Here is a 72,089-nt window from a genome sequence, read left to right as displayed (position 1 = left end):
CAGTTGCAGCTTCCCTACTGGGGGGTCTTTCTAGCGTGCGCACTGGCTCTATTCTACACCCTACCTATTGGAATCATCACAGCCACTACTAACCAGGTGAGCTTGATCTTGATTTTGTTTCGTTTCATGATATTGAAGGTGGGCCACATTTTTTTTGACGGCTTGGATCTCATACACGTGCTAACGAACATATGGTTCTCCAAACACTTTATATCTGCAGACCCCAGGATTAAACGTTATAACGGAGTTGGTAATCGGGTACATGTACCCGGGGAAGCCCCTTGCCAACGTGGCTTTTAAGACCTACGGTTATATCAGCATGAATCAGGCAATCCAGTTCCTTGCGGATTTCAAACTGGGCCACTACATGAAGATCCCTCCTAGATCCATGTTCGTTGCTCAGGTACTTATCTTTCACCGTTAAATAAGTAAGGCCCACCAGTTGAAACTTAAAATCCCAGCCACTGTAATTTATGAATGATATCCTTAAGAGAGAGAGAGAGAGAGAGAGAGAGAGAGAGAGAGAGGCCAATCCATTTATCAGGTGGGCCACACAATATGCAACGGCTGAGATAGGGTTACTCAGCGCTGATTGTGAATGGACCCCACTATTCTGAATCCAATCCATTCACTGATACACACTCATGTGGCCATTTTTGTATATCATTAATTTAATACTCTGCCCCATAAATGAGGAAGATCGAAATCTCAGTTGGACCACACCATGGGAAAACAGTAGTGATTGAATGTCTACCATTAAAAACCTCCTATGACCTACTGCAATATTTATTTGACATCCAACCTGTATATTAGGTCATACAAACGTGGATGAAGGTAAAAAACAAATATCAGCTTGATCCAAAACTTTCGTAGCCTCAATAAGTTTTTAATGGTGAGAGTTCAATCAACACTGTGTGGCCCACTTGAGATCTTGATCTACCTCAGTTTTGGGTTCATACCATAAAATTATCTAGAAAAATGGATGGACCAAATGGATGAGACACAACATGTTAGGGCCCAAAGAGCACCAACCACTAGTCATTGGCTAGTGGCAGGGTGAGTAGCCAATCCATTGTGTGGCCTACCTGAGTCTTTTTTTTTTTACTCTTGACTTGAGCTGATACGCACTTATCTTGAGCGAGTCTTGACTCGACTCACCATCTAACACACTCCATTCTCTCGTGTTTGTTCTCAAACTCAGCTGGTCGGAACAGTGGTGGCATCCACGGTCTACTTCGGCACTGCATGGTGGCTACTCACAACCGTTGAAAACATCTGCGATCCATCATCACTCCCCGATGGGAGCCCTTGGACTTGCCCTGGTGATGCTGTGTTCTACAGCGCATCTGTCATCTGGGGTCTGGTGGGCCCACTCCGGATGTTCGGCAGCCTTGGTGTCTATGACAAAGTCAACTGGTTCTTTCTAATCGGAGCGATCTCGCCCATCCCTGTCTATGTATTGGCCCGACTCTTCCCCAACCAACGGTGGATATCCTTGATTAATATGCCTGTGATCTTGGGGGCCACTGGGAGCATGCCACCTGGCAGGGCTGTCAACTACATCACCTACTTTGTAGTGGGCATTTTTTTCAACTTATACGTTTACAGGAAATACAGAGGGTGGTGGGCCAGGCATAACTACATCCTATCCGCTGGTTTGGATGCTGGTGTTGCTTTGATGGGTGTATTGATGTACTATGCTCTTCAGGGATATGATATCTATGGGATGAATTGGTGGGGTTTGGATGCTGATGATCATTGTCCGTTGGCCAGTTGCCCTACAGCTCCAGGCATGGTTGTCGAAGGGTGTCCGGCCTATTGATGGTTGGTGGATGTGTTGAAATGATTTGGTGAAAAGATGGTTGGATTTGAGATTAATCAAGACATGCCCCACTTTGTGTTTCCATCAAATGAGATTGATAGTGGGCTGAGTGCATTTGTCAACCGTACGTACAAGCTGCCACCCAGAAGCACATGAACATACCCCACAAGTTCTAGAATTATGGTGTTTGTGTGATTTCATCTCATTTTCCTTGTAAATAGTCGTGTCATATATACAACTTTTTTCAACTTCTCCTCTTTCTTATAAATGATTATGTTATTCACTACTCTCAATATATATGAATCTCTCTCTATACTCTATAAAAAATAAATAAGGAAATTTAAAATTTTCCTTACCTATTTTCTTTCTCATTAAAATTAATTCGTTTTACAAGGAAACTGGGCCATGGGCGAGGTCGCATTAGTGTTAATGTTGGGACCCATTGTAAGGGTTCCCAACAAAACCATCAGTTCCAGCCAATTTCCACCGTGAGGAGTTTTGTTGGCAGGATTAATTTATTTGGGTGACACTGGGATGAACGTGATGAGGTCGATCACCATCTTCCTCAAAGATAACTACTTCGAATCCACGAAGCTTCTTTGGACTCCTCATAGAGACTTCTCTCTAATTCATGAGGAAAAATCAAGAAAAATATAAATAAATTCTATAAAATTCGTAATTTGATTGATCAATGAAATAAACGAGTTCACAACCCTTTAAATATGGATATTAAGCAATGTGAGAGGTTTCAAAATCAAACTATAACTAAAACTCTTAGAATTTGTAACTTATTATAAATACTAAACTTATTGTTTATAGACGGTCATGATTTCCACTAGTGCACAAGGTTTTCGACCAAAAATAGTGTCTGTCCTATTTGGCTTCACCAAGCACTTTTGACGTTGGGCTTCATAAATTAAGCCCAATGGATGAAGAGTTATAATCAAACTAAAACTTACTATTTATAGTAAAAGTTGAACTAAAAAAGGGAAACAATCGTCGATCTTATGGTATTTTGCAAATCTAGCTTGCGCAACCCGGCATAATGGGTGGCTAAAGTATCTCATTCTACCCCAAAATCATACATTTTACGTCCATTAACTCATTCTGGATTGCGAGATACGCTCGATTTAAGGTCTGACGGTCCGGATCACTTCTATCGTTGACCGGGCCTTTTCTAATCCACCTTAGCCATGAAACTGTACATGACCCCGCTTTACATCATCGGGCTAGGATTGTTTTGTTATACACTTCTTTTTCATCTTCTCCTCTCTTACAAATAATTACATTACCCAAGGCTCTCAATGTGTATAAATCTCTCTCTATGCTCTATAAAAAAATATATTTGAAAATTTTCTCGCCTTTGTTTTAGTGTTCCACCTTGCACCAATTGACATGAGACCGGAAATGAACTTACTGCTATATTTTTCCATTTCTCATTAAAACCAATTGTTATTGCAAGGAAACTAGGCCATGGATGAGGTACCATTAGTGTTAGTAGTGGGACCCCACCCCCCAACAAAACATTGGGGTCCCATCAATTTCCACCAACAGGAGCTTTGTTGACAGGATTAATATATTTATGCTACTATTGTTTTGTTAAAAATCCTGTTTAACCTCCTCCACAACTACATCCGATAATAAGAGGAGACTTTAAGTTTTCAATACAAATTGTAATGTATTCAAAAGGTTGTTGTAATATTCTATAACTATATAAATACAAAAGGATTCCTATTATCTCAATTCATTGCTTAATCTCTACATATTGCGTTTCTACATGGTTTTTATATGGTTACAGATATCAGTACCTTGAAGATGATATGCATGCCTCACCATAAAAAGTTCTCCTTGAAAATCAGGCTGATCAGACTCACCTACCCACACCAGCACGTTGATTCAAATTGTGGGTTGTGCATCGATTATGACGGTGAGGCCCACCTGATGAACAGACTGCCCTGGTTTACTTAATTGCCGGGTCATCTATGTTGTAGATGGTGATGTTTTAATGTTACTGATATCTTAGTCAAGTAGCTTTTTGGTAGGCATTGCGTATGTGATCAGTTCTCTGTAATGGGCTTTGAATTGTGTTTCTTTCACACTTATGGCTACTATCACATATGTGGCCTAGTTGAACTTTGGATCTGCTTCATTTTCGGCTCCCACTAGCGAATATGCAAAAACAGCTGACAAGTCCTAGTGAGTGAAATTTTCTATTATTATCCATCCATGATTAAATCAATGATTTGGATGGGTTGGATTACCCAACAACCATGATATCTATATAGTTTGATAAGTACATATGTATCAACCAATACACTCCACCAAGCATCTAAATCCACTTCCCTCCTTCTTTATTGTGCCTATAGCTAAACCCTAAACCCAGATATGTTTCAATTTTGTGCTCATGCCCTATAATGATGTCGTAAAACAGATGGATTGCATGGATAATTAAACCATGAATGACATCATGGACCCCACCTATTATTAGAGCTGGGCACCGGACCGAGTCGGATTGGATTGGGTCCAACTCGACTCGGTCCGGATTCTACATGGCCCAACCCGAACTCGGACCAACTCGAACCCCTACTGGCCTGAACCAATCTGAGTCCGATTCGGTCAGGAAAACTAAGTCAAATTAGATTCGGCAAGGTTCGGATCGGTCCACATCCCTGTGCAATTAGACCTAATGAACAGTTTAGATTAATTGATTGTATTGTCCACATCCCTTGAGGTGCACTAAAACTTCTTTCATGTTGGGTTAGCCACTGATCTGCAATCATGGCGCCATGATCCAAACCATTTATCCAATATGCCCCACAACAGTGGATAGGCAAAAGTTGAATGGGCGGTACCCATAAAAATCTTCAAGATTGGAAGATCCTATCAATGGCCTGCAAATCAATAGAACTGTCCATATTCAAAGGGAAAGAGTCAAATGATCCAATGGTTGGAAATATTCCAACTTGAGAATTCTTTTCATTTTTTTTGGGCACCCCCAGTTCACAGGCAAGGCCATTGAAACACAGCCCCAAATTCAATAGCTAGCCAGGCAAGGCCATTGAAACATGACCCAGATCCAATGTCTATAGTAGTAACATCATGAGGGAGAGTAGCAAAATTACCCTTCTATCGGCAACTTACCGCCACCACAATGTTTACAAGTCCCATTTTCTTAGCTTCAGAAGCACTATAGAATCGTGAGAGAAAGGGAAGGCTGGAGTATGGGCGTCGGGCGCTGAAGAAGAAGAGGAGACTGAGGAGGAAGAAGATCGGGAAGGGGAGGCTGGAGACTGGAGAGGAAGAAGAAGAAGAATAGGCTCGTTCGTTCGAGTAAGAAAAGAGGGGAGGGGTGTAAACGATTTAGATTTTAGGGTAAAAAATAAAAAAATGGTATTGATACTACCCGCTCCGGGTCGGGTCTAGTCGGTTCAGGCCAAATGCTTTCAATTTGGGTATTCGGATCGGATCGGTCCAAATAGACCTCTATCCGGACCCGACTTGAAAAATGATCGGGTCTTGATTTCCACACTTGATCAGGCCCGATGTAGGCCGTCGAATATATTCGAAACGGGTCTAATTGGGTCGGATCCACCGGATTGGGTCATAAATGCCCACCTCTACCTATCATCATCCGTCCGTAGGCAGTGACGTTCATAGAATGAAACCAAGAGGGCAGTGTCGTCATTTGGCAAAGGTCAAAAAATGAAAAGGATAGGACCTATTTGAAATAGGTATGCAAGTTGTGGAAAGAAGTTTAAAGCGGGAGGTTTTCGGTTCATAGCCAAAAAGGCAAGTGGTTATATGGAAAAATCCCTAAAATATATAATTTGTCAAGAATAATGAAATTCCTAACCTCAAATGAGCCACAAGCGCAGGATTACAACTGAGTAATTAACCAATAGTTTTTAATCATTGATATACCAGACCAATGTTTGGATTGGTTGGATTGTTTTATTAAAGTAATTTAATGTTGTAGCAAATAATCTGATTGTTTTGGGATAGCATCAGTGGGCCACATGTATAATGGATTAGTAACTTAGTAACACCTATGTTTCAAGTACTACCTTTCTACCTTCAAAAAATGACAATTGAGAGAGAGAGAGAGAGAGAGAGAGAAACAAAAGAAAAAAGAATGCGAAACTCACACAACTAAGGGCGTGTTTGGTTCATGGAATTGAATGGTATTGAATTGTATTAGATGGGATTAATATCATTATTGCATAATGATTGCATGTCTGGAAATACCATGGTATTGTAGCCATCCAATTCCTTGTTTGGGATAAAAATTTTACCACCGGAAACACAGGATTAACCAAAATCATGTTTGGTAGACCATGGAATTGTAGTCAATGGCCTAAATTTACAACGGATGTCGACGTTCATTTGTACACATATATAGCAAGGCGTATATGGATGAACAACATGGATAAATGCATGTATCAATGTGAGGCCCACAAGTATAGTGGATTTCAAAATCCATAAAAATCCTGCACGGGACTAAGCACAATTCGATGGGACTAAATGCACTTCCATTCCCCTTAATCCCAACATTTCCCATCCTCTCCAAACACGGGATGGAATTGCACAGGACCAAATGCAATTCTATCCCACCTAATACCATCTAATACCCTGCGTCAAACACCCCGTGAGGATTTGAAATCCACGTGGATTTAGAATCCATTCCAATGCACCTTAATCCATGCTACAAATGACCCCATTAGAGAAAATGTCCCTCCATGTCATTTGTGTACACGTGGTACACCTGAACCGTTCATTCAAAACATCCTTTAGTAAAAACAGTATAATAATAATAAATAAAGTCGTGTAAACGATTCTAACCATTTAATCTATAGCATAAAAATTGACAACTAGACACAAAAGTTAGTAACGGTGAATTTTCCCATTATTAGATGATAAGGATATTCTAATTAAAGGAAATTTGTTATATTGGCCAATCAACGGCTGATACAGAAGTATCACTGGTTCAGATAATCACAAGCGTTACAAATAAATATACGTTACATGATATGGAAACACGAAAATTCGGTGTCTCCGGAAGCAGTAGATTCATTGAATGTAGCCACCTCCCATATTTTGGCAACTAACACTCCTTTATTTGGACCCAATTCAAAACCCGTGAGCATACATTTTTACATTAAAGCCAGTAGATTCATTGAATGTAGCCATGAACGTCTCGTTTTGTGAAGAGGTGAGTCGTTGCACACGTGTTAGGTATGTTGCCCATTGATTAGGTGGGGCAGAAGGTGAACATTCCTGGCCTCATACATCGGGCCCACCCATCATAGGTAGGTCATATCAGTAACATGAAATCTGAACGGCTAAAAAGAAAAATCAGCACAACCCATTTCCAAATGTACACGTGTGGTCCAACTGGTGAGTGGGACAGAAGCCAGAACGGATTTTCGGACGGGAGCAGATTGCCTCTGACCCCGGCCGAAGCTGTGTGGAGCCCATACAGATGTTGGTGATAAATCCACTCCGTCCATCTGTTGTGAAAGACTACAATAGCACAGGATTCTAAAAAACAGCCAGACCCAAAACTAACGTGGGTCACACCACACGAAACATTGGGAATTGAATGCGTAGCAGTGACAGAAGTTCTGCACTAGGATGATATTTTTTCTTACAGTTTATCTATGTAGTAATAATTCTATGAACGGTTTGGATGGCATATAAAAATTATGGTCAGCTCCAGAAAGGTTTCAACGGTGGGCGTTGCTTTTCTGACTTTTTTGTTGGTGTGGCCCACTTAAGATTTTGATATGCCTGCTTGTCATATTCATATCCTATTTTGGTCTTTCAAAACAGATGTACGGAGTGGATTTGTCACGGACATCTCTTTGGACCCCACAAAGCCCCAGGCACAGAGATTTTCCTGTGCCCTGGGTAACAGGCAATCTGCTCCCTTTTCGGACGGATTAGGTTTATGAATGGACGGTCAGGCAGTGCCAGCTGTTCAATTCTAGTGACAAATAACTTAACGGACACTCACTAGCTGTCAATGTGACCTGGAGATTTTGTGGAACTCTAGGATTGTTTGCTTAACTGTGAGTTCTGCACAATATATTAGATTGTGGTGACTCATCCACCGTACAAGATGAACTATATATTTCTCAATCTAAACCGTCTAAATTTTGGGCCTAGTCTTAAATCAGTATCTTTTGTTTCTACAATGAATTTTACGTTGGATCATTTTCTTTTGGACCGTTTATTTGATGTTACCCGAATAGATGTGTATAGTCAAGCAATCAATCTCATTTTGACAGAATGCTCGATGGTAAGTTGATCTGACTATTTGGACGGTCTCGATTAATATTGATATACGAAACATGCATGTGAACGGGACAATCCCATTAACAAGATGTGGCCGACGCATTTTTTGATGCTGACCCAATAAGGCAATGGTCAGTGTCATCGCATTATAACTTCCCTGAAACGGCAACGGTGTGAGTCTTTCCGCAACTAACGTAACACATTTGGCGGGCAAAGACAGCTTTCATGGGAGAATTGTATGGTACGCCCCCGAGTTAGTTAAAGTGGTATGCCTGTTTTTAAATATGACAAGTGGGGTCCACTTTTTGTTAATCCAGACCGTTTCTCTATTGCATACTACTGTAGATGGGTGATGAACGGAGATTTTAGCTGATTCTAGTACACTCCATGAAGTAGGCTTGAAAAACATATTTACTTGAATGTGGACCGTTGTTGAAATCAATTTATGTTTTTGACATCGTCCAAACACAACGGGACTCACTACATCAATGGTCTTGATTACGGGAGAATAGGCCCCACTTCATAGAACTGAGGAAGTCATATATCACCGGATCCTGTGACTTAAAAGTGGGCCAGCCTATCATTTGCCTACCTCATCAGCCTTTAAATCGAATTGTGATTTAATTCAAAATATCGCCAAAGACATAGGTAAACGGATTGGCTACTCCCCTGCCACCAGCCAATGGCTGGTGGTTGGTGCTCGGTGGGCCCCACCATGATGTATGTGTTTCATCCATGCCGTCCATCTATTTTTCCAGATCATTTTATCATATGAGACTAAAAATGAAGTATATCCCAATCTCAAGTGGACCACATTACAGTAAACAATGTTTAATGAACATCGACTATTAAAAACCTTTTGAGGCCATAAAAGTTTTTGATCATGCTGATCTTTATTATTTTCCCTTCATCTGGGACTGTATGACCTAAGGATGTCAATTAAACAGTATAGTAGGCCTTAGGAGGATTTTAATGGTGGATATCCGATCACTATTATTTTCACATGGTGTGGTCCCCCTGAGATTTATATCCCTCTCATTGTTGGGATCGCCCTAAAATGATATGTAAAAATAGATTAACAGAATGGATGAAACACATATACATCATGGTGGGGCCCACGGAGCACCGACCACCAGGCACGGGGCTGGTGGCAAGGGGAGTAGCCAATCCGTTTCTGACATAGGTATAACGATGTGGACCCCACACGTATATTTAATCGGCACACGGATTGTGTCCTACCCCCGCTCGTCTCTAGCTATGAGTGGGCAGTTCTTTGGTGCAGGCCCACCAAGATGTATCTATTTATCTAGGCTATCCATCCCTTTTCTCATATCATTTTAAGATATTAGCATAAAAATAGGCAAATCAAACCCTTAAGTGAACCACACCACATGACTCTTACAATATTTAATACAACTTGCATTTAATGTTTGTGCATTTAATGCAACCCCATCTTATTATTTAGTATGGTCCACTTGGCCATTGGATTTGTCTCATTTTTGTGCACATACCTTGAAATAATGAGAGAAGGGATAGATGACGTGAATAAACAGATATACCACGGTGCGCCTGCCACTGAACTGCCCGTTCGTGGCTAGAGACGGGCAGGGTAAAACGCAATCCACATCTGCACACGACCTAGTTGTTGCTTGTTCTACACAGTCGGTGCATAGTATATATTTTGGGCCACTGTTATGTTTGTGAGAAATCCATCTCGTCTATCCGCTTTGCAAGATTATTTTCGAACATGCGACCGAAATGGTATGGACTTAAAATTGAGTGTGCTACACGAGATAAAAAGCCGTGGAGATTTAGTTACCACCGTAACATCCGTGGGACCATAAAGCTTAGTATTGAGCTAAGGTTTTTGTGATTTCATTTCATTCCGGTGGAAATGACCTTATAAACGGTTTGGATGGCATATAAATATTAAGTTGGATCTCAGGAAACTTTCAATGGTAGAAGCTCTTTCCCTAGTTTTTCTTCTAGTATGGCTCACTTCCTATTATTAGATGATTAGGATATTCTAATTAAAGGAAATTTCTTATATTGGCCAATCAACGGCTGATACAGAAGCATCCCCTGTTCAGATCATCACTCACGTAACAAATGACACAGTGTCTCCAGAAGGAGTGGGCTGGCTCCCATGTTTTTGGCAACTAACACTCCTTTTTTTTGGACCCAATTCAAAACCCGTGAGTACACATTTTTACATTAAAGCCAGTAGATTCATTGTACGTAGCCTTGAACGTTTCCTTCTGTGAAGAGGTGAGTCTCAGCATACGTGTGAGGTATCTTGGCCATTGATTAGGTGGGGCAGAAAGTGAACATTCCTGGCCTCATACATCAGGTCCACCCATCATTAGGTGGGTCATATCAGTAAAATGAAATCTGAACGGCTAAAAGGAAAAATCAGCCACAGCCCATATCCAAATGTGCACGTGTGGTTCAACTGATGAGTGGGACAGACTCCAGAACGGATTTTCGGACGGCAGCAGATTGCCTGTGACTGCCTGGAGCTGCGTGGGGCCAGATGTCCGTGATACATCCATTCCGTCCATCTGATTCGAAAGAGATAGGATCGCGAAGCGTAGAGAACAAGCTATTCACTTCTTTAATCTCCACGCGCGCGAATAGCTTATCATTTTTGTAGATTCTCTGACAGAACGTATGCTCATTTTACATGCAAACAGCCACTGTAGACGTGGCATAAATCCAACTCGATCAAACTGTTCAAACCGTGAGGGCCCATTTTGGATGAGCAAAAGACAAGATTAACGGTGAAAAGATGTAATTGGCTGTCTGATTAGTGATCATCCGACGGACGGTTGAAATGAAAAATAGACATTGGTCCAATTTTCACAAATTATCAGAGGATAGGAAAGTCCAATCAAACTGACTTCTAGGCTATATCCCACCCAAGTGGGGCCCACCATTTGACTATATGAGCTTATGCCAGTCACGCAAACGGACGGTCATTGCAATGCCAGCTGTTCAATTCTCGTGACATATTTGCTTAAGGGACACTCACTAGCTATCAATGTGACCTGGAGAATTTGTGGACGTCCAGTTATAGGAACGTTTGCTTAATTATGAGTTCTGCACAATATAATATAATTGATTGTGGTGACTCATCCACTGTACAAGATGAACTCTATATTTCTCAATCTAGACCGTCTAAATTTTGGGCCTAGTTTTAAATCAGCATATTTTGTTTCTACAATGAATTTTACGTTGGATCATTTTCTTTTGGACCGTTTATTTGATGTTACCCAAATAGATGTGTATAGTCATGCAATCACTCTCGTTTTGATCAAATACTTGATTGAAAGTTGATCTGGCTATTTGGACGGTCTCGATTGATAATTGACATACGAAACATGCATGTGAATTGGACACTCCAATTGACAAGATGTGGCCGACGCACCTTTTCAATGAGGTAAGGGTCAGAGTCCCGCAAAACAGTGACCTTAACGAGACGCGCTTGGCTTTGGAAGCTCGGCACTGCCCACTCTCCCGGGGGACCACGCGGTGAACCACCTCCAGCGCGATGGGCGCCAGGATTAAGGAATTGATTTTTTCTCTAAAAAAAAAATGAAAAAAGGAAAGGGACAGAATCATCGCATTATGGCTTCCCTGAAACGGTAAAGGTGTGAGTCAGGCCCCAACTAACTTAAAAGATTTGGCGGGGGAGAATTATATGATACGCCCCCCGACTTATTTAAAGTGGTATGCATGTTTTTACATATGACAAGTGGGGTCTACTTTTCATTAATCCAGACTGTTTATCCATTGTATCCTACCGTAGATGGGTGATGAACGGAGATTTTAACCGATTCGAATACTCTATAAAGTAGGCTTGAAACACTTTTTTACTTGAATGTGGACCGTCGTTGAAATCAACTTATGTTTTTGAGACCGTCCAACCACAACGGGACTCATGACAACAATGGTCTTGATTACGGGAGAATAGGCCCCACTTCATAGAATTGAGGGCGTCACATATCACCGAATCCTGTGGCTTAAAAGTGGGCCAGCTTATCATTTGCCTACCTTCGTCAGCCTTTAAATTGAATTTCAATTTTCTTTTCTTGTAATTCAAAATATCACCAAAGACCTATTCCATAGGTATAACGATGTGGACCCCAAATGTATATTGAATCGGACGCGATTTGGCTAGTGATGCTGCCACCAGCCAAGTGGCTAGTGGTCAGTGCTATGTGGACCCCGCCATGATGTATGTGTTTTATCCACACTGTCCATCTATTTTAAAAGATAATTTTAGGACTTAATCCCAAAAATGGGGTAGATCTAAATCTCAAGTGGACCACACCATGGGAAAACAATTGTGTTTGAATGTCCACCATTAAAAACCTCCTACTGCCCACTGTAATTGTTATTTGACATCTAACCTGTTGATTAGGTCATACAAACTTGGATGAAGAGAAAAAATATACATATCAGCTTGATCCAAAACTTTTGTGGCTCGGAAAAGTTTTTAATGATGGTGTTCAATCAACACTGTGGAGTTCACTTGAGATTTAGATCAACCTCATTTTTGGGCTCATTCTATAAAATGATACGGAAGAATGAGTGGACAACAAGGATGAAACACATAAATTATAGTGGGCCCATGTGGCACCCTCTGCTGGCCAGTGGTGGGTGTGGCTTATCCGTTTCCTGTTGAATTGGAAGCGGATTGGCTGGTGTACCACACGCCACAGTGTGTTCACGTGACCAAGTTCAGTGGGTCACATCATGAGGTATGAGTTATATTCAAACGTCCCGTCCACTTGAGAGCTCCTCGTGAGGCGCCAGATGGAAAATATGACTACAAAAATCAAGGGACTAGACCGTAAAAGGTTGTGGGATATTAAATGTCTACCATTGGAGCGTTTTTAGGGGTTATGGATATTTTTGATATTTGTTTTTCCTTTTCATCCAAATTTGTGTAATCTTACGAGTAGATTCAATGTAAAATAAACATTAAAATGGCCTTCAGAATGTTTTAACGATGAGAATCATTGTTCCATTACTATTTGTTGTGAGGTATTTATTATATCCACTCTGTTAATCTACTTGGAGATATCATTTTAGAGTATTATCAAAAAAAGTTGAGACAACTCAAGTATACCACACTACAAATACCAGTGGGATAATGATTCTCATCGTTAAAACATTCATAGGGCCCAATACTACATTCAATTTCCATCCAATTTGTTCATAAGGTTACATAGACCTAGATGAAGAGAAAAAAACTAATATAATATTGAATCAAAATGTATATGAGCCCTAAAAGGGTTTCTTTGGTAGACATTCAATTCCTAATTGCTTTTTCTCGTATAGTCCACTTGATCTTTAGATTTGCCATATTTGTCCGTTCGAGCCTTACAACAAGCTTGCCAAATCAGTAAATAGTTTGGATATAATACATACCTCATGATGGGACCCACTGAACTTGGTGATGTTAACACACCTAAAGATTGGCCGTGTGTGGTACAGCTGCCAATAAGCTTCTCCAAAAATAGGGCGGAACCAAAACTCAAGGCTGCTACACAAGAGGAGTCATTGGGTATTCATTGACCATCATTGAAACATTCATGTAGCCGGATGGCATATAAATACAAATTGGATCCTAATAAGGTTTCACGGGTAAGAAACTATTGCCCTAGTTTTTCCTATCATATCATATCGCTTGCTTGAGTTTTAGATTTGCCTTATTTTTTATAGCATGTTCTACAATGATCTCACAAAATAAATGAATGGGATAGATTTATTCCAAACATCACGGTGGGCCCACCTAGCATCCCAAACTTCTACTTTAACAAGAATCCCATTGAATTTAGACTTTTGACTCTTGGTAAAAACTTCAGTTGGTGAATGATCTTTTTTTTTTTTTTTTTTTTAAATTTTTTATAAAAAATAATTTTAATTTCTTTTTTATTCTAACACACGCACACAAACCTAACACACTCGCACCTTAGTAGGATTTCACCACCTATGGATGCTCGAACCCTTGACCGGGTGTTGAAAGTCCTGAGAGCCTATCACCGGAGCAAGAGTAAGGATCCGGTGAATGATCCTTAGGATAGCGTGTGACTTCTGCGAATTGTCCAAAAGTGGGTCAGAGATCCGATTGTTAGGAACATCATGTTGGCATTATTTTATTGATGTGGCCTGTGAAAGATGTAGCCCATCGATTGGACGAGATGGATGGTCCTGATTGAAACCGCTATTTCTACTATATGTTCCAATTCCGTGGAATCTACCGATCGATTCCTATGCATTTAAGAGGAGTTATTTGATACTCTGGCAGAGCATGACTTGATGCTCATGCACCATGAATTTGTAATCGTATCAAATGGTTCAAATTGTGCGAAAGCTGTAGATAGTTTGTGTCCCCAAAATCAGATTGATTGAATGGTTTTAAAATCAAATTAATGGAGATCTTTTTTTCAAGTACGGTCAACTATTTTTATCAGACGGTCCATTAAATATCCACCACACCCATAAAGAAAGTTAAATGACTCTAAATTTCAACAAATAATCCATCTATGTTGGACCACACAATATGGACGGGTAATATTTTTTATGCCATAGTTTAAAATTTCTTAGCACTTGCGTATCAACCACAACACTGCCAGAGAATCAAAGCTGCTTTCTTTTTTTTCAATGCAAGGTAGCGGTTGACTCCCGTGGTCCACCATTTTGAAAATGTGGTTGGTCATCCTCACCACACGTGGCACTTATGTGCAACCATCCGGACCGTCGAAATCGTCAGTCACCTTGTGGAAGGATTATGTCTCTAAAATCACACTGATCAAGCAATAATAACCGTCCAATTGACGGGTCCAAATTCGAAGAGAAAAAGAAGTTGTCCACTATTATTTTCTAGTGTAAGTGCTGTGTTATGCTCCATCTGTTCGGTTCATCAATTTGGACGGTCTGGATTTCGTATCGTTATTTCATGTGTACGGGGTGAAAAGCCACCACCATTTAAAAAAGGGCGGTCCATAAACTAAGATGGGAAGGTCGCAGCAAAAGTAGCATACACTAGTCCCAACGTTTTGACTTTTGAAGATTCATCGAGACTTCAAGCTTTGAATATAAATCATCGTCCAATGATCCAAACCGTTCATAACACTAGATTTACTTTCTACGGTGGAAATTCAACAACAAGAACAAAAAATAAATAAATAATAATAATAATTTCAGTTGGATAACTCCAACGATTTGATAATTTGGCTGTTTGACTCGGACATGAACGGTCACCTAAATATTTGTATAATCAAAGGGTTTAAGAATCCGATCCGAGAGTTTTTATGGGTATCCCCCTTCTAAGGTATGTCCTATCAAATAAACGGTTTGGATCATTTGGAAAACCCTAATCGAACGGGTAGTATGCCGACCTATCTATACCCTTTATATAGAACCTTTTCGTATGCTGATAAAAGGTGACTCCCAACCTAATCAAATGTCGTTATATATAATCATTTCTTAACGGGAATTGAGAGGAGAGAAGAAAAAAAAAGGACGCAGATTTCGTCTTATCCCCGCTCGTCTCGAGCAACGAACGGTCAGCTCTGTGGGCAGGCCCACCGTGATCTATCTGTTTATACATTCCGTCCATACATTTTCTCATACCATTCTAAGGTATGAGCAGAAAAATGAGCCAGATCCAACCCTCAAGTGGACCACACCACATGTGACTTTTGCATTTAATGCAAATGCTCTGTATATTTAATGCATTTTGTGTGGTCCACTTGAACGTTGGATCTGCCTCATTTTTGTGCATATAACTTAAAATAATCTGAGGGAAGGGATGGACGGCGTAGATAAAGAGATACATAACGACTATCCGTTCGTGGCCAGAGACGGGCTTGGGTAGGACGCAATCCGTGTCCGAAAGAAAAAGGGCAGGGATTCAGTCGCGTTGTTCCGTCAAGCCTTTTCCATCGGGCCCACTTCAATATATTTTTTGTCTATCCACGCCGTCCATTAGTTTTTCCAGATCTATTTCGTTTATGAAGAAAAAAACGAAGCTGATCCAAATCTCAGGTGGACCACAGCATCATAAACGGTAGTTATTGACGATTAAAAACTTTTTCCTGTCACAAAAATTTTCAATAAAGATGATATTTATTTTTTCATTCATCCAGGTATGTGTGAAAATATCAACAGGTTTGATGGAGAATAAACATTACGGTGGACCCTAGGAACTTTTAAATGGTGGTCATTCAATGATAACTGTTTCTTATGGTGTGGTCCACGTGAGTTTTTTTTCTATTTTATTTTTTATCACATGAATCAAAATAATCTTTAAAAAAGGATGGACGGCGTGGATGTACAAAAAATACATTGATCTGTCCCCCACGGGCAGGACCTCAGGAGTTCCGAAAGATTCCGGACTTTACCGAATCCGCGTCCGAAGGATACATAAATACGTACTTCGTACCACTCTCTCCATCTCCTTCCCCATCTCTCCCTCCTTCCCACTCTCTCTCCTTCAGCAAAGATGTCAGTCACCATCGACCCTGCAATAACAACAGACGGTAAAAGTGTTTCTCACTCTCTCAATGAAAATATCATATATTTCAATGATTTTTTTTTTCATTGTTAGACTTGTTGGACGGTCCACATCTTTCTGTAATTCATAAAATCAAGAAAAATATTCCATATAATATTCATATAATTTTTCATCGATGAGCACTTTCGTGATAACGTTGAAAACCCACATTTTTTTTTTTTTTGAGGATTGATCATCTATAACCAGTTGTACGCAACTATGGTTTTTTTTTTTTTTTTTTCCCCTGATGCCTCTTGTTTCCCTCCAATTCTTGCATTCGAGATATGATACGTTTTTTTTTTAATTTTTTTTTTTAAGGAAAATTGCTTGTAAGAAAAAAGGGTTGTAGGTGACTCTTTCTCATTTGATTATTTATAGTATTCATGGCATTTTTTCATGGATAATACATGCATGTATACATACATACATGTAAAGTATTAAGTTCTGGTATATAAGAAGTGGTTACAAAACAAAGAGACAGGTTCAAATATGTACAAGCATGCAGTATTTGTAGAGATGGATTTGGCCCATGTGAACTTTGAATCTGCTTAATTTTTGGAGTCCTGTCCAATTATGAGGTTGAGAAACTAATGGACGGAGGAGTAGATTTCTCACCGTCATCTCTCTGGGCCCGCATAACTTCCAACCACAGGAACTTTATGTGTGCCTGAGACACAATCCGTGTCTTAAATAAAGAAGGGTTGTAGAGATACATACATGCATTTACATCTGTATTTGCATGCGTACGCATCATACGTAGAGATGTATAACGAATCAGAGTAGTGGAATAATATGCAGGCAACCTTCTTTTTTTTTTTTTGAAATCAATTTCTTGCAGGACTATCTTATAATCTTCAACGCTCTATAAAAACTAGAACGGGTCTATAACCATCTACACAGATTGTCCAACACTCAAAAATCATGAAAGCAAGCATAAATAGAAATCTAATAACAAGCTAACCCAAAAAAAAAAAAAACCCAAGAAGCCACGGTATCCCAATATAAAGGCAACCTCAAATTGCGGGTAGGTTACAAAAATTTCGATCTTGGTTCGTCGCCATTCATTTCTAAACGTGTTTGTACATGTGGACCACCTATCTTATAAACGTCTCTCTCACTCTCTCTCTCTCTCTCAATGAAAATACCATATATGATATTTTTTCATTGTTCAACTGGTTGGATGGTCCACACATTTTTATAATTCACTCTAAGGTTGAGAAACTAATGGAAGGAGTGGAATTCTCATGGGCATCTCTGTGGGCCCCACATAGCTTCCCACTCCAGGAACTTCCTGTGGTCGGATGCACGGGCAATCCGTGTACTAAATAAAGAAGGGTTGTAGACATACGTACATGCATTTTCATACTTATTTACGTGCATACCCATCGTATGTAGAGATGTACAAAGAGCCAAAGAGTAGTAGAGTAATATAAAGGTGACCTCGAGTTGCGGTGATTTTCCGAGTATTGCAGTATTGTAAGGTTGGGAAACTAATGGACGGCTTGGATTTCTCACGGGCATCTCTGTGGGACCCACATAGGTTCCGACCATATGAACTTCCTGTTGTGGGAGCCACAGGCAGTCCGTGTCCGTGTCCTAAATAAAGAATGGTTGTAGACATATACATGCATCTACATACGTATTTACGTGCGTACATGTCATACGTAGAGATGTACGAAGAGCCAAAGAGTAGTAGAGTAATATAAAGTCAACCTCAAGTTGCGGGTAGGTTACAAAACTTGAAGTCTTGGTTCGTTGCCATTCATTTGGAAACGTGTTCGTGCGTTTAGTGAATGTTGACCGTCCATCTTTTAAACCTTTGTGTGGATTGCCTGCTTTGTGAAGGAAATCATTTCGAGTACACGATCCTATCCCTCTGTTTTTATAGCATCAATCTGATGGTGAAAATGAAAAACAAATCAATGGTTGATGTTATGTGTACAATGCTTCAAATGATGTTGTTTTTCTTTCCATGGGACACCAGAGGTAGGGTCCAAATGTTGGATGGTCGGGATTTGGCATCACTATGATGGACGGGCAGGAAAGCTCCTCTTGAAATTTAGTAGTGCATTAGCCAGGAAAATAGGATAACGAGGAGAAAAATTAAGAGACAAGCAACATGCATGACTATACTTATATTATCAGTTGGGTATGTTGGATATAGCTCACGAGGGATATATAATCACAACCATCTGATTTGCTTTGTTGAATTTCTGTACTTCTATTATCAGTTGAATGTATGTAGCCTACTGATCGAAGGTTTAGCATCTTCAATGTTGGTATGTTTTCGTGGGACCTTTCATCCATTTGGGGACCATCCATTCAATGGTCTAGATCACCAAACCATGGACCACACTTGCACAGATCAGGCTTATCAGGAAACATCATAATCCATTGATCAAGACCATTAATTTGTCTCTAATCAACAAGAGTAACACTAAACGAGACCATTAATCCGTTTAATCAAATAGAATTAATCCATCGATCAAAGAGAATAACACCTAAACATTTCATGCAGAGAAAGAAGAAATCAACGACTGTCCGATCGATGAGGTCCGCCTCACTGTCCCAATCACAGATGATCCAACGATGCTAACCATGACGTTCCGAACATGGGTCCTCGGCATTGCATCATGCATCCTTCTATCCTTCGTGAACATGTTCTTCGGCTACAGACAGAACCAGCTTGCTATAACGTCTGTCACAGCTCAGATAGTCGTTTTACCAATCGGGAAGTTGATGGCAGCCGTGCTGCCGACCAAGCCTATCCATGTCCCGTTTACCAAGTGGTCGTTTTCTTTGAATCCTGGACCGTTCAATTTGAAAGAGCACGTCCTTATTACAATCTTCGCCAACTCAGGTGCAGGTGGGGTCTACGCTATCGGCATCATTACCATTGTTAAGGCATTTTACCACAGGAATATACATCCCTTTGCAGGATTTCTTTTATCCCAAACTACTCAGGTGAGCTGCTTGTTATTCTTGACTTTTTAATCTTAGCCAAAACGTATTTGAAAGATCCAAATCATGTTGGGCATGTGGAGCAGATGCTTAGACTATCAGCTTTGTTGGTTCATCGAGTGGGACAAAGCTTGTTTTTGCACACCCTAGCTCGCTGATGAACTGACCTGACTGAACTTTTGGGTGGGAACATCTAGACCTGTGGCCCACCTTGCGTAGTGTTACTACGTGCCTATTTGATTGAGGTGAGTCTTATGTGCCACGCCATTAATTTGATGATACAAGCCATGTTGTCAAAATCGTTATCACATCACAAATCGTAATGAAAGTTGACTCGTATCGAATTGCACATCATATAGTTAATTATTGTAAGATTATTTTTTTTAAATGATTTTCTTAAAAATATGAAAATTAAAAAAAATAATAAAAAATTAAAAACTTAGCAATCATCCTTTTATCATCAATATGCACCTATTAATACCATATTAAGATAGTTTTTTATTCTTATCTTTATTGGTGTAAAAGATGTCTTAAATCTTGTAAATCACCGCACTGCTTGACCGGTCGAGAGGCTTGCTCGACCAGTCAAGGCTAACTCGACTCGAAGTCCAGTGTATTTTTTCTTTGGGTGTTCGGGCTATTCAACCAGTCGAGGCACAGGCTCGACTGGTCGAAGGTGCCCTTTGACCAATCGAGGACCTGACTCGACTAGTCGAGGGTTATACAGCCCAAGCGCGGATTGCATAAATTTGACATGGTTTTCGAACTTTTTCAAAGGAGTTGCGTAAGTGGAGTTTCCTAAACTACAAATAGGGATCCCTAGGGCTATTATAGGGTATTTTAAGGCTTTGTAAAAGCTTTTTAAGGGTTCCTAAAAGGGTTTTAGGGTTTCTAAAGGGTGTAGCAAGTGTGAGATTCGAGATTGTTTGAATCGGGGAAGTTCTCTCTCTTGTAATTTCTATTTCATAGTGGATTTCTGTCACTTTGTACTGTGGTTTTTTCCCGAAAGGGTTTTCCGCGTTAAATCTTTGTGTTCTCTTGTGATTACTTATTGCTCTTGGATTGCAATCCTAGATCTAGATCTGTGTGATTCCACAGTACAAATCCCCAACAAGTGGTATCAGAGAAATTGTTGGGGCACAGATCTGAATCTGCAGGATTAGTAATAATGGGAAACGACAAGTTTGATATTAAGAAGTATTTAGGCAAAAATAATTTTGAGTTATGAAAGGTTAAGATAATTAACCTATTAACCAATCAAGGTGAAGATAGTGCACTTGAGGAGCGAAAGTCTACTATGACTGATGATGAATGAAATACTCTTAATAAGAAGGTCTTATCATCGATCTATTTATGTCTCACGAATGAGGTTCTCTACAACGTCATGAGGGAGAAAATTGCGGCTAAGTTGTAGGCGAAGTTAGAGGTGTCTATGTGAAAAAATTCTCTAAAAATCGCCTACACTTGAAGCGGCTATGATATAACTTCAAGATGGCAGAGGGTGGAGATTTGGAGGCTCATATCAGCAACTTTAATAAATTGGTTTGCAAATTATTCAATATGGAGGAAGTGATAAAAGATGAAGACCAAGCATGTATGTTGCTGAATTTTCTTCCGGCGTCTTATGAATCATTCAAGGATACGATGTACTCCACGAATAAAACCCTGAGTGTCGATACTATTATCTCAGCCCTTCAAGGGAATGTTATGAGAAAACTTAATGTCAACATAGGGATATCTTCTGATGCACTACTTACAAGGGGTAGGAATTCTAAACAAGGTACAGGTTCTTTAGGTTTCAGGTCCAAATCTAAGGGCAAGGGCAAAGGAAAGGTAAAGTACTGGAATTGTGGGATGAAAGGACATATAAAGAAGGATTGTACAAATCGTAAATCTAAGAAAGAAGATTTTGAGGCTTCGTATATAGAGGTCAACGCTGCCACATCAGATGGATCGAGTGAATGTGATGGTGATGTTTTGTCTCTGTCTACAATTAGACAGTCATATGATGATCGTAAGGGCGAGTGGATTCTAAACACAATGGCATCTTTTCACATGACTCCTCATCGAAGTTGGTTCACCAGCCACATGGAGTACGATGGTGGACATGTATTTATGGGCAATGATAATACTTGTATTGTTGTGGCTTTTAATAAGCATCAAGATGTTTGATGTGATAGAGCATACCCTTATTGATGTGAGTCATGATTCTGACATGAAGATGAATCTGATTTCTCTTGGTGTACTTGAGACAATGGGCTGCAAGTTCACAGGTATTGATGGTGCTCTTAAAGTATCTAAGGGGGCACAAGTAATCATGAAAGTACAATGACTCGGTAATTTTTACAGGTTGATAGGGAGCACTTCAAAAGGTAGAACTGCAATGGCTGTAGTGAATTCCACCTTTGCACGTGTGTGGCATGTTAGGCATGACCATATCAGCGGGCAAGGTAGGAAGGATGTGATGCGCGGACGGAGATACGGAACAGGTGGAGCAGCCACCTGCGAGAAGAATCACACGGTATAATCGCAGGATATCGGCGAGGTACATATACGACTCCAATATTGTAGGGGATTCATCTTCTATTCAGATGACTCTAGATGAGTTTGGTGCTGAGAAGCGGAAGGTGACTATGGGCGATGTGATGGACTCGTTGTACCAGATTGACATATGTGAGCTGGTGGAGCTTCCAGTGGGCTGGTTGATGCAGGTGGATCTTCAGGAGGATACAGTATAAATATAAAGCGAGGTTGGTGGCGAAGAGTTATTCTCAAAGAGAATGGATCGGCTTCTCAGAGATATTCACACCAATGGTATAGCAGGTATCTATTAAATCCGTGATTGGCACTGGTTGGCCAATGTAATCATGAGCTGGAAGGATGGATGTGGAGTCTACACTTCTGTAAGGGCCTGTTTGGTTTCCAGAGTTACTGTCATTCGAGTGTAAAGATGCAATGATGACATGCTAACATTTGTTTGAATATTAGCGTATTTGGAAGCAGTGCCGTATCGCTTGAAATGGCGGTAATCTGGCGTAGAGGAGTCGCCCAAAATAATAGCTCTCTGCAATCCCATCCGTTCGGGATATCGAGGCCTTTCTCCCTAACAACGTCCGTTTTAAGTCCGCAAGAGCACAACAATAAAACAAACCAACTGGTTTTTGTAAAACATGAAACAGGCCTTCATTTGCGTCGTCCTCCACAAAGCTGTCGAACCAGAGGTCTTAGTCATTTTGGAGTCTGAGGAAGATGACGAGGAACCGAGTTCATTTTCAGAGATGATACGATTAGTATTTGGTTGCTTGATTCTCATCCTTGCCATTCTTCTATTCTCCTGGTGGCGCTACTACTAGATGGTTTTAAGTTTGATTTTTTTAATGATGTTTTCGGATAGTTTTTGGACAATGATTTCTATAGGTGTTGTTGTATAATGGATTATGAAAAGTGTGTAGGGAAATGTTTTGGACATCTATCATTTGTGTGTGTGTGTGTGTAACACACACACACACACATATATGTACGTAAGGCATACATGTACGATATGCCTGAACCCTTCTTCAAATAGATTACAATGCAAAACTTTGTTTTATATCTGCTGTTGTAATGTAGGTGTGTGTTTTCCATACAGTGCTTAATCCAGAGATTTGATGGCATGTTGAAAAAATCAATTTACGCAGGTATCAATTAGACGTGGATAATTACGGTTGCTTAAACCATTGATACCTTTGTAAGGTTGTAACTGACAGCTGAGGAGTGGAAGAAGGTGGTAAATATGGATGAACGGTGTGGATGAAAGATGAAGAGGATGTGGGGCTGAGAACACAATACCCACTCATGTCCAATCGACTATGAGCAACGGTCAACAATCCATTTTACTAGTTTTGAAATTGTAAAATCCAAACAGCATTCGCAACTGTATTGGACGTGAGGTGGTGGACACCATAAGTTTATTTGTGATTTGACATGTCTAATACACCTTTCAACCAAACACACGGCAGGTGTTTTCATCCCTAGTCCACCGTTTTTTTTTAAACAAAACAAGCAGGTGACTACAGTCAACAGACGTGGTACCAATCATTATCTTTACATGTAAGAACTAATTATTACTTCCTTTACATCCAAATACGATGTAATTTGGAAAACCAAACAGGCCCTAAGGGAAATTGAAAGAGCAGATTTACATGAAGCAACCAGAGCGGTTCGAAGTTAAAGGGGTTGAGAAAAAAGTTTGTAGGAGGTCGTGGTACGACATGTCGCCTAGGCAATGATTTGATTCCTTCATGGTGGGTCAGGTATTGTATGTTGATGACATGTAGATCGCTAATTATGACATGTCTGATATTAATATACTGAAGACTTGGTTAAGTGAGACATTTAGGATGAAGGATAGGGGGGTTGGAAAGATGGTTCTCAACATTGAGACTGGAAGAAAAGTAGGCTTTGGTTATCTTAGACAGAATACCTTGGGTAGGTATTGATCAGGGATGTGATGGACCAGGTAAAGCCGAAGAGCATTCCCTATGCATCTCTCCTCAAAGTTTTCCTCAGAACATGTCCCAAAATAGATGAGAAAAAGCAGGATATATCTCATGAGCCTTATTCAAATACGGTTGACAGTGCATACCATGGTTTGTATTAGACCAGTTATTTCACAGGCTATTAGTGTTGTGAGCAAGTACCTCGGCAAACAATATTGGATAGTGGTGAGATGGTAAGAAGACTACGTCTTTCCTTTTGAGAAGACAGGAACAAAGTTGGAAGGGTATGTGGATTCTGATTATGCAGGTAATGTGGATTCCAGAAAGTCAACTTCAGGTTACTCGTTTGTACTAGCGGGTGGAGCAATTAGTTGGATGCTCATGTTATCCGACAGGTGCTTGTGGAAGGAGGCGTATCTCTAGAAAAGCATCACACCATCGTGAATCCGGAAGACATGATCACTAAGGTTGTTCCTACAGAGAAGTTTAAGTTCTGTGCGACTTCTCTGGGCTTGGTCATGATGAAAAAAAGGACGAAGTGTGCACGATAAACTATGATGTGATGCAGAGATAAGAGAAGATGTCAAGAAGCTACACGGTTAAAGATTGAAGACATGGTGGAAATTGTTGCAAAAGATGTCTTAAATCTTGTAAATCATCACGCTGCTCGACCAGTCGAAGCTAGCTCGACTTGAAGTCCAACATGTTTTTTTTTGGGTGTCTGAGCTGCTCGACCAGCCGAGGACTAGGCTCGACCGATCGAGGGTGCCCTTCGACTAGTCCAGGACCTAGCTCGACTAGTCGAGGGTTACGCAGCCAACGCGCAGATTGCGTAAATTTGAGGCAGTTTCCAGACTTTTTCAAAGGAGGTGCGTAAGTGGAGTTTCTTAAACTATAAATAGGGGTCCCTAAGGCTATTCTAGGGTATTATAAGGCTTTCTAAAAGTTTTTCAAGGGTTCTTAAAAGGGTTTTAAGGTTTCTAAAGGGTGTAGCAAGGGTGAGATTCGAGATTCTTTAAATCAGGTAAGTCTTCTCTCTTGTAATTTCTATTTCACAGTGTATTTCTTTCGCTTTGTGCCGTGGTTTTTCCCGAAAGAGTTTTTCATGTTAAATCTTTGTGTTCTCTTGTGATTGCTTATTGCTCGTGAATTGCTATCCTAAATCTAGATCTGTGTGATTCCGTAGCACAAATCCCTAACATTTGTCTTTTAAAAAATTTTCCTTATAACATACAAGGTTCTATTAATAATTTATATTCTTATTAACTTTTTTGAATGCAAAATAAGTGGGAAAGATAGCATTTGATTCTGTGGATGGATAAAAGAAGATATTTTAATTCTATATATTGGCAAAAACATTCTTTTTTTTCTTTTTTTTCAAAATGAACAAGACAAAAACATTCTAGATAATTCATATATCAATTTGGCGTTTTAACTAATTAAGAAGAAATCCTTTAAAAAAAACCTCTACAAGATAAAGTTAAAGCGAATATATATTATTTAATCTTTTATAAAGTACAAAATAATATAATTTATCTGTTCTAAGCAAACTTTAAAGTTTTTTTAAAATAAAAATTATAAATGATTCTTTAAACCTCTAGCAATTCAAAAACATAAAATGGTAGTGTTAAAATAATAGAGAACAAGTATAATTTGAACTATAAATCGAATGATTCAAATTATAAAATGGTAAGATTCATTAAAAAAATGGATTTAAAAGTGGGTTTCAAATTATTTTGATTAAGATTCAACTCAAATCATAAATTGTAAATCATAGGATTTTGATAACAATGGACCCAAGTGATAGAAGATGCCCCAATTATATCCTTTATTGGACAATTGCAACGCTATGAGAATGGTAAATAACAAGTAAAGAAAAAAACCAACAAAATACCAAAACAACTCTAAAAATCAAATGGCTAGGATCTTCCCGATGTGCCACAAATGAAGGGCTTGGATCTTTGAGAATGTGCCATGGACGTAGGTTGTGAATCAGTTGTACAACTCTTGGGTAGTTAAATGGTAAAAGATTTCGAAGGCATTCCATCCATGGATGGCTTCAAGCGTATTAACAATGTTTAGCACCTGAGGAAATCTTTGCATGTGCTAGATTATTAATTGAACGGTGAAAATTTAATGGGATACCGTCATTGGAATGTGTAGATGCTGGGATATGGATGGGCAGGTGTCTTTAGGAAGTACCTGGTTGAATCTCCATACATGTGGTGGCCCAGTAACCTTGTCCAAGTCTCCCTCTTCAGGTACTCTCTCTTATCTCTCAAATGAAAATTCTCCACATTGTACAAATAACCAACACGAACAATCTTTTTACTGTGACCTATCAAGGATGGAGCCCATCAGATGGACGGCTAAGAATGAGGCTTTCGTGCCATTGGCCCACATCAATGAAGTACTTAGCTGTCCATCAGGTGGGCCCACCATCATGTCAACTCATTATGTAGGCTATGGCATTTGAATTAATCTTCCACACGAAAATACATTCATGATGTGGGCCCACTAACACATTGTTTGTGAGATGTGCAGAGCATTGCATGAGAAAGAGAAGAGGCCAAAGGGAGGGCTAACAAGGCTGCAATTTTTCCTTATGGTCATGATATCAAGCTTCGCTTATTACCTTATCCCTAACTATTTCTTCCCTTCCATAACTGCCCTTTCGATTGTTTGCTGGATATGGAAGAACTCGGTCACGGCCCAACAGATCGGGGCTGGAAACTCGGGTCTCGGTATCGGGTCTATTGGCCTTGATTGGGCAACCTTATCGGGTTTCACTGGGAGCCCATTGGCCACCCCAGGGTTCGCGATCATCAACCTATTAATCGGATTCGTCTTGATAGTCTACATCGTCACACCGATCTCGTACTGGAACAACTGGTACAATGGCAAACGGTTCCCGATCTTCTCATCGCACGTCTTCGATGCCTACGGGAACAAGTACAATATTTCACGTGTGATTAACGAAGCGACATTCAATCTCGACAAGCATGGGTACGATAATTACAGCCAAATACATCTCAGCAACTTCTTCGCCTTCAGTTATGGGCTCAGCTTCGCGACTCTGGGGGCCACTTTGACCCACGTGGCACTGTTTCATGGGAGGTACGTGTCTGATCTTCACGTCGTTCATCCACGTGGACAATGCTTGCTTATTGGTAAAAGACATAAACTCATGTACGTAGCCATGTTGTACAATCACAAGCATATAATCAGGTGGGATACACACATGGAGCCATTTACGTTCATGCATAAGCCCATATACTCATTTTCCGTCGTCCACTTGAGTTTTCGAATGGTCTCTTTTTTTAATGATGTGCAATCCATCAAGTGGCTGTAGCTAGAGGTGGGCATTGAGTCGAGTCAGATAGGATTTAGTGTAACTCAACTCAATTCGATTTTTCTAAGAACCTGGCCCAAACTCGATCCGATCCGGGACTGAGCCCTGATCCGATCCAAATCCTTATTGGCCTGACCCAAACCGAGTTCGACTCGGTCAGGGAAACTGAGTTGGATCAAGTTGAGTCTGTCCGATCAATTCGGACCGGGCTGCGAGTCTTGCCGGAGACTTTCGTACTAGGAAGGAAACAGGAGGGATATCGGGAGAGAGAGTGAGAGAAAGGAGGAGAGAAAGGAGGAGAAGAGGGAAGTCGGGAGAGAAAGAAGGACCTTGTGCGGCGCCGCTCGGGTAAGGATGGGTTAGGGTTCGTTGTTCAGGTAAAAGAGGGGTAAAAGTAAAAGTTTTTTTTTTAAAAAGTTATTTATACTATCCAATCGGATCAAATTCCGGATCGGATTGGATCAGATTGGTTATTGACCCAAACTCAACTCAATGTGCAGTCAAATCTGAGTGGGTCTACTTGATCCGACCTGATCATGGCTTTTGGTTCGAGTCAGATCGGATTTGATTGGTTCGAACGAGTTGGATCTGTCGGTTCGGGTCGGATCCTGCCCAGCTCTAACTGTAGCCCACATTCCATCTGGAAGTTTCTATGATGACCATAGGCCTCCCAATGGTCCCCCACTGTTTCCTTTCGTGTGGCCCACCTAAGTTATGATTCAGATCCAATTTTGGAATCTAGGCTTAACATTAGGTGGTCCATATGATGGATGGTTTGGATGGAACACATAATACATCACCATGGGCCCCTCACAGCTTGAACATTACCTTTGAATAAAAGTAAAAGAAGAAAATAACTACCAGACTATTATCTAGATCATTAATCTGAGCCATCCATCTGATAAATATCTCGCTTTTGTAGGGCCCATGCAAATGGCACATTTTGGATGATCTAGATCAATGGACACATGTTCCATTCACTCCATATTCTCTTAATTTTGAGATGTGATTAATCCACTCTAATCTTGTTGGTTCCTCTAAACCTGCATATATGTGATCACAGCTCCATCTGGCAGCTGACGAGGAAAGCTGTAGGGAGGTCCAGCGATCAGATGGAGGACGTCCATAACAGATTAATGAAAAAATACAAACCAGTCCCTCAATGGTGGTTCCATATCATCTTAGTATCCATGGTTGCTCTATCCATCCTCACATGTGAAGGCTTTGGTAAGCAGTTGCAGCTTCCCTACTGGGGTATCTTTCTAGCGTGCGCACTGGCTCTATTCTACACCCTACCAATAGGGATCATCACAGCCACTACCAACCAGGTATTTATTTATTTATTTATTTTAAATCCAGATCTTCAAGGTGGGCAACATCTTTGTGATGGCTTGGATCTCATGCATTTGCTTTATTATTATTATTATTATTATTATTTAAATTTAAAAAAGAGGTGGAAACATTCCACCTGAGCTTTATTGAAGAAACGAGAACCTTAAAATCGAATTTTACAACCATTCGGGCTGGTCCCAACAAAAAGGGTCCGGACCTAGCCTATCATTTAGACCAACTGCACAAAAGAAAACAGAGACTCGGAAAAAAACCCCTAAAAAAAAACGCTGCCCGGGGGGGGGGTGTTGTAGTACCAGCTCCCCTAACCGATCTTGACAACTCTGGGCGAGATATATATATATATATATTATTTATTATTATTTTTTTAATGGACTTATATATTTAACCAAACGCTTTATGTCTTCAGCAACCAGGACTAAACGTTATAACGGAGTTGATAATCGGGTATATGTACCCGGGGAAGCCCCTTGCCAACGTGGCTTTCAAGACCTACGGTTATATTAGCATGACTCAGGCGATCCAGTTCCTTGCGGATTTCAAGCTGGGCCATTACATGAAGATCCCTCCTAGATCCATGTTCGTTGCTCAGGTACGAAATCTTTCACCGTTTAATTAATGGATTTCGTCCAAGTACGGATTGGATCCCCTTGTTTCTGCCATGCATTTCGTCCCAAATTCTTGCTAAGCTACCGGTTGAAACTTATTTGGTGCATGGCCCTCCGTCAAGAACTCAGATCATGATAACATAATATGTCCGGGCCTTTTACCGAAAGTCAGCCTAACTAGCTTTTCGTGGGGTTCAACTAACACAGGGTTTGAATCCACGAAGCTTCCCGGGAATGCTCATCGAGACTTTTCAAATCAACAAGAAAAAAAAACAAAAACATATAAATAATATTTTAGAAAATTCGTAAATGTATTGATGAATGAATAAACGAATTTACACCCCATTAAATAGGAATATTAAACTATGGAAAAAGTTTGGGAATTAAACTATAACTAAAACTCTTATAAAAAGTGACTTCCTTTAAGTAGTAACTTTGGCTGAAAATAATAAGTGTAATATTTGGCTTTACCATGTTATTCTTTTAATTATTCTAAACAATTTTCATGTTGAGCAAAAATCCCAAAGCCCAGCATATCAAGAGTTATAACCTAACTAAAACTTTTTATAAATAGTAAAAATGTAAATAAAATAGTATTTTGACATTAGATTTCATGGTATTTCACAAATTTGGCGTACCCAACCCGTAGCAAGGTTGGGTGGCTAAAGTAGATCATCTTACCTAAAATCATATATGGCATGTACGATAACTCATTCCGGTTTGCGAGATATGCTCCCGTTTTGAGGCCCTGCCCTGACATGAATGTCCGGGACTGACTCTAAGACGAACGGGCACATCTTAAATAAATGCAACCAATGTACACGTGCAAGTGTACATTGAATCGCAAAACCTGCACCTCTGTGGGCCCCACTGTAATTCTGACTCAACTGGAAATGGAGCAAGTCATCCGATTCGATGAGTCTGAAAAACTATGCTAACACATTCCATGCTCTTGTGTTTGTTCACTCGCTCAGCTGGCTGGCACGGTGATTGCATCTACAGTCTACTTTGGTACTGCATGGTGGCTCCTCTCAACCGTTAAAAACATCTGCGACCCTTCATTGCTTCCTGATGGTAGCCCTTGGACATGTCCCAGCGACGATGTGTTCTTTAGCGCTTCCATCATCTGGGGTCTGGTGGGCCCACTTCGAATGTTTGGCCGCCTTGGCATCTACGAATCCGTTAACTGGTTCTTTCTCATTGGTGTGATCTCACCCATCCTTGTCTATGCCCTGGCCCGTCTATTCCCCAACCAACGGTGGATATCATTGATCCATATGCCTGTGATCTTGGGGGCCACTGGGAACATGCCACCTGGCCGGGCTGTCAATTACATATCCTTTTTTATCGTGGGAATTTTCTTCAACTTCTATGTATACAGAAAGTTCAGGGGGTGGTGGGCCAAGCACAACTACATCCTATCCGCTGGTTTGGATGCTGGAGTTGCTTTGATGGGTGTATTGATGTACATTGCTCTTCAGGGCTATGATATCTATGGGATGAATTGGTGGGGTCAAGATGATGGTGATCATTGCCCGTTGGCCAGTTGCCCGACAGCTAAAGGCATAGTCGTTGAAGGGTGTCCAGTGTTTTGATGGGTAGTGGATATGTTTATGTGATTAGGTGAATTGACGGTTGGATTTGCATTTGTGTTGATTTTGATTATACATATGATGATGATGTGCACATGGATTTGATTAGCCTCGATTGTAAAATTTTTTTAAATACTTTAAAGTGATAGTTGGGATACGTCATTAGGCACTCTATTTGCATGTTGCTTTTTACTGGCCATCAAAAAGTCACACCAGTCATTTGATCCTAGCCACTGATTAGAATACTTCTGTGCTTTTAAAATTGACCGTTCATCATTGCATTTTCCTCAAACTTCGGCCTTTTAGCCAAACCGCGTCCGTAGCTTGACCCGTGGGCTGAGCTTGGGCTCTCATGCATGACCAAATCATTTTTTGGACTGGGCATGGACTTAAATGTATTTTAGTCCGACCCAACTTGATATGTACATGTATCTAACTTACAAATATGCTAATTCCAAATCCATCTTGAATGCAAACTCGTGTGGCGCACTTGATCAACGGATAGGTTACTAGCATTTAAGTGGGAAATATGGGTTTTTATAAATTTTTACGCAGGTGGGGTCGTGCCTGGGTCCAACTAATTTTTTAGGCAAGATTGATTTGTTAGCCCATACTGAGCTCATACGGGACCCGTCACAGCCCGTTCCAAAACCCGACCATTGTTGGAAATTATACAGATTAAGATTAGTATGATGTGGAAACCGAAAAAAAATAAAAATAGCTTGAATAAGAACAGGCTGAAGCACGTCTAGGATGCTGTCCTTAAAGCGTTATTTGCCTCTAGTAAAGTGAATTGAGTATGCTGATAAGTTACAGGCAAACCACTTCTAGGATACGACGAGCCTAGTGTGGGTCTGTGTTCAGCAAACATGAAGGCCCACCAAATGGAACACTGTTACACAATCTGACAGAAATACATAAAAAAGGAAAAATCCCAGAAGAAAAGAGAAAAGAAGAATATTTGATTTAAACCACAGCACTGGCCAGTTCTTCAGCCACTGGTTCGGTTGAACCGTTCTAGACCACACTGTTGGTCTGTTCTTCAGGCAAAGGTTCAACCCTTGTTGTCTTGCTGGAATCACTGGAGTATAGGAGAGGAGTGGTGGGTTGTCTCAGTTCATATGGGTTTGCTGGAGTAGGTTGAGAAATGGATTAGAAATCCATCCAAGCCCTCCTTTTATAGGTTATGGTGGTTGGGGTTATGGTATAGGGAAATACATCCCATGACCGTTTTCTAGCTGTTGGAGAAAATTAGCCTTTTTATGGCCGTTTTCTGACTGTTGTGCATGGGCCATTAATCTGTTATATGCTGACTGTTGTGCATGGGGTCATTAATCTGTTGCATGATGACTGTTGCGAGACAGCAGCTAACTATTTTCTAGCTGTTGGGCTAGCCATGCAACAATTACAGTTAGACCCTACACTAATGGCATAGCTGTTACAGATCTGCTGCAACAGCTCTTTTTTTCAGCTCTTTATATATTCTGGAGGACTCTCATTCAGTCCTCTAGTCTCCCATTCAGCCAACCATCCGCCTTAGCCACTTAGTCGCACCGCGACTCGCTCACGTCTTGCTCCGGTTCGCGAAGGAGCGACCTTCTGCGGACGTGCGAAGTGTAAAGTGCGTCATTAGCGCCTCTATAGCCACATTGCCTCACATGCCCACGTTCTCGCATCGAGCCAGTGCCCGAGACCGAGCCCAAACCCGAGCACGAGCCCGTGCGCGGGTGTTCCAGTGCTACGCACTGGAACATGCAAGGTCCATAGTCCTTAGACTAGGTAAGCAAATATTATAATACTCCACTGTTTTCATTTAAACCATAAAATCTTCTCTTCCCTTTCCCATGTGAGACTATTCTTAAAAACCAACAAAAAGGTATTTTTCAAACATTTTTTTTATATGTTATATTATTATTTTTTATTTTAAAAATATATATTTATAAAATCAATATTTTGCAACAATTCCCCACTTGATTTTTAAAAAATATCTTTTCTTGGTTAAACATTTCTGCCAGAATAATCAGCTTATATGCATAAAAAAAGATATCTTTCGATTTTAATGTTTCCTTGGTGTAAGTATCTGAAAATTCTGTCGAAATGACTAGTAACCGATTGTAACATCCTGGATTTTCACTGTTTTGGATTTCCAAATCCTTGAATTTTTTTCATTAATTAACTTATAATATCACTTAATGACTATTATAAGTTAATTAATGAAAAAAAGTCAACGAATCCGTGTTAGTTTATACAAGAGTGGTACCAGTAAAGGTCCACACAAGTTCGTTTAATCAACCGTAAGAAGTCAACGAATCCGTCCGATCATTTGAACAACAAGTTTAGTTCCATGATTTACTCATATAGGACCCAAATCTAACCGACCCATCGCTAACTAATCAAGACAATCATGACTAAATTGAATATCTAACCGAAGCCGAGTCAAATAAGGCCCAGATCTTAAATAATAGACTAAATCAACACCGTTACTCTTTTAGCCTAAAACCGACGATTTAGAGTAAGCATGACCAAATCTCAACTTTCACTATTTATAAACAGGCCACACTATGGACATAGTTAATCCAAACCCTAATAATTGCCCCTGAGAAATCTCAATACCTAATTCATTCCAGAAATGTCCTGAATTTCCGAACAAAATCTAGACCGCTCGTTAGTGGGCCACTAGTTCCAAAACTATAGAATAATATCCGTCTTACTGGGCTTGACGTCTATCGCGGGAGTCGGACCTGGGTGCTGTCCAGAACCGCTCAACTTGAGCTAAAGGACGAGTGCATGAGAAGTGCAAATACCCTAAAAGAATGAATTGAAACTTAAGTGAATTGGGTCGTCCACTCTTATGTAAAGTTGAGGATTTCGGACAGTCGGTTTACGACCAACTTTACATATGGAGTAAGAATATTTCCCTGCTCATATCTGTATAGCCGCGGCCCCGATCGACTATCGGTGACCGTTGAACAAACTTCTAATTGTATCTGTTGATCGATGCATCCAAATGGCGGGCCGATCGTATCCATACGAAGATCATCATTAAGGCTAACCATCTTACGGTGTATATCGACTTGTACACCCCATAGTGGGCCCTAGAGCTTAGAAAGACCCTCCCATAGGTCTAGTATAGTAAAAACTCAACACTTGGGGCTATTTGCACCAAATCTGGCATTATAAAAGGGGCTTCTTTTGGGCACCCCTCTCCCCATACGATTTTGCCCTAGAGAAGGAAAGAGAGAAGAGAGAAAAGGGAGAAGAGAAAGAGGAGAAAGGAGGAGAAAGAGAGGAAAAAGGAAGGAAATGAGTGTGCGGTAGGAGGTGGGGCCCAAGGAAGCTTGGAACCTTAGAGAAATACCTTCCCCCTCCCATATCCACAATATAAGCCACTTTCATCCGAATGGAGAGGTAAACACCCATCCTTTTTGGTAATCTTTGGGGTTGAGCTAGGAAATGCATGTAACCCTAACATGAAGTACATTGCTTTAAGATTCCGGCCGATCGACATCGAGTTCGGTGCTTCTAGGTCGTTTTCCAAGTCTTCAATGATCCATAGGTGCGGACTATTGTTCTTAGGTGGCCTAATACCAATTCTAGTATGAGTTTAATGATTTTGATTGCTTAGATGCTATACTTGAAGAATCTAGAGAAACCCTAAGAATTGTATGTTTGTTGGGATTGTATGGAATTGTATGTTTGGCTCTCATATGATGTTGTTCCTACCTCTTACATGTTTTTGTGTATGAATGATTACATGCTCATGCCTTGTTTGATTTGCTCATATGATGTGCCCTATAACATGTATGATTCATTGATTTTTGTGTATTTTGGTTTTAAGGGAGGTGGGAAATGCTTAACTTCCTCACCAACCCATACAACACACACGCACCTTGTTCATGGTATTATTAGCTTTACTTGTTAGTAGAAATTTGAAATTGAATGTTAAAAAGTAGGAGAACATGATGTTGTTTATGCTAGATGATACATTGATAGTTGACATGTTATGAATCACCATCCAAACCCTTGGGTTGGTCAGGAATACGAGGAGAACGAAGGCGGCCCCGTTGGTAGGACCGCCTTGAAGCTATACTCATGGATGTGGGCGAGTGCAGGTGGGCGACAGTAGTTAGACTACATGGGTCGCTTGCATCCGATGTCGTTCTCTCACGTACTTGCCTGGACTCGTGCGATCTAGCCTCTTATCTGACCAACCTTGTTTGTTAACCCTGTTTGCTCACACATGTATGGAACCTGAAACACCCTACAACCGTTGTAGCCCATCAATAACCCACTTGAAATTGGTCCACAGCTTCATGAGTCGGGCATGGTGGAATGAGACACTGTGTCCGAGCTGTCGGCCTACGCTGAGGTACCGCGCCTCCCCATAGTGACTGCGAGCGATCCCTTTCTCTCGGCACTCCTCATGTGCTTGAAGTTGGGGATGGGGAATCCGACGGGATCACGGACGGTGGGGTCTCGGTCTCACGCATTGGGGGGTCTTGGCCTCGCACCCAGTTTAGGGCATTAATATGTGGGGTGTACTAGATTCCTCAATCTGCTGGATGAATAGACTTAACTAATAACTCGGCTAACACGATCGCATTATATCGCACTAGTTAGGGTGGCGACTCAGCAGTCGAGGTCGCAGTGAGGAAGTGTTGTCATACGCGATTGTTAGATGGAGTCGCTCGAGGGAGCGTTGTGGTGAGGGCATGTATCATATTATCCTGCATGCATGCGCATTAATAAGACTATTTAAATGTTTATGATTGACTACTTTTCATTAAGATCATATTATAATTGATGCCTATGATAACTTAAGTGTAATAGCACCCACTGAGTTGATCACTCACTCCCACTCTGGGACGGTGTTTTAAAACACCAACCAGACTCGTTCATAGATGCAGGTGACTCAGGGCTGGAGGAGCCTGACGAGGTGAGCCTCGAGGAGGAGGACGAGTTCTCCTACTTCCAGCTGATGAGTGGGACCTTATCGGATCAGTAGGTGGGACGTTGGATTTCTGAGTAGCAAACTAAGTCCTATTCCTTTGGGCATGATATTTTTGTGATTTTTGTTGGGCAACACCTTGGGCGACCCATCTGTATTCTTTTGAACTTGTATAGATGATAAATTTCTTTCATTTCAGTAGACTTGTGTGGTTGTGCTTCATGTTCCAGAAAATTTCAGGCTGCGCATTTGAACCTAATCAAATGCATTAATGAAAATCGGTTATCAGTGACACTCAGGAACTTGGGAGTCGAGTGTATGTACGACCCCCGATTTTCAGGGCGTTACAGTAGCGTTGAACCAGTTATTCCTATATAACAGAGTCGGAGAAACCGCACACATATTTGCTATGTGTTTGTTAGAGTTCCTATAATCTTACTCAGCACAATTAATGGCCATGTGCTTATCTTAATTCATGAATGATTCCGAGAGAAAACTCCTAACTCTCATAAGAGACGGCACCATATCTACGTTCATATATGTGAAATCCTTTTAGTGTTTTTGTTACTATAAAACACTTGTCCTTTAGACTAGACTTCATTTAGAGTTCTGAGACTCAACCCTTTTTCGTAACGCTCAACACTTATCTATTATGGATGAGGTTTTATAATTTAGTACTGAAAAACTTTCCACATATTAGTGATTTGTTCATAATGATTTTCATCCTTCAAACATTCATAAGTCTCACTATTACATTTATTTTCCATCCAGTCTATTCATAAGGTTACACAGACGTAGATAAAGAGAAAAAAAACAAATATCACATTGATCCAAAACTTATGCATCCCCTAAAAGAATTTCAATTTCAACCGTATACGTTTAATTCCCAAGTGCTTTTTCCAGTGTAGTCTAGTTGATTTTTGGATTTGCCTTATTTTTCGGATCAAGCATTTATGATAAGCTGGCCAAATCGGTTAATAATTTGGATATAACACATACCTCATGATGGGACCCACTAAACTTGGTGATGTCAACACACCCTCTGGACTGGTGGTGTGTGGTACAACAGCCGATACACTTCTCAAAAAATGGGCCGGATCCAAAACTTGAGGGTGCTACGGAATAGAAAACATTGGGGAATCATTGTCCACCATGAAACATTCATGCGGCCACAAAAGCTTCGTATCAAACTAAGTTTTTTTTACAATTTTACTTTATCCTAATAGGAATGACGTTATAAACGGATTGGATGACATATAAACATCAAGTTGGAGCCCAATAAGGTTTTACCGGTGAGAAACCATTGCCCTAGTTTTGCTTATTATATCCTTTGCTCGAGTTGTAGATTTGCCTCATTTTTTATAGCATGTTCTATAATAATCTCACAAAATAAATTAACGAGATGGATTTATTCCAAGCATCACGGTGGGCCACCTAGCATCCCGGTGCAGTAACTTCTGCTTTGGCAGGAAACTCGCGTCCCATTGAATCTAGACAGTTGGCAATTTACGTACAACATTCAATATCGACCTAAATACGGACCCTTGGTAAAAACTGCAGTTGGTGAATGATCTATTAATTTGGAAAGCGTGTGACTTCTGCGGACCGTCCAAAAGCGGGTAAGAGATCCGAGTGTTAGGAACATCCTGCTGGCATTATTTTATTGATGTGGCCTGTGAAAGAAGTAGCCCATCAATTTGACGAGATTGATGGTCCTGATTGAAATTGTTATTTCTACTATATGTTCCAATTCTGTGGAATCAACCGCATCGACGCATGTGTATTTAAGAGGAGTTATTTGATACTCTGGCAGAGCATGACTTGATGCTCATGCACCATGAATTTGTAATCGTATCAAATGGTTCAAATTGTGCGAAAGCTGTAGATAGTTTGTGTCCCCAAAATCAGATTGATTGAATGGTTGTAAAATCAGATTAATGGAGTACTTTTTTACAAGTACGGTCAACTATTTTTGTCTCACGGTACATTAAATATCCACACAGTATGGACGGGTAATATTTTTTATCCCATAGTTTAAAATTTCTTAGCACTTGCGTATCAACCACAACACTCTGCCAGAGCATCAAAGCTGCTCTTTCTCTCTCTGTTTTTTTTTTTTTCAATATAATAAGGTAGGGGTTGACTATTGTGGTCCACCATTTTGAAAATGGTGGTTAGTCATCCTGACCACACGTGGCAGTGATGTACAACAAACCATCCGGACTGTCGAAATCGTCAGTCACCTTTTTGGCGGATCATGTCTCTAAAATCACACTATCAAGCAATAATAACCATCCAATTGATGGGTCCAAATTCGAAGGGAAAAGCAGCTGTCCACTATTATTTTCCAGTGTAATTACTGTGTTATGCTTCATCTGTTCGGTTCATCAATTTGGACGGTCTGGATTTTCGTTTTAGTATTTCCTGTGTACGGTTGAGTAGCCACCGCCATTTAAAAACGGCGGTCCATAAACTAACATTGGAAGGTCTCCGCAAAAGGTGGCGTACATTAGTCCCAATGTCTTGAGGATATATACATCGAGACATCAGCTTTTGAATATAGGTCATCTTCCAATGATCCAAACCGTTAATAAGACGATTTTTACTTTGTACGGTGGAAATTCAACAAATAAAAGCATTCAGTTGGATAACTCCAACCCTTTGATAATCTGGCTGTTTGACTTCTAACATGAACGGTCAACTAAGTATTTGTATAATCAAAAGGTTTAAGAATCCGATCCGAAAGTTTCTAAGGATATCCCCCTTTTAAGGTATGTCCTATCAAATAAACGGTTTGGATCAATTGAAAACCCCTAATCCAACGGCTAGAGTGCCGACCTATTTATACTCTGGATATAGGATCTTTTCCTATGCTTAAAAAACTGAATCGCGAGCTAATCTAACCTCATTAAATAGAATCTTTTCTTTCCCAAATGAGAGGAACGTAAGTGACGCGGATTGCGTCCCACCCCGCTCGTCTCTAGCCACGAACGGTCAGTTCTGTGGGCGAGCCCACCATGATCATTCTGTTTATCCATGCCGTCCATCCCTTTTCTCAGATCATTTGAACGGTGTGGTCCACACCACAGATGAATCTTGCATTTAATGCTTTGTGCATTTAATGCAACTCAAGCTTATTATTTGGTGTGGTCCACTTGAACGGTGGATCTGCCTCATTTTTTATGCATGACTTAAAATAACCTTAGAGAAGTGATGGACGGCGTGGATAAATTCATACATCACGGTGGACCTGCCCACCGAACTGCCCGTTCGTGTGGCTAGAGACGGGCTGGGGTACCAGGCAATCCGCGTACGAAAGATAAGCGCACGGTTTCAGACGCATCCGTATGCGATGTTATTCCGTCACGCCTTTTCCATGGGGCCCACCTAGATATAGTTTTTGTATATCTACTCCGTCCATTCGTTTTTCCAGATTATTTTAGTTTATATGCCCAAAAAAGGAAGCTGATCCAAATCTCAGGTGGGCCACATAACCAAGAACGGTAGTTATTGACGATTAAAAACTTTTTGCGTCTCACAAAAATTTTCGATCAAGATGATATTTATATTTTCATTCATCCAGGTATGTGTGACAATATCAACAGGTTTGATGGAAAATAAACATTACGGTGGACCCTAGGAAGTTTTTAATGGTGGGCATTCAATGATAAATGTTTCGCATGGTGTGGTCCACCTGAGACATGGATCTATTTTATTTTTTATCACATGAACCAAAAGAATCTTTAAAAACATATGGACGGCGTGGATGTACAAAAAATACATTTATGTGGGTCCCACCGGTAAGTCCTCAGGAGTTCCTCAAGATTCCGGATTTTACGGAATCCGCGCCCGAAGGATACATAAATACGTAGTTCGTCCCACTCCTTCTATCTCCTGCCTCTTTCCCACTATCTCTCCCCTTCGGCAAAGATGTCAGTCGCCATCGACCCTGCATCAACAACAGACGGTAAAAATGTCTCTCACCCTCTCAATGAAAATATCATACATGTCAATGAATTTTTTTTCATCATTCGACTTGTTGGACGGTCCACATCTTTCATAAAATCATGAAAAATAGTCCATTTAATTTTTCATCGATGAGCACTCTCATGATGACGTTGAAAACCCACAGTTTTATTTTTGAGGATTGATCATCTATAACCAGTTGTACGCTTTTTTTTTTTCCCTTTACACCTCTTGTTTCCCTCCAATTCTGCCATTCGAGATATGATATGTTTTTTTTTTAATTAGGGAAATTGCTTGTAAAAAAAGGGTTGTAGGTTACTCTTTCTTATTATAATTTATAGTATTCACGGCATTTTTTAATGGATAATACATGCATGTGTATATCTATATATATATATATATATATATATATATATATATATATATATATATATATATTATTAAGTTCTGGTATATAAGGAGTGGTTGCAAAACAAAGATACAGGTTCATATATGTACAAACATATAGTATTTGTAGAAATGGATTTTGTCCACATGAGCTTTGAATCTGTCTAATTTTTGGTGTCCGGTTCAATTGTGAGGTTGAAAAACTAATGGACGGAGTGGATTTCTCACCGGCATCTCTCTAGGCCTACATTGCTTCCAACCACATGAACTTCATGTTTGCACGAGACACAGGCAATCCATGTCCCAAATAAAAAAGGGTGGTAGACATACATACATGCATTTACATCTGTATTTGCATGCGTACGCATCATACGTAGAGATGTACAATGAATCAGAGTGGTGGAAGAATATAAATGTAACCTCAAATTGCGGGTAGGTTACAAAAGTTTCCATCTTGGTTCGTCGCCATTCATTTCGAAACGCGTTTATACATGTGGACCACCTATCTTTTGAAGCTCTCTCTCAATCTCTCTCTCTCTCTCTCAATGAAAATACTATCTATGACATTCTTTCATTGTTCGACTGGTTGGAATGTCCACATATTTCTATGATTTGCTAATGTTGAGAAACTAATGGAAGGACTAGATTTCTCATTGGCATCTCTGTGGGCCCCACATAGCTTCCTACTACAGGAACTTCTGTGATCGGAGGCACAGGCAATCCATGTACTAAATAAAGAAGGGTTGTAGACATATGTACATGCATTTTCATACTTATTTACGTGCGTACCCATCGTACGTAGAGATGTACAAAGAGATTAGTAGAGTAATATAAAGTTGACCTCAAGTTGCGGTGATTTTTCAAGTCCTTTAGGGGTCATTTGGCACCTTGGATTGGAGGGGATTAGAGGGGGTTTCAAATTTCCTTGGTTGTTTGGCAGCATAAAGCAATTGGGGATTGCCAATCCAGGGGGTTCCCAATCCCCTCTTTGAGGGGGTTTGTAATCCAAGGTGAGAGCTTGGATTACACCTAAAATCATTTCAATAGTTGCAGGTATAAATGTATGTCACTGTACACTATCATTCTACTGGGCACATGGCCCACTAACGATGATCAACACCGTCCAAATATTGTCCAGCACCATCCAAACATTGTCCATATTAATCAACGATTAAAAATCGTTGGTTAGTCACTCGGACATGATCTTGTGCTTGCAGTCCATCTGAGACTTGGAATTTCATCATTTTTAGGCACAACATATATTTTAGCGGGCTTATCACAACCATAGTGTCAAAAATTATATATCTCACTAATTGAGGATATTAAAGTTGATTTAGTAATTAAATTCAAACCCCCGTAAATATACCATGTATAGGTATTTTTGAATTAAAGTTGATTCACACTCCAGGGTGCCAAACACACCGAGAGGATTGCCAATCCAGGGGGTTTCCAATCCTGGGGGTTGAGAATCCAGGGGGTTCCAAATCCACGCTTGGCGTGGATTTCTCACAGGCATCTCCGTGGGTCCCACATACGTTCTGACCACATGAACTTCCTGTTGTTGTGGGAGGCACAGGCAGTACTCTGTGTCCGTGTCCTAAATAAAGAATGGTTGTAGACATATATGCATCTACATATGTATTTATGTGCGTACGTATCATACGTAGAGATGTACAAAGAGTCAAAGAGTAGTAGATAATAAAAATTCAACCTCAAGTTGCGGGTAGGTTACAAAACTTGAAGTCTCGGTTCGTTGCCATTCATTTTTTTATTTTATTTTGTTTTATAAAAAATTTTTACACACGCACACACACCCCACACACTCACGCTAGTGGAATTTCACCACCTATGGGCACTCGAACCCTTGACCGGGAGTTGAAACTCCTGAGAGTCTTGGTTCGTTGCCATTCATTTGGAAACGTGTTGGTGCGGTTAATGAATGTGGACCGCCCATCTTTGGAACCTTGGTATAGAGTGCCTGCTCTGTGAAGAAAATAATTTAGAACATACAATCCTATCCCTCTGTTTTTATAGTATCAATCCGATGGTGAAAATGAAAAACAAATCAATGGTTTATATTCTAATGGAGAATCGATTGATGTTATGTGTACAATGCTTCAATTGGTGTTGTTTTTCTTTCCATGGGACCCCAAAGGTAGGGTCCAAATGTTGGTTGGTCTGGATTTGGCATCACTATGATGGACAGGCAGGAAAGCTCCTCGTGAAATTTCGTAGTGCATTCAGAGACCAGCAACATGCATGTCTATACACTTGCGTTGCATGCTCTTTAATTTTGGTACATCCGAATGGATATGGCTCGTTGGGTGTGTTGGATATAGCTCACGAGGGGTGTATAATCTCAACCATCTGATTTGCTTGGTTAAATTTTGATAAAATTGATTTTAACCATCCATGTGGGTGGGACCCTTCATGCATTTGGGGACCACATCCGTTCAATGGTCTGGATCACCAAACCATCACCACACTTGCACAGATCAGTCTTATCAGGAAACATCATAATCCATTGATCAAGACCATTAATTTGTCTCTAATCAACAATATTAACACTAAACGAGACTATTAATCTGTCTTTAATCAAATAGAATTAATCCATTGAACCAAGAGAATAACACCTAAACATTTCATGCAGAGGAAGAAGAAATCAACGACTGTCCGATCGATGAGGTCCGACTAACTGTCCCAATCAAAGATGATCCAACGATGCTAACGATGACGTTCCGAACATGGGTCCTCGGCATTGCATCATGCATCCTTCTATCCTTCGTGAACATGTTCTTCGGCTACAGACAGAACCAGCTTGCTATAACGTCTGTCACAGCTCAGATAGTCGTTTTACCAATCGGGAAGTTGATGGCAGCCGTGCTGCCGACCAAGCCTATCCATGTCCCGTTTACCAAGTGGTCGTTTTCTTTGAATCCTGGACCGTTCAATTTGAAAGAGCACGTCCTTATTACAATCTTCGCCAACTCAGGTGCAGGTGGGGTCTACGCTATCGGCATCATTACCATTGTTAAGGCATTTTACCACAGGAATATACATCCGTTTGCAGGATTTCTTTTATCCCAAACTACTCAGGTGAGCTGCTTGTTATTCTTGACTTTTTAATCTTAGCCAAAACGTATTTGAAAGATCCAAATCATGTTGGGCATGTGGAGCAGATGCTTATACTATCAGCTTTGTTGGTTCATCGAGTGGGACAAAGCTTGTTTTTGCACACCCTAGCTCGCTGATGAACTGACTTGACTGAACTTTTGGGTGGGAACATCTAGACCTGTGGCCCACCTTGCGTAGTGTTACTACGTGCCTATTTGATTGAGGTGAGTCTTATGTGCTGGTGATTGATGCCATTAATTTGATGACACAAGCCATGTTGTCAAAATTGTTATCATATTGCAAATTGTAATGAAAGTTGAATCGTATCGAATTGTACATCATATGGTAAATCGTGAGAATTTTTTTAATGATTTTCTTAAAAATATGAAAATAAAAAAAATAAAATAATAAAAATAAAAACTTATTAATCATCCTTTTGTCATCAATATACACCTATTAATACCATATTAAGATAGTTTTATACTCTTATGTTTATGTCTTTTAAGAAAATTTCCTTAAAATTAACATACGAGGTTCTATTCATAATTTATATTCTTGTTAACTTTTTTGAATGCATAATCACTTAGGAAAGATAGCATTTGATTATGTGGATGGACAAAAGAGGATATTTTGATTTTATTGACAAAAACATTCTAAATAAGTCATATATCAAATTTGCGTTTTAACTAATTAGGAAGAAATCCTTATTGTTGTGTGTAAATCTAAACCGAGTCACATAATCCGGGCCAAGTCGCATTTAGGTGACCAATGAGTAAAGCCTCCGACTGATATGCATCCGACCCGAGCATCTGGCCCGAGGCGAGTGTCCGACCCGAGGCAAGTATCTAACCTGAGTAACGTTAACTTGGGGCGGAGGAATAGTGATAACATGCTCGAGCCGACCCGTCCTTTGCAACTGATTTCTCGCAAAGGCCCGAAGGCCAATAGCCGTCGCGTATCCGTCCTGGGTCGTACACCTCCGACCTAAACTCTCTGCTTACAGAATCTTGGGGTCAGCTCAGATCCCAGTCACGGGGTCAGCTTGGATGAGCACAACCTAGCAACGAACTGACGGGAGCGATCTTCTGGGCGCGATATCCAGGCGCGATCTCCGAGCATGATTCTCGAGCGCATCCGGACTCGAGCGTGATCTCCGGATGTGCTCAAGCCAACCATCAGGTATAAATATGGATCACTTTTACATGAATAGGTTTGCAACATTTTACGCCCTAAACCCTAGCTACTCTACTTAGACCCAGATTCTTAGCCTGATTTTGGCATCGGAGGGTCCCTTGCTCTAGCTAGGGTCTCCTTTGTCCTTTTCATGTGCAGGTCTACTGAGTTCGGAGCCAGCCGATAAAGCTCATTTAGGGGCGACCAGATTTTTGTATCAACATTTTATCGCCGTCTGTAGGAACATGTACAAAAAGACTAGAAGGCTTTACCAACAATAGCAATAGGAAAGAAGAATGCCCTCTAGATTGCGATCATGCGTGAACCGAGCGGTTCGCCTCATTCGTCCTCACCATTGCATACCGAATTGGCTCCGATAGGGCCGACGCAACGGACTTGGAGCCGAGGAGGTTAATACAGAGCCTTGCAGACTGAAGGGTAAATGCTAAAGGACGAGATCAATCGGATGAAGAAACAACAAAGTCGACAGCCGTCTCTCAACCCGATAGAGATGGCCCAGGAGCCTGAAGAACCACTATAAGTGAGTTCTTGAGTCAAGGCATCTTAGAATCTGTCTACACGACCTTCAAACCCTGCTCGGCATGCAGAGCCGTCCTATGTGTCCGTGACTTTAGCCCTAACCCCTATTGATCTTCGCCACTGCTTGGAGAGGAGAAGAAGAGGCAGAACACCCGAGGCAGTTCATCAGGAGACTATGGCAGAGAATTGAAGCCCATGGGAAGCCCAGAGCGAAGAGCTCCGCAATCAAGTTAAGGTATTGTAGTAGAATCAGCTTACCACCGTCCCAAGTGCCATGCAGGCAGTGATAGAGGAGACCACCTCCCTTCACTATTGACTTCATGAGTGAGGTAATGCCTCCGAGGTTCAGGACCTTGTAAGCAACTCCAAGGTGGTCGTTGACTCTTTAAACAAGTAGGAGAACATCTCTTGGACCCTATGGTATTGGTGGACAAGAATCAAATCCCTCATGGACAATAATCTCTTATTCCCCCTATTCACTCCCCAAGTATAGGGTTGTGATGTAGTAATAAACTCGGTAAGACCGAGGTCGAATCCACAGGGACTGATACCTGTACGTTATCTGAAACCAAGTAGAACTAGAACTGGTCTAAGATGCGATCTAAAACAAATAGAATTTAGGAAATAATTGCGGAATAATTATCTAAAACTTAAGTAATTCAGAGGAAGGAAACTAGGGATTCAGAGGATCCACTTGTAGAGATCAGGGAGAAATTATGCCATTACCATGAAAATTAAACTGAACTTCCTCTGATATAATTTTAAAGAGATGAAAAGTATATGAATTAGAATGGATTCCATCATTAAACCATGCCCAGGAGACAAAGTCAACAACAGAATTAAACTAATTACCAACAAATCAGATGATTATGAAGGTTAGGAAGGATACCGCCATCCAACCATGCCCAGGAGACAATGGCGAACAACAAGGCTTCCTGACGTCATAATCAAAATAAGGAAAAAGAAATATTCAAAGCCATTGCAAACCCATTATAATTTCAGTCACAACAGGCCATTAAAAACTAAAAATATTTCCATAATCATCAAAGAACAAATTCCGTTCATGCATTCACATTAAAAGTATAAAGTAGTCTCCCATCTCGCTACAGGCTTCACCTCTTAGCCCTAGCTAAGAGGTTTAGCCACACATGATTGGCCTAAACCCAAAGCAAATAGAAAATAAAAAGAGAAAGAAAAGAACAAGAAGGAAAGAAATAAATAAAAGGAAACGAAAGAAGACACCAAAAAAAACTTCACTCTCTCTTCAATCGTCTAGCTTGGTCCCCTGCCCAAAGAATTACCCCTCAGCCGATCCTCCAAATCCCTCCCTGCTTCACGTTTCTTCCTTCCTTCAAAGCCAAGCTCTTCTCCCCATGGCCCCTCTTTCTCACGTCTCGGTCCCCTCCTTCCTTCTTTCTTTCCTTTTCTTATAGGTAGGCAGGCCCTGGAGAGGTGTGCTCCGTCCGTCCGGGAGTCGGAGTGGTTTCTCTTCCGTTTACGCAGCTGAATTCGTATGCGTAGAAAAAACGCAAAACGACTTGTGTTTGGAGCGAATTTCTGGCCTGATATCGATCTTCCTATCAATTCTGAAAGCTTGGCGAGGGTATTGGCCTCCATGTGGACACTTTGGACGGTCTGGATCACTAAAATTATTGATGACCGTGGCCCACTATCTCCCGCAAATTCCGGTTTTCCCGAACGCGCGTAAGGCGTACGCAGAGGTGCTGACGTGTTCGGTGGGCCCCACAGAGGTATTTTCGGAGAAATCCACCCCGTCCATTAGATTCATGACGAAATTTCAGTTAAGAATGGGTGATTTTGAACGTCCATTGAGGCGGCCCAGAGAAGAAATCAACTCAAAAATCGTTTTGAACGTCGCAGGACCTCCTGATTGTGGCCTCTGTATCGCGCACGTGTGCTTGCATGGGTCCAAAAGTTCAGCAAGATTTTATAGTAGTCGAGGCCCTCTACACGATGGACGGATTGGATCATCCGTACAGGCCATGGGTGGGGCCCACTAGCGTCCGTAAAAATGGACAGCTTCTGTCCATGTTGCCGCGTGAAACGGCAGTTGCCGTGTTTGGGAAGGAGACGCGGGTTAGCGCTGCTGACCCGCGTTTGTTGGCTCGGTGCGGCTCGGGTCTACGTGTGCTGTGCACACACACATCACATACGGGCCCCACTGTGATGTGTTTCAACAATCTGATCCATCCATTCATTTTCCCATCTTATTTAAACCGTCGAGACCAAAGTTGGATAGTTCCAGATATCAGGTGGGCCCAGAATCAATGGTTTATGGGCTGATCTGTCAGTTGGGGCACTTCCATAGTGATCCGAGGGCTGAAATTTGATATGTACGGTTAATTTATGGCCCTCAGGCTATGTATGAAGTTTTGAGCCAATCAGATGGCGGGAACTATGTGATCTTGCATTCTTCACCAATTTCGGGCCTCTTTAACATGAACTGCTGACTTCATGAGTGAGGTAATGCCTCCGAGGTTCAGGATGCTTCCTGTCATCCAGTACTCGGGGTCGAAGGATCCAACTGAGCATGTGGAATCGTACTGATCATGGATGCAGATCCAATTGGCGTCAGAGGCCATGATGTTCAGGGCTTTCTCCATAACCCTCACTGGAGCCGCAATGAAATGGTAATGACTACTCAAATTGAAGACGATCAGTAGATTCACTGAGCTCAGCAGGTCATTCATGACCCAGTTTATTGTCAGCAAGAAGAGTAGGAAGTTGGTGGTCTACCTCCTTACCCTCAAACAGAAAAGTGGGGAATCGTTGAAGGATTACATTGCCCGCTTCAATGAGGAAGCCTTGCAGGTGGACGATTATGACGATAAGACGGCACTATCTACCATGACGAGTGGACTCAAGGAAGGGAGATTCCTCTTCTCCATAGGGAAGAATCCTCCGACCACCCTGGCTGAACTCATTAGCCGAGCCCAGAAGTACACGAACACTGAGGAATTCCTCAGTTCTTGTAAGACCGGCCAAGTTGCCGAGCAGTCGTCAAAAGGAAAGAGGCAGAGGGATGAGGCACCGCAACACGGGGAGACCGAAAGCCGAGCAGGAAGCCAGGGAGGAACTTCAATACATATACCCCTCTTAACACATCCCCTGAACAGATCCTGCTAAACATCCGAGACCAGAAGCTTTTATATTGGCCGAGTTACATGAAGACAGAGGCAAGCCAGCGGGATAAACACAAATACTGCCGCTTCCATAGTGACCACGACCATAATACCTGCGACTGCGTCAACCTAATAGACGAGATCGAGACGCTCATCCGCAAGGGTCATCTACGTTAGTATAAAAAAGAAGATAAACGGATTCGGAAAGATGACCAGCCGCACAAAGCCGAGGATGAGGTCTAGGAGATCCGAACGATCTTTGGTGGTCCGTCCGGAGGCGGAGATTCGAACAGGGCCCGCAAAGCCCATTCCAGAAGCATCGATCAGGAGCAATACATTGGCTCGGCTGAAAGACCGAGTAAATAGCTCTGAGTATGCCCTTACAGTCTACGTTCATGGAATACGACGCGTGAGGCATCCAGCATCCGCATAACGATGCCTTGGTAGTTGCGATGAAGATAGCGAATTGCAAGGTCTACCGCATCTTGGTCGACACTGGAAGCTCGGCCGATGTACTCTATTTCGAGGCATTCGACAAGATGGGTATAAACCGATCGCGCCTTCGACCCGTCAAGACTCCACTACACAGATTTGCAGGAGATAAGGTGATCTTTGAAGGTGTTATTTCCCTCTTAGTTATAGCGGGAGGAGGGCAGAGTCAGGTGACTTTGCTAGTGGACTTTTTTGTAGTCAATGTACCGTCAGTGCATAATGTCATCCTCGAGTGGTCATCCCTTAATGCAATTAGGGCAGTCGTATCCAAGTATCATCTGATGATGAATTTCTCTGTTGAGGGAGGTGTCAGATATGTTCGAGGAGACCAGCGCGAGGCACATAGATGTTACTCAATAGCGGTGAAGGGTTCAACAAAGCAGGCCCTCATGATAAATGTACTCGACCCTAGAGATCCTGTGGACTCCCTCACTGAAGACCTGGTGACCGTCCCGCTCGAGAAGGCGGACCTGAGCAGAACAGTTCAGCTTAGGTCGTTGTTGAATTCTGAGTAGTGAACTTAGATTCTGACTTTCCTAAGGGAGCATGGGGATGTCTTCGCATGGTTGCGCGAGGACATGGTGGGCATCCCTCCAGAGATCATGGTTCATAGGTTGAATGTGGACCCGGAGCACAAACCGATGAAGCAGAAGAGGAGGGCATTCGAGTCCGAAAGGTATGTGGCCATTGCTAAAGAAGTGCCGAAGCTCCTTAACGTCGGCTTCATTGAAGAGGCTCACTACTTAGACTGGATCGCAAATGTGGTCCTCGTGAAGAAAGCCACTGGGATGTGGCTGGTTTATGTGGACTATTCAAACTTGAACAAAGTCTGCCCTAAAGACAACTTTCCTTTGCCTCGGATCGACTAACTAGTTGACAGCACGACCTGACATGAGCTTCTTACCTTCCTAGACGCGTACTCTGGCTATAATCAGATATACATGCACCCCCAAACAGGCAGAGGACAACCTTTGTCAAGGACAAGGGACTCTACTGTTACCGGGTCATGCCCTTTGGCTTGAAAAACACTGATGCGATGTACCAGAGACTGGTGAATCAGATGTTCGCCTGATTGATTGGTCAGACCATGAAGGTTTACGTGAACGACATGCTCGTCAAAAGTGTCGGAGTGTCAGCCCATATTGCAATTTCGATCCTTCGAGAATATCGCATGAAGCTGAATCCCATCAAGTGTGCCTTTGGTATTGGTTCGAGCAAGTTCCTCGGGTTCTAGGTTAGCCAGAGCGGCATCGAAGTGAACCCCAATAAGATCAAGGTTCTGCTCGACATGAGCGAGCATTCTAATAGCTGAAGCAGTACCTCGGGTCGCCTCCTCTATTATCTAAACTAGATGAGGACGAGCCTCTATTTCTTTACTTGACAGTCTCCACCTCAACTGTCAGCTCGGCACTCATTCGAGAAGTAGGAGGTAACAACATTCAGTCTACTAAACGAGTAAAGCAATGGTCCCGGCCAAGACCAAATACCCGAGCATGGAGAAGTTAGCTGTTAGCCTCGTCGTCTCTACTCGAAGGTTATGTCTGTACTTTCAGGTGCATTCCATCATCCTCACAGATTCTCCTCTCCGACAAATCCTACAGAAGCCCGAGGTGTCCGGGCAGCTTACCAAGTGGGCGATAGAGCTCGGAGAGTTCGATATCCAGTGTCGACCAAGGACAGTGATCAAGGGCCAAGCTGTGGCTGACTTCATAGTCAAGTTCACCATTCCAAGTGACAAGGTTGGGGATACGAGATCGGAGACCGCCTCAGCAGCTCTACCAGCTCTTCCCCTTCTTCAGGATGTTGATTCAAGAGAGGGAGGAAGCAGATGGACCCTTTTTGTCGATGGGTCGTCTAACTCAAAGCGAGCCGGGGCAGGGATCGTCCTAGTCGCGCCCGACTCGACCACCATTCAGTACGTCATCAGGCTCGGCTTGAAGGCATTCAACAATGAAGTTGAGTATGAGGCCCTATTGGTTGGACTCAGACTGGCCACTAGTCTGGGAGTTCAGCTCCTTGATGTACGGCTCAGATCTACTAGCCAATTTGGCTCTCAATAAAAGATCACTTATTCTACTCTACCCTTCTACTGGTCTACTATACGGTTGCTTAATTATGATACACTACGAAGGGTCATCTCTCATGTACAGGGATGAAATTCTCTAACGAACCTATCCCTTAAAGAATGGATCGGCTCGTCATTCGACAATGATCTACAAAATAGGCAACTATGCCGTGGAGGGTCATCTCTCATATGCAGAGATGAAGCCCTTTGATGAACCGATCCCTTAAAGAAGGGGTCAGCTCGTCATTCAACAATGGTTTGCGAAAGCTAGAGGCAACATTCAACGTAAAGAGGCAAATATTCAGAAGTTAAGCTAGAATATTAACTTTTCATTAAAGTTACAAAAATCGCCCATTACAAAAAGAAAACATAAGATGGGGAGAACAAGGGGAATTAACCCAAGGTCGGGTCCACTGGGGGCTCGGCTTCGGGGGCCTTCTCAACCTCGGCTGCTGCTGGGGAGTCCACCTCTGCCCCTAGAGTGTTCGATTCCTCCGGTGCCAAGGCATTGAGTTCCAGCTCGGGGTAAGCATCCTGGACTTCGTCCAAGCACGCTTAGAAGTCGGCGTTGTAGGCGAAATCATAAATCTTCTCCAACTCATCATTTCGCTCCTTGGAGGATTTGAATTCCTCCACGGTTGCCACGACTTGGGAAGCGGCTGATGCCTCTAGCTTGGAGCGCTGCTTTGTAAGGCCCTCAACAGCTAAGGCCTCCAGCACGGAGCATTGCTTGGCGAGACTCTCAGCGGCTTCACGCCTGACAACCTCAAGCTCGATGATCAATCAAGCATTGTCCGTCCTTGATTCATTCAGTTCAGACTCCGCCGAGTCGGCCCGAGCCTGCAGCTCATTGCTCTCCCCTTGAAGCCTCAACTACCTCAAATGGCCCTCTCCAACCCAAGCCTTCAACTTCTCTGCCTCCCTAGCCGAGGCCCTCAACTGCTCCTCCAATTTGGCCTTCTCTCCCTCGAGCCGACCCATGGTCCTCAGTTTCTCTCAGGCAAGCATGAGCATCGGCAGCGACTAAATAAGTACAAAGGTTCAGTTAAGGAACTGACAAGCAAAAGATGAGAGGGTGGGGTTAAGGTATTTACCGTGTAGAAACATGACATAAAGTCATTTACCACCGACTCGAGAAGATGAGTCAGGGAGCAGGCGATGGTGAACTCTAGTGGGTGCTTGGCCACCCACTCGGTTAACAACGACATATGATAACCAGGTGTAAGCTCATGTTCCTTGGAGGGGGCTGGATCTGCGACGCCCTCGATGCCACTGGCCATGGAGGCCCGATCCTCAGCCTTGGGTATAGTGGGACTGCTTGAGTCGGCCATGCGCTCTACGACGATGAATTGGAGGTTGAGATTCTTGGCATCGACATCCGAGTCATGAGAGAAACTTGTTGCGACAGTCTCTCTCATGACCTCCCTCCAAATCCCAGGATGGGGAGATATGACAGCCTCAGAAGCTGGGGTTGCTGCTGGCGCTAAGGCTTGTTCTTGTATTAGCTCTAGCTCTGGCACCATAGCCACCTCAGCTATTGACGGTTCGGGGGCTGAAGTCTTCTTCTTTCGGGCTGTTATTTTGACCCGGGGTTTTGGCACCGAGACTAGAATAGCATCAAAGGAAGGGTGTGCCGACGCCCCCCTCTTCCTCTTTGAACCTGCCACCTCAGCTATTCCTAATCAGCAAAAAGAAGTTAGTCTTCTACAAGCCAGTCATCCACAAGTTAAAACGTAGGAGTTGCAGAACTTACCCAAGGCAGTAGGGAGAAGTTGGAACCTACAGAACCCGGACGAGATGACGATGTCCGGGCTGACAAGGTAATGCCAGACGTGATCATCCTCCTTGAGTAGTCGAGCCCTAACTATTTGAGCTTGGAGGAAAGTGGATAGTTCTAGCGGGCCCCTCAGATAATATACAAGCGAGATAAGCAAAGGTCAGAACATAGAATGAACAAAGAAGAAAAGGGGGTTTGAGCCTCCACGGATCTACTAAGAAGGGCAAACTTGGTAGGCACTCGGACTCGGAGGCATCCGAACTCCGACGCTGGAGCCTCTCATTCCCCTGAGACCCATAACCATTTCCCCTTCCAATCCTTGTTAGAAGAAGTTTAGTGACGAGGCCTGAGATACATGGGGCCCTGGCTGAGAAATAATACCAGTACGGTTCGGCCTTGTCATGCTTCACCTGGTACATCGCCAGGAACTCGTCCGGCGATAGATCCTAGTTCTTCAGCTGCCTCTAGATGATGTATGCCGACACCAGGATCCTCCATGCATTTAAGACGAGCTGACCCAGAGCCAGCTACAGCTGCGCCAGTAGCGCACGCACGAAGGGGTGAAGCGAAAATTGAAGTCCACACTAGAGGCTTCAGACGAAAATGGCTACTTCCTCGTCAGATGGGGTTCCAGGCCCATCTAAGACAGAAGGGACCCTAATGTGCACCGAGTTTGGAATTTGGTAATTGGATCGGATCTTCTCTATCTGGGACTCAACTAGAACCGAGCCTCCTGGAATTCCCGCCTTTGACCGACCTCTTAAGGGCCCAGCTAGTGACCTCTGAGTAGAGTCTCGGGGTATCCTCTTCACCCCCTTGCCCTGTCCTTTCGAATTTGCCCCGGTACTCTTCTTAAGCGGGAGATAGAGTGGAACTGCCTCGAGAGTACCCTCCGAGCTTCGACACTCAAAGTTTGTGCTCTCGGGCTCAGACCCATTCATGACTTCGCGGACTTCATCCAAGTTGCTTGACATGATGAAAGAAAAAGTTGCAAAGAAATGTGGGAGACTCACAGCGCTCTGAGCGATTCACTCTGGCAAGGTTCTCCAAGCTAAATCCTCTTTTTCGACCAGTAAAATCCCTTTTTCGATCAGGATACTCTCTCTCCCGGCGAGGAAAACCCTTTTCTGGCAAAAGGATGTCTCAGATGGAAGAACGGAAGTTATAAAACTCAAGAAGATTAAGAGTATTGAATTGTAGGAGAGGCTGAATGAGAGAGCCTCGGGTTCTTATAGCCTGAGTCCACTGCCCGTAATCATGACAAACAGCTGCCTTCGAAGCCGAAACGACTCAGATTTGATACCACTTGAAAAGGCCAAGCTATATGTCCTAGAGGGGGTGAATAGGACAATGCCAAATAAAAACTTATAACAGCGGAATAATAAAGAAAATGATAGCCAAATTAAATAATAATGCAAGAAAGAAAAACAACCTCAAAATTCAGATCTTGAGAGGTTGATACAAACGTTATTCTAAGGACAACCTTACACCAAAACAGAGTTTATGGTAGACAACCTTATTTCTAGAAAGGTCTTTGTATCAAGTCTCAAATCGAAGAGGAATACAAAAACAAATATGAATTGAATTGAAATAACTTGTAATTAAATATGTATTGTTCTAGGGACAGCCATAAACCATACAATTGGCAGGGCAACGTTTCTGGAACAACTTTCAAAATGAAATTGAATATCAAGCTTATAAAGGAATAGCAGAAAGTAAATTCTAAGCTATTACAAAATTCTCACAATGCTTGAAATAATTACAACATTAACCTCCATACATACATCACTCAAAAAGTATAAAAACAATTAAAAGAATAAATCAATCAAGGACAACTCAAAGTATTTATAGTGGTTCGCCTGTGTGTTCACCAACGTTATCCAACACCACACAAAAGCTACTCCACTCCTAATATCCTCACACAGGGATATTAGCGTTCACTAAAGATAGGTTTTCCCGGTTCACCCAAAACCCTTACAATTGTGTCTTTGTATGTGGCCTTACACAATTAAAAACCCCTCTTCTGAGTTTTCCGGCTCTCCTCGGATAACCAAAATAACAAGATTTTTCCGCAAATCTTGAAAGAAACCAAAATAATAGAAAGGAATTTACAATATGTAAAATACCGAATATCTTCTTCGTTGTAGCAGCCGGTAGAACCAAATCAAAGTAGATGATTGAATGTCCAAGTTCAATGTCCAGGTATTCGATTACAATGGTTCTAATTCTAATAGATTTTAAATTAAACCAAATAGGGCTTGCCTTAATTGATTTTGATTCCAAAGAAAGGGAATAACAATTCCTCTTTTCAAATCGGATTGGAATATAAGAAACAAAATCAATTAAAATAAAGCTAAGGAAAGAAGATATTAAATAAGCACACTTAGCTTAGATGGAGCACAAAATTATCTCTCGAAGTTCGACGAAGATTGGCTTGAATACTATAATTAAATCGATGATTTCTTCGAGATTCGTGCACTATTTATAGGTGAGAAGATCAGGTCTTCGATCGTCTAGAGTGCTCTTCGACTAGTCGAAGCCATAACGTATATTTGAAAGATTAGGCGGGATAAGCGCAGACGTTCTACGACCGGTCGTAGCTCTACTATGACCGGTCGTAGGTCCCGAATATCTTCGCCGACTTCGAGTCGAGATTCTACGATCGGTCGAAGATGCGTAAACACTGCTCCTACGATCGGTCGAATGCATTCCGTGACTAGTCGAAGGCTACGATTTTATCCTAATTTGTAACAAACTTACGATCGATCCAGGAATTTCTTAGATCGGTCGAAGCAAGTCTAGGACTAGTCGAAGCAGACCTAAGACTGGTCGAAGAACAGACCAATCACATGAAAAATAACATTCGGCTTATGTATCCGAAATGACCTACTTCTAAGGTCATCCTATGGTCAAACAAACCTCAATCATGAAGTATGGACATTGAAACAAGAGACCATGAAGAATGAGCCTTGAAGTCTTGATGTAGACTAAACCTTGAAGTAGCTCAATCATGAAAGTGGCTTGAGTTTCAGCTTGATTCTTTAGTTCAGCTTGTGTCTTGCCTTTTACTTTCTTTTTCTTTTCAGCTTGAGTCTTGTGAGCAGTTCTTGCATTCAAGAGTCTTGTCTTGTGATCAGTTCTTTCATTCAAGATCTTGAGTCTTGTACTTGAGAGCGTTGCTTGATGTGAGCTTAGCTTGTACATGTATGTTGATCCTTGAGAGAGCTTCACTTATGCAAGTTATATATAACAGAGTATAATAGTGATTTTGGCACCACAAATTTGACAACAGACAGGGATATAAACTATAGCACTTACAATCTCCCCTTTGTCAAATTAGTGACAAAACACATAACCAAACAAAAGTAAAACAACCGGTTAATACATGCAAATCAATATTCAACATTCAACATTCAACCAGTTTCAACATTCAATAAGATCAAACATATACTCAATATTCAACCAGTTTCAACATTCAACAAGATCAAACATATATTCTTCTTGACACCCCACTCCCCCTGAGTAACATAACCAATGCTACACCCCACTCCCCCTGAGTAACATAACCAATGCTACTCCTCTCACAATCACATTAACAATAAACCATTCTCCCCTTTTTGTCACAAGATGACAAAGGAGAACTAAATAAAGGAATGAGAGTAAACATGAGGAGGAAATAGAGTATAGCACAAGAGTCATAGAGATACTCAAGATAGCATCACATATATCCAGCATTACATCAAGAACAAATATAAACATACAGCATAGAATCCAACTCAAACTCAATCAAACAAGAGCAAAGTAATAAAGTTATTACATACCAAAAGTCTCATAGAAACTAGTCGGAATTAGAACTTGAAGATGGAGCAGGAATAGAAGGATCAAGTTGGTGCATGCCTTTGTTCAAGCGCCTTAGGTATTTGTGCATGTATTTGAATTGCAAATCATGAGCAATGACATGTTCTCCAACTTAACATTAATATTCTCAACTTTATCTTCTAATGCACTCGACGTGCATCAAATCCGATGGTACAAAATCTGGATCATTAGCGGAGTCGAATCCCGTTCCTCAAAAATATCATCCATATTAATATCAACACCAGCTTCTTCAGACCACCATCAACACCACCACCTTGTTCAGAAGCGATCCAACTTCATCTTATTAATATTTGTATTGTTGAAGATAAGATGATGGATTGGTGCTTCATCAACTGCATATCGACTAACATATGAGTAGCCAATACACATAAAGTATGCAAATGGAATGTCACTATGACCAGGATGGAGTCGAAATCAAGAATGAAATGACAGATTAAGGAAGGCAAACAAACTGAGTACCATTTGAGATAGCATGGATAACACGAACCATAAATGAAGTTAAATCAGATTTATTACCCGATCGAGGATACAGATTAGACACAAAGATTCTGTGAAGAATTCTATATTTGGGTAACAAATACCTTGCGGGGAGCGCATTCCCTTTTTGAGTCCATTGAACATCCATATTACACAAGTCTCTAGTGAGCATGCGTTTTTCAGCCATTGAGGGTTTATCAGTGAAGTTATGAATTGGAATACCCTCATCATTCACAGGAATTTCCATAAGGGCTGAAATTAAATGACGATCAACGTCAAATGGCCCTTCTCTAGTAGAAATTTGAAAAGTTAAATTATCCTGTGAAAATGCACTAATACATGAAAACATGGATTGGGCAATGGACCGGTATGCAGGCCCACCCCAATGCAATAAGTTAGTCCAACCTACAGCTTCAAGCATAGGAAGGATGTCAAATGGAGCAATGTGATTGACATCAACAGCATGTTCAACGATAACCTTACGAGATCTAATGTCCCTAACAAATGATGGATCATCATTGGGAACAAGAAGATGACGTTTAGAGATAGGAGTTGATCTGGAGGAAGAAGAAGGACCACGTGAAGTAGTTTTCTTACCTCTAGAAGCCATTTGCAACAAGGATTTAAAGGAATAAAGAAGTTGCAAAGGATTGAGAAGAGGGTTTGCTCAAAACAGATTTTTCAAAATCTCAACCCCAAATCTCAATGATTTTCAAGATAGAAAGCTTCAAGAGAGAAAAGGAAGCAATCTTGACACAAATATGCAAGAAAAACGGATTTGGAACACTAACCTTGAAGAACTTGAAGGATGAGTTCGACGAGTCGAAGTTCGGCTCCAAGGAGAAGAAAGAAGAAATGAGGAAGAAAGTGAAAAATCCCCAATATGAAGTGAAATCCGTGCTCCACGACTGGTCGTGAGTATCTACGACCGGTCGTAGTACGACTGGTCGTGTATACTCACGACTGGTCGTATAAACCCCAAAAATTCAATATCTTGCAATTTACCCAAAAATAGGAATTCAATCTAGCAAATATATACAATATTATACAAGAAGGCATAAATTATCAATTTAAAATGCACATGCCAAGATCAAATTTCATCTTTTTGAACCTCCCTTTTATCGAGAGGTTTTGTGAAAATGTCAACTCGTTGATCTTCAGTAGGAATATATTCTAGAGATATAACTTTTCTTCTACTAATTCCCTTATATAATGAAATCTAATGTCAATGTGCTTAGTACGAGAATGCTGAATAGAATTTTTTCAAATATTTATCGCACTGGAATTATGACAATGTAATAACATAGAATCTGTTTAATTCCATAATCACTTAGCATTCGTTGCATCCAAACAAGTCGTGTACATGCATTACCAGCAATAATATTTCAATTGTTGAAAGTGATATAGAATTTTGTTTCTTACTAAACCAGAAACTAAACAATTTCCAATAAAAACAACCACCACCGGTTGATTTTCTATCATCTAGATTACCACCCCAGTCAGAGTACCCAACTAATTGAACATTGGTTTCATGAGGATACCAGAGACCGAGAATTACAGGTATTTGCGACATATCTAATAATCCGCTTGACAACAGCAATCAAATGAGATTCTTTTGGATCGATTGATATCTTGCGCAAATACCAACACTTAGAGAAATATCAGTCTACTAGCTAGATATAACAAACTACCAATCATACTCCGATAAAGTTTTGAGTCAACATTTTTACCATTAGAGTCTTTTGATAGTTTCGTGGTAGTACTCATAGGAGTATCGAAATTCTTACCATTCTCAAATCCAAATCTCTTGATTAGATTCAAGGCATACTTAGATTGAGAAATGAATATTCCTTCGATTGTTGCTTTACTTGCAATCCAAGGAAATAAGTCAATTCCCCAACCATGCTCATTTCAAACCGTGATTTCATCAAATCTGCAAACTCAGTAGTCAAGTTAGTACAAGTTGATCCATAAATGATATCATCAACATAAATCTGTACCATTAAGATATGATCATTTTGTTTTTTAACAAACAGAGTTTTATCAATAGATCCCATTTGAAAATTATGAGTTAAAAGAAATTTCGTTAGTTTCTCATACCATGCCCTAGGTGCTTGTTTTAATCCATAAAGTGCCTTTTAAGCCGATACACATAATCAGTATTTTTGGAATCTTCAAATCCCATTGGCTGCTCAACATAGACTTCTTCATGTAAATCGCCATTTAGAAAAGCACTTTTCACATCCATCCGATAGATCTTTATCTTTTTAAAACATGCAATGGATATAAATAGTCTGATAGATTCAAGACGTGCTATCGGTGCAAAGGTTTCATCGAAATCAATCCCTTCAATTTGAGTATAACCTTGTACCACCAGTCTAGCCTTGTTTCTAATTATATTTCCACGTTCATCGACTTATTTTTGAAAATCCATTTTGTTCCAATGATGTGTTTATCTTTAGGTCTTGGTACGAGATACCAAACATCATTTCTTATGAATTGGTTGAGTTCATCTTGCATCGCAACAATCCAGTTCTCATCGAAGCGCTTCTTTTACGTTAGATGGTTCAATTTGGGATGTAAAACATACATAATTACATATATCCTCAAGTTGTCTACGGGTGCGAACACCGGTGAGAGGGTTTCCAAGAATTTGTGTGGTTGGATGATCTTTAACAGTCCTCAACTCAGAATCAGTTTGATTTGATGAAGTATCAGGTTTATCAATGATTAGTACTTCATCATTATCTGAATTAGAAGTTGGTGTGTTTAAATGATCATCAATGACAACATTAATGGATTCTTGAATCACACCAGTCCTTTTGTTCATGACCCTATAAGATCTACTTTTTAAAGAGTATCCTAGAAAAATACCTTCATCAATCTTCTTATCGAACTTTCCCTAATTTTCACGATAACGTAAAATATAGCACTTTCTGCCAAAAACTCGAAAGTATTTAACAGTAGGCTTTTTATTGAACCACAATTCGTAAGCCGTCTTATTATTATCTTTTTTTTGTGTAGACTCGGTTAATAATATAGCAAGCTGTGTTGACTGCTTTAGCCCAAAGATTTTTAGAGAGCTTCATGCTATTCAACATGACATTAGCCATTTCTTGAAGCACCCTATTCTTCCTTTCTACAATTCCATTTTGTTGTGGAGTTTTGGGAGCAGAGAATTCATGTAATATTCCTAGGTCGGTACAGAACTTCTCAAAATTGCTATTCTCAAATTCAGATCCATGATCACTACGAATTTTACTGATTTGAGAAGATTTTTCAGTTTGAATCCTTTTGAGAACTTTTCTTACTTCTTCAAGGGTTTCAGATTTATCCCTTAAGAAGACTACCCAAGTGAATCTGGTAAAGTCATCAACTATTACCAAGATATACTTTTTACCACCACGACTTTCCGTTCTGGTAGGTCCTATCAAGTCCATGTGGAGAAGTTCGAGTGGTCTTGATGTGGTATTTGAATTCACCTTTTTGTGTGAGTTCTTTGTTTGTTTGCCTATCTGGCATTCACCACATATTTTATCTAATTTATGAAGTTTGGGTAAACCTCTTACAAGTTCTCGTTTGCTCAATCGATATAAGTTTCGATAATGTACATGTCCAAGACGTTTGTGCCATAAATCAGTCTCGTCTGTATGGACCATGTAACATGTTTGATTAGATGAGCTGGATTCACTAATAATATAGCAATTTTCAGACGTTCTATGTCCAGTTAATATTACAGAACCCTTATTATTTAATATCTCACAGCTTTGATTAGAAAACCGAACATTATGGTTATTATCACATATTTGTGATATACTAAGCAAGTTGTGCTTTAGGCCTTCAACATATAAAACATTTTTAAACACAGGAAGATTAAAAAGTTGAACCGTACCTTGGCCTATTATCTTGCAGTTGCTACCATCACCAAATGTGACTGACCCATCAGTCATATCTTTCAGATCGGTGAATAAAGCTTTGTCACCTGTCATATGCCTGGAGCATCCACTGTCTAGGTACCACTTTGAATGACTTGTTGCTTTGAAAGCGGTGTGAGCAACCAAGCAGGTGACTTTAGGAATCCATTTCATAATTGTTTTGGGTTTAGGAACATAGTTGGTCTTCTTTTGTGTATACTTGTAGGAATGACCTATAGAGTTAGATTTTAATAGCTCCTTGAGTAAATCAACTATCTTTTCAGCTAGTGGATTTCGATTCTGATTAAAGTGACATGGCTGTTTCTAGGTTTTTGAAAAGTTTTTGAATTTTTAGAAAAATCTTGATAAGTACTTTTCCCTTTTGAGTTTGAGGACTCTCCTTTAACAAACATAGGAGGAGTATACTTTTGTTTAGGAGGTAGATTTTTATCATACCCCAACCCGGATCGATCGCCACATTTTCTTGATCCGGATAAAAGTTTTTCTAACTTTGGATCACCTTGGGCATATTTCCATGTGTCCTTTAAACTCAGAAGAGAAGATACTTCAGTTTTAAGTTTCTCAATTTCAGATTTTAAATCAACAATTAGGGAGTTTTTGAATTCCAAATCGCATTTTGATTTTTCAAAACAATCTGAAATTTGTGATTTTTCTAAAACAAGCGATTCAAAACAATTTTTGAGTTTAGAAAACTTTTCTTTTTGAAGTTTAAGTTTGATGAATTTTACAACTTTCCTTATATAGGGCTTTGTAAGCGTCTTGAAGATCATCTCCATTTTCACATTCACTATTCAGATTTTCTTCACTTGTAGAGTCATTATCTGAAAATGTGAATTTGGCTAGAGTTATAAGAGCTTTAACTTCATTGCCCGACTCAGTTTCAGAATCTTCTGATTCAGAAGAACCTTCAGAATCAGATGATTCATCCCATGTAGCCAACATACCCTTCTTCTTGGGTTTGTCCCTTTTAGGACATCTATTTGCTAAGTGCCCATATTCTAGACAGTTGTAACATTGACTATCTTTCAAAGATTTTCGAGATTTGGGTCTAAACTTCTTTTTGTCATTTGATTTTTGAAAATCAACTCTTTTCTTGCTTTTGAAAATCTTATAAAATTTTTAGCTAAAAGAGCAATGTCATCTTCTGAATCAGAATTTTCTTTTGAACTACATTTAGAAGATTTTAGAGCGATAGATTTACCTTTAGGAGCTTTAAAGTTTAACTCATAGGTTTGTAGAGAACCAACTAGTTCTTCAACCCTCATATTATCCGTATCACGAAGTTCCTGGATTGCGGTTACTTTAGAATTGAACCGTTCAAGAAGTGAGCGTAATATTTTTGCACATACTTTACTTTCTGGGATTTTATCGCCAAGACCCCACATTGAGTTTACAATGTCATTCAATCTAGTGTAAAAGTCCATAAACATCTCATTTTCCTCCATATGAATTTCTTCAAATCGGTTGTGAGGAGTTGGACTTTAGATTTTTGACAATTGTAGTACCCTCGTGTGTCATTTCTAATATATCCCAAGCTTGCTTTGCAGAATCACAAGAAATGATTCTTGTGAACTCAGCCGGTGAGAGTGCGCAAGTAAGTGCATGTAGTGCTTGAGCAGTTGCTCTACTCTCACTTTTCTCAAGGGTGGTCCATTGGTAATATGGTGTGGTTTTCATAGACTTTGAACCATCAACCCCAGAACTTCCATGATAGGAGGATTCCATTCACCACCGTGGCTTGCCACACATTTTCATCCATTGATTTGAGGAAGATCCTCATTCGGCTTTCCAATAAGCATAGTTGGAGCCATCAAAGGGTGGAGGCCTAGTGATCGAAAGGCTATCAAAATTTGACATCTTAATAGCTTAAATCGTTAGCTCAGAATTAAATCCAAGAATTAAAAAGGAGCTATTAGGCTCGATACCACTTGAAAAGGCCAAGCTATATGTCCTAGAGGGGGTGAATAGGACAATGCCAAATAAAAACTTATAACAGCGGAATAATAAAGAAAATGATAGCCAAATTAAATAATAATGCAAGAAAGAAAAACAACCTCAAAATTCAGATCTTGAGAGGTTGATACAAACGTTATTCTAAGGACAACCTTACACCAAAAACAGAGTTTATGGTAGGACAACCTTATTTCTAGAAAGGTCTTTGTATCAAATCTCAAATCGAAGAGGAATACAAAAACAAATATGAACCGAATTGAAATAACTTGTAATTAAAGATGTATTGTTCTAGGGATAACCATACACCATAAAAATGGCAGGGTAACCTTGTGAACAACTTTCAAAATGAAATTGAAAAACAAGTTTATAAAGGAATAGCAGAAAGTAAATTCTAAGCTATTACAACATTGTCACAAAGCTTGAAATAATTACAACATTCACCACCATACATACATCACACAAAAGAATAAAAACAATTAAAAGAATAAATCAATCAACCACAACTCAAAGGATTTATAGTGGTTCGCCTGTGTGTTCACCAACTGTTATCCAACAGCCACACAAAAAGCTACTCCACTCCTAATATCCTCACACAGGGGATATTAGCGTTCACTAAAGATAGGTTTTCCCAGGTTCACCCAAAACCCTTACAATTGTGTCTTTGTATGTGGGCTTACACAATTAAAAAAACCCCCCACTTCTGAGTTTTCCTGGCTCTCCTCAGATAACCAAAATAACAAGATTTTTCTGGCAAATCTTGAAAGAAACCAAAATAATAGAAAGGAATTTACAATATGTAAAATACCTGAATATCTTCTTCGTTGTAGCAGCCCGGTAGAACCAAATCAAAGTAGATGATTGAATGTCCAAGTTCAATGTCCAGTACTCGATTACAATGGTTCTAATTCTAATAGATTTTAAATTAAACCAAATAGGGCTTGCCTTAATTGATTTTGATTCCAAAGAAAGGGAATAACAATTCCTCTTTTCAAATCAGATTGGAATAAAAGAAACAAAATCAATTAAAATAAAGCTAAGGAAAGAAGATATTAAATAAGCACACTTAGCTTAGATGGAGCACAGAATTATCTCTCAGAAGTTCGACGAAGATTGGCTTGAATACTATAATTAAATCGATGATTTCTTCCGAGATTTGTGCACTATTTATAGGTGAGAAGATCAGTTCTTCGACTCGTCTAGAGTGCTCTTCGACTAGTCGAAGCCATAACGTATATTTGAAAGATTAGGCGGGATAAGCGCAGACGTTCTACGATCGGTCGTAGCTCTCCTACGATCGTCGTAGGTCACCTACGATCGGTCGTAGGTTTCCTTCGACCGGTCGTAGGTCCTGAATATCTTCGCCGACTTCGAGTCGAGATTCTACGACCGTCGAAGATGCGTAAACACTGCCTACGATCGGTCGAATGCATTCCGTGACTAGTCAAGGCCAACAGATTTTATCCTAATTTGTAACAAACTTACGATCGATCCAGGAAATGTTTTAGATTAGTCGAACCTAAGTCTAGACTAGTCGAAGATTAGCCTAACTAGTCGAAGAACAGACCAATCACATGAAAAATAACATTCGGCTTATGTATCCGAAATGACCTACTTCTAAGGTCATCCTATGGTCAAACAAACCTCAATCATGAAGTATGGACATTGAAACAAGAGACCATGAAGAATGAGCCTTGAAGTCTTGATGTAGACTAAACCTTGAAGTAGCTCAATCATGAAAGTGGCTTGAGTTTCACTTGAGTCTTGAAATCAACTTGAGTCTTGCCTTGTACTTTCTTTTTCTTTTCAACTTGAGTCTTGTGAGCAGTTCTTGCATTCAAGAGTCTTGTCTTGTGATCAGTTCTTTCATTCAAGATCTTGAGTCTTGTACTTGAGAGCGTTGCTTGATGTGAGCTTAGCTTGTACATGTATGTTGATCCTTGAGAGAGCTTCACTTATGCAAGTTATATATAAAGAGTATAATAGTGATTTTGGCACTACAAATTTGACAACAAAATGACTCAGATTTGAGCCTGACTGTGTACGTGGCGACCCGGGATACGTATAACCAAACGTCCCCTCAACCCTAGCGCAGTCAACATTCAATGCGCCGGCATCTCCTCGCGCCATTCCGATCTGCACATGGTTAACATTCAAGGTGCCAATGTCTTTTCACCTTTTAGCATCCACATGGCACCACCCAATTTGACAAGTTGAAGTGTCTCAACACCTCTGGCCACGTGTACGACGCCCAATGGCCAGAACAACAAAAATGGTTATCTTCGTGTAAGGCACGGGTTTCAAAAGTTATCATGGCGACGCTACGTCCGAGGCCATTATTGTAAGAATGGCGATGATTCACTCCGCTAAGGCTTGATTCGCTTTCCTGAACATGTAACTCTCTGACTCTGGGCTTGAACTTAGAGAGTAGGGGGTTTCTGTTGTGGGTAAATCTGAACCGAGTCACATAATCTGGGCCGAGTCGCATTTAGGTGAATTTTGGCACCAATGAGCAAAGCCTCCGACTGATATACATCTGACCCCGAGCATTCGACTCAAGGCGAGTGTCCAACCCGAGGCGACTATCTGACCCGAGTATTGTTAACTCGGGATGGAGGAACAGTGATAACATGCTCGAGCCGACCCGTCCTTTGCGACAACTTTCTCGCAAAGGCCCGAAGGCCAATAGCCGTCGCGTATCCGTCCTGGGTCACACGCCTCCGACCTAAACTTCTCTGCTTAGTGCATCAACGGTTGAGGGATCGAGTGGTTGGCTCGGATCCCAGAATCTTGGGGTTGGCTCGGATCTCAGCCATGGGGTCAACTCGGATGAGCACAACCTAGCAACGAACTGACGGGAGCGATCTTCTGGGCACGATATGCGGGCGCAATCCCTGGGCACAATCTCCGAGCGTGATTCTCGAGTGCGATCTCCAGATACGCTCGAGCCAACCCTCAGGTATAAATATGGATCACTTCTACAAGAATAGGTATGTAACATCTTACGCCCTAAACTTTAACTACTCTACTTACCAGATTCCTAACCTAATTTTGGCATCGGAGGGTCCCCTGCTCTAGCTAGGGTCTCCTTTGTCCTTTTCGTGTGCAGGTCTACTGAGTTCAGAGCCAGCCGACAAGGCTCGTTTAGGGGCGACTAGATTTTTGCATCGACACTAATAAAAAAACCTCAACGATTTAAAGTTAAAGTGAATATATATTATTTAATCTTTTATAAATAACAAAATGATATAATTTATCTGTTCTAAGCAAACTTTTAAAGATTTTTTTTTTTTTTTAAATAAAAATTATAACTGATTCTTTAAACCTCCAGCAATTCAAAAACATAAAATGAAAGTGTTAAAATAATAGAGAACAAGTATAATTTGAACTATAAATCATATGATTCAAATTATAAAATGGTAAGATTCATTAAAAAAACGGATTCATAAGTGGGTTTCAAATCATTTTGATTAAGATTCAACGCAAATCATAAATTGTAAATCATAGGATTTTGATAACAATGGACCCAAGTGATAGAAGATGCCCCCAATTATATCCTTTATTGGACGATTACAACGCTATGAGAATGGAAAATAATAAGTAAAGAAAAAAAAAAACCAACAAAATACCAAAACAACTCTAAAAATCAAATGGCTAGGATCTTCCTGATGTGCCACAAATGAAGGGCTTGGATCTTTGACAATGTGCCATGGACGTAGGTTGTGAATCAGTTGTACGTACAACTCCTTGGGTAGTTGAATGGTACAAGATTTTGCGGGCATCCCATCCATGGATGGCTTCAAGTGTATTAACAATTTAGCCCATCTGATGAAATCTTTACATGTGCTAGATTATTAATTGAACGGTGGAAATTTAATGGGATACTGTGATTGGAATGTGTAGATGCTGGGATATGGATGGGCAGGTGTCTTTAGGAAGTACCTGGTTGAATCTCCATACATGTGGTGGCCCAGTAACCTTGTCCAAGTCTCCCTCTTCAGGTACTCTCTCTTATCTCTCAAATGAAAATTCTCCACATTGTACAAATAACCAACACGAACAATCTTTTTACTGTGACCTATCAAGGATGGAGCCCATCAGATGGACGGCTAAGAATGAGGCTTTCGTGCCATTGGCCCACATCAATGAAGTACTTAGCTGTCCATCAGGTGGCCCCACCATCATGTCAACTCATTATGTAGGCTATGGCATTTGAATTAATCTTCCACACGAAAATACATTCATGATGTGGGCCCACTAACACATTGTTTGTGAGATGTGCAGAGCATTGCATGAGAAAGAGAAGAGGCCAAAGGGAGGGCTAACAAGGCTGCAATTTTTCCTTATGGTCATGATATCAAGCTTCGCTTATTACCTTATCCCTAACTATTTCTTCCCTTCAATAACTGCCCTTTCGATTATTTGCTGGATATGGAAGAACTCGGTCACGGCCCAACAGATCGGGGCTGGAAACTCGGGTCTCGGTATCGGGTCTATTGGCCTTGATTGGGCAACCTTATCGGGTTTCACTGGTAGCCCATTGGCCACCCCAGGGTTCGCGATCATCAACCTATTAATCGGATTTGTCTTGATAGTCTACATCGTCACCCCTATCTCGTACTGGAACAACTGGTACAATGGCAAACGTTTTCCGATCTTCTCATCGCACGTCTTCGATGCCTACGGGAACAAGTACAATATTTCACGTGTGATTAACGAAGCGACATTCAATCTCGACAAGCATGGGTACGATAATTACAGCCAAATACATCTCAGCAACTTCTTCGCCTTCAGTTATGGGCTCAGCTTCGCGACTCTGGGGGCCACTTTGACCCACGTGGCACTGTTTCATGGGAGGTACGTGTCTGATCTTCATGTCGTTCATCCACGTGGACAATGCTTGCTTATTGATAAAAGACAAACTTATGTACGTAGCCATGTTGTACAATCACAAGCATATAATCAGGTGGGATACACACATGGAGCCATTTAAAATCATGCATAAGCACATATACTCATTTTCCTTCGTCCACTTGAGTTTTCGAATGGTCTCTTTTTTAATGAGGTGCAACCGATCAAGTGGCTGTAGCTAGAGGTGGGCATTGAGTCGAGGCGGACCGGATTTGGTCCAACTCGACTCAATTCGATTTTTTCAAGAACTTGACCGAAACTCGATCCGATCTAGGACCAAGTCCAGTAGGGCTAACTCGATCTGATCCAAATCTTTATTTGCCTCACCCAACTTAGTTAGGGAAACTGAGTTGGATCGAGTCGAGTTTGTTTGGTTGATTCGGACTGGGATGAGTCAAGTCTTGCCGGAGACTTTCGCCCTAGGAAGGAAACAGGAGGGAAATTGGAAGAGAGAGGGAGAGAAAGGAGGAGAGAAAGAAGGAAAAGAGGGAACTCAGGAGAAAAAAAAGGACCTTGTGCGGCGCCGCTCGGGTAGGGATGGGTTAGGGTTCACTGTTCAGGTAAAAGAGGAGTAAAAGTAAGTTTTTTTTTTTAAAATAGTTATTTAAACTACCCGATTGGATCAATTCTGGATCGGATCGAATCAGATTGGCTATTGACCCGAACTCGACTCGATGTGTAGTCGGATCTGAGTGGGTCTACTCGATCCAACCCGATCATGGCTTTCGGTTCGAGTCGGATCGGATCCGATTGGTTCGAACGAGTTGGATCCATTAGTTCGGGTCAGATCCTGCCCAGCTCTAACTGTAGCCCACATTCCATCTGGAGGTTTCTAAAATGACCATAGGCCTCCCAATGGTCCCCCACTGTTTCCTTTCGTGTGGCCCTCCTAAGTTATGATTCAGACCCAATTTTGGAATCTAGGCTTAACATTAGGTGGTCCATATGATGGATGGTCTGGATGGAACTCATAATACATCACCATGGGCGCCTCACAGCTTGAACATTACCTTTGAATAAAAGTAAAAGAGGAAAATAACTACCAGACTATGATCTAGATCATTAATCTGAGCCATCCATCTGATAAATATCTCGCTTTTGTAGGGCCCATGCAAATGGCACATTTTGGATGATCTAGATCAATGGACAAATGTTCCATTCACTCCATATTCTCTTAATTTTGAGATGTGATTAATCCACTCTAATCTTGTTGGTTCCTCTAAACCTGCATATATGTGATCACAGCTCCATCTGGCAGCTGACGAGGAAAGCTGTAGGGAGGTCCAGCGTTCAGATGGAGGACGTCCATAACAGATTAATGAAAAAATACAAACCAGTCCCTCAATGGTGGTTCCATATCATCTTAGTATCCATGGTTGCTCTATCCATCCTCACATGTGAAGGCTTTGGCAAGCAGTTGCAGCTTCCCTACTGGGGTATCTTTCTAGCGTGTGCACTGGCTCTATTCTACACCCTACCAATAGGGATCATCACAGCCACTACTAACCAGGTATTATTTATTTATTTATTATTTTAAAATCCAGATCTTCAAGGTGGGCCACATCTTTATGATGGCTTGGATCTCATACATTTGCTAAGATTGATTTTATTTTTTTATTTTTTATGGACTTATATATTTAACCAAACGCTTTATGTCTTCAGCAACCAGGACTAAACGTTATAACGGAGTTGATAATCGGGTATATGTACCCGGGGAAGCCCCTTGCCAACGTGGCTTTCAAGACCTACGGTTATATTAGCATGACTCAGGCGATCCAGTTCCTTGCGGATTTCAAGCTGGGCCATTACATGAAGATCCCTCCTAGATCCATGTTCGTTGCTCAGGTACGTGATCTTTCACCGTTTAATTTATGGATTTCGTCCATATACGGATTAGATCCCCTTATTTCTGCCATGCATTTCGTCCCAAATTCTTTCTAGGCTACCGGTTGAAACTTATTTGGTGCATGACCCACCGTCCAGAACTCAGATCATGATAACATAATATGTCCGGGCCTTTTACCGAAAGTCAGCCTAACTAGCTTTTCGTGGGGTTCAACTAACACAGGGTTTGAATCCACGAAGCTTCCTGGAATACTCGCGGAGACTTTTCAAATCCATGAGAAAAAAACAAAAATATATAAATAATATTTTAAAAAATTCATAAATTTATTGACAAATAAATAAACGAATTTACACCATGGAAAAAGTTTGGGAATTAAACTATAACTAAAACTCTTATAAAAAGCAACTTCGTATAAATAGTAAACTTATTATTTATAGACAGTGGTAATTCCTACTAGTGCTCATGTTTTTTTTAGCTAAAAATAGTAGGTGTAATATTTGACTTTACCATGTTGATCTTCTAATTATTCTAAACAATTTTCATGTTGAGCGAAGCTCCCAAAGCCCAGGATATCAAGAGTTATAACCTAACTAAACCTGTTTTTTTTTTTTATAAATAAAATTAAATAAATACACTCACGCCCATAGTGGGATTTCACCACCTATGGGTACTTGAACCCTTGCCAAGTGTTGAAACTCCTGAGATTCTACCGCCAAAGCAAGCGTTGGGACAAAACCTAACTAAAACTTATTATAAATAGTAAAAATGTAAATGAGGTAGGAATTCGACAGTAGAATTGATGGTATTTCACAAATTTGGCATACCGGACTTGTAGCAGGGTTGGGTGGCTAAAGTAGATCATCCTACCTAAAATAATATATGACACTTTAATACGGTTTGCGACGCCCTGACCTGACGTACGTGAATGTCCGAGAACGGCTCTAAGACCAACGGGCACATCTTACATGGCTGCAGCCAATGTACACATGCACGTGTACATTGAATCGCAAAACCTGCACCTCTGTGGGCCCCACTGTAATTCTGACTCAACTCAAAATGGACCAAGTCGATCCGAGTCGATGAGTCTGAAAACCATACTAACACATTCCATGTTTGTGTTTGTTCACGAGCTCAGCTCTCAGGCACGGTGATTGCATCTACGGTCTACTTCGCCACTGCATGGTGGCTGCTCTCAACCGTTGAAAACATCTGCGACCCGTCATTGCTTCCTGATGGTAGCCCTTGGACGTGCCCCAGCGACGATGTGTTCTTTAGCGCTTCCATCATCTGGGGCTTGGTGGGCCCACTTCGCATGTTTGGCCGTCTTGGCGTCTATGAGACCGTTAACTGGTTCTTTCTCATTGGTGTGATCTCACCCATCCTTGTCTACGCCCTGGCCCGTCTATTCCCCAACCAAAGGTGGATATCATTGATCCATATGCCTGTGATCTTGGGGGCCACTGGGAACATGCCACCTGGCCGGGCTGTCAATTACATAACCTTTTTTATTGTGGGCATTTTCTTCAACTTCTATGTGTACAGAAAGTTCAGGGGTTGGTGGGCCAGGCACAACTACATCTTATCCGCTGGTTTGGATGCTGGTGTTGCTTTGATGGGTGTATTGATGTACGTTGCTCTTCAGGGATATAATATCTATGGGATGAGTTGGTGGGGTCTGGATGCTGATGATCATTGCCCGCTGGCCAGTTGCCCTACAGCTCCAGGCGTGATCGTTGAAGGGTGTCCAGTGTTTTGATGGGTGGTGGATATGTTTATATGATTTGGTGAATTGACGGTTGGATTTGCATTTGTTTTGATGTTGATTATGCATATGATGATGTGCACATGGATTTGGTTTGCCTCGCTTGTATTTTTTTTTTTAATTTTTTTTTAAATATTTTACATTGATGGTTGCAGGACTTCACAAAGCATTCTATTTCGGGCGCGGATTAGATACTACAAGGTCAGTAGCCAAATGGGTCCTTGCTCTTTCTCCGGTGGTAGACTCTTAGGAGTTTCAACACCTGGTTGAGGGTTCGAGTACCCATAGGTGGTGAAATCCCACTACGGCGTGAGTGTGTGGTGGCGTGTGTGCGTGTGTAAAAAATAAAAATTTTAAAAAAATCACTATTGAAGTGACATCACCAAGTTCTATGGACCCCACCATGATGCATGTGTTGTATCCATGCCGTCCAACCATTTGTAGAGATCTTTTTATGGTATGAGAAAAAGAATGAGATAGATCTAAAGTTCAAGTGGACCCCACCATAGAAAACAGTGGGGACAATGACATCCACCGTTCAAAACTTCTTAGGGGCTGCAAAAGTTTCTGATCAAGCTTACATTTTTGTTTTCACTTCATCTATCTCTAGGTTAACTTATGAATAGGTTGATCTAAAAAATACATCATGGGGGACCCTATAATTGTTTCAACGGTGGGTGTGACTGATCCCGCAGTTTTCT

The 72,089-nt window shown here is 41.0% G+C and overlaps 3 protein-coding genes across 3 annotated transcripts in view; all 3 read left to right on the top strand.

Moving 5' to 3' along the window:
• Positions 1–1,944, top strand: part of LOC131257933 (oligopeptide transporter 5-like) — a 9,758-nt gene extending 7,814 nt beyond the window's left edge. Inside the window, exons 5-7 of the mRNA XM_058258903.1 lie at positions 1–96; positions 221–403; positions 1,202–1,944. The exon at positions 1–96 is cut by the window's left edge and continues 169 nt beyond it. Of these exons, the coding sequence (XP_058114886.1) occupies positions 1–96; positions 221–403; positions 1,202–1,822 (900 nt within the window). The 3' untranslated portion in view covers positions 1,823–1,944. The remainder of the gene's footprint in view (positions 97–220; positions 404–1,201) is intronic.
• Positions 1,945–16,251: 14,307 nt separating this feature from the next.
• Positions 16,252–31,118, top strand: LOC131257934 (oligopeptide transporter 5-like). Its single transcript, XM_058258904.1, has 7 exons — positions 16,252–16,668; positions 19,201–19,646; positions 26,285–26,382; positions 26,666–27,238; positions 28,537–28,801; positions 29,233–29,415; positions 30,406–31,118. Exons 1-7 carry the CDS (start codon positions 16,632–16,634, stop codon positions 31,024–31,026), a joined length of 2,223 nt encoding a protein of 740 aa, XP_058114887.1. The 5' UTR covers positions 16,252–16,631; the 3' UTR covers positions 31,027–31,118.
• Positions 31,119–42,967: 11,849 nt separating this feature from the next.
• On the top strand, positions 42,968–71,506 carry LOC131217316 (oligopeptide transporter 5-like; the record flags this gene model as incomplete). Its single annotated transcript, XM_058212228.1, has 6 exons — positions 42,968–43,420; positions 66,773–66,870; positions 67,154–67,726; positions 69,026–69,290; positions 69,443–69,625; positions 70,762–71,506. Coding segments are annotated over 6 exons (2,193 nt in total), but the record flags the coding sequence as incomplete, so codon positions are not given.
• Positions 71,507–72,089: the final 583 nt, after the last annotated feature.

The sequence above is a fragment of the Magnolia sinica genome, chromosome 10, assembly GCF_029962835.1.
Source record: "Magnolia sinica isolate HGM2019 chromosome 10, MsV1, whole genome shotgun sequence".
Taxonomy (NCBI): Eukaryota; Viridiplantae; Streptophyta; class Magnoliopsida; order Magnoliales; family Magnoliaceae; genus Magnolia; species Magnolia sinica.
The sequence above is the reverse complement of the archived record's forward strand: the minus strand, read 5'-3'. Positions and strand labels throughout refer to the sequence as shown.

Excerpts from the sequence above, each read along its gene's own strand:
- LOC131257934 (XM_058258904.1), top strand. The coding sequence starts at position 16,632 with ATGTCAGTCACCATCGACCCTGCAATAACAACAGACG. Across the intron at positions 19,647-26,284 it reads TTTTATCCCAAACTACTCAG|ATGCTGGGATATGGATGGGC; the intron begins GTGAGCTGCTTG and ends TGGAATGTGTAG. Across the intron at positions 26,383-26,665 it reads GTCCAAGTCTCCCTCTTCAG|AGCATTGCATGAGAAAGAGA; the intron begins GTACTCTCTCTT and ends TGAGATGTGCAG.